At 34.8% G+C, this 72,089-nt stretch overlaps 2 protein-coding genes across 3 annotated transcripts; both read right to left on the bottom strand.

Annotated features, from left to right (window-relative positions):
• Positions 1 to 46,554: 46,554 nt before the first annotated feature.
• LOC139876826 (disease resistance protein RPV1-like) lies at positions 46,555 to 52,781 on the bottom strand. 2 transcript variants are annotated; one of them, XM_071864199.1, is made up of 6 exons: positions 52,455 to 52,781; positions 51,496 to 52,358; positions 49,156 to 50,269; positions 48,605 to 48,934; positions 48,205 to 48,513; positions 46,555 to 46,865 (listed from the first exon to the last, which is right to left on the bottom strand). In XM_071864199.1, the coding sequence occupies exons 1-5, from the start codon at positions 52,746 to 52,748 to the stop codon at positions 48,211 to 48,213; spliced, it is 2,904 nt and encodes a 967-aa protein (XP_071720300.1). In that variant the 5' UTR covers positions 52,749 to 52,781; the 3' UTR covers positions 46,555 to 46,865; positions 48,205 to 48,210. The 2 variants fall into 2 exon arrangements, with proteins under 2 accessions (XP_071720300.1, XP_071720301.1); XM_071864200.1 differs by having other exon boundaries at positions 48,205 to 48,510.
• Positions 52,756 to 56,840, bottom strand: LOC139875154 (TMV resistance protein N-like). The gene is made up of 5 exons (XM_071862512.1): positions 56,706 to 56,840; positions 56,512 to 56,553; positions 55,206 to 55,783; positions 52,887 to 53,946; positions 52,756 to 52,782 (listed from the first exon to the last, which is right to left on the bottom strand). The coding sequence occupies exons 1-5, from the start codon at positions 56,838 to 56,840 to the stop codon at positions 52,756 to 52,758; spliced, it is 1,842 nt and encodes a 613-aa protein (XP_071718613.1).
• Positions 56,841 to 72,089: the final 15,249 nt, after the last annotated feature.

Genomic DNA, 72,089 nt, shown 5'->3' with positions numbered 1-72,089 from the left:
CACAATTTCGACCGGTTCCTCCACGAAATGAAGTTTGTCATCAATGGTAAGTTCCTCGAGAGGGATGACGATATCAGGTTCGGTAAGGCAAGGCACTTTTCAAGTTAGATACATGGAAAGTAGGATGAACGGAGCTCAATTGAGGCGGAAGATCTAAACGATAAGCAACGGTTCCAACACGCTCCAAGATTTTGAAAGGACCAATGTACCACGGATTTAGCTTCTCGCGTTTCCCAAAACGGATTACACCTTTCCAAGGTGCGACTTTTAACATTACGCGATCACCGACTTGAAATTCAAGGTCGTTGCGTCATTTGTCGGTATAGCTCTTTTGACGACTTCGGGCCGTCCTAAGCCTATCTCGGATTTGAATGATTTTCTCGGTTGTTTCATGAATGAGTTCGGGTCTGGTGATTTGTGTGTCGCCTACTTCGGCCAAACAAAGAGGTGAACGACATTTTCGGCCATATATAGCTTCGAATGGTGCGGCATTAATACTCGCCTGATAACTATTGTTGTAGGAGAATTCAGCGAGAGGCAAGTGCTTATCCCAAAGTTTGAATTGTGCGTTCACTTTGTTCGTCGGTTTGTGGATGATATGCGGTGCTCATGTCTAAATGCGTTCCCAACGCTTCTTGTAAAGTAGGCCAAAATCTAGAAATAAAACGGCCATCTCGGTCTGAGATAATCGATAAGGGTACACCGTGTCGGGCTACAATTTCTTTAATGTAAAGTTGTGCGAGTTTCTCCATGTTGTCAGTTTCCTTCATGGCTAGGAAGTGCGCGGATTTGGTGAGACGGTCAACAATAACCCAAATAGTATCATAACCGCCAACCGTCTTTAGTAGTTTGGTGATAAAATCCATTGTTATCCTTTCCCACTTCCATTGCGGGATTTCGGGTTGTTGAAGTAGTCCGGACGGTCTTTGATGTTCGGCTTTGACTTTGGAGCAAGTTAGGCATTTTCCAACATAAGTAGCAACGTCCCTTTTAATGTTCATCCGCCAATATTGTTCTTTGAGGTCGTGGTACATCTTATTGGCACCGGGGTGAATCGAATATCTTGACTTATGGGCTTCGTCTAAAATAAGGCTTCGTAAGTCCCCATAACTAGGCACCCAAATTCTTCCGGCGAAGTATCGGAGTCCGGTTTCTTTAACTTCGAATCGAGAGGTGAGGACGTTCAAGTGTTCGAGAGAGATGTTTTCATCCTTGAGAGCCTCGTCTTGGGCTACACGAATTTGACTATTGAGGTTGGTGTGAATGGTGATGTTTAAAGCTTGGACACGAAGAGACACCGCCCTTTCTTTTCGACTTAAGGCATTGGCTACTACATTTGCCTTTCCCGGATGGTAACGAAGCTCACAATCGTAATCATTCAAACTTTCAATCCACCGTCGTTGTCTCATGTTTAGTTGCTTTTGATCGAAGATGTGTTGAAGGCTTTTGTGATCGGTGAAGATGGTACTTTTGGTTCATAATGTCTCCACATTTTAAGTGCGAAGATAACGGCTCCGATTTCGAGATCATGTGTCGTGTAGTTTCGTTCATGAATTTTGAGTTGTCGAGAGGCATAAGCAATGACTTTCTTTCGTTGCATCAATACACACCAAAAACCATGTTTCGAGGCATCGCAATATACAACAAAATCGTCATTGCCTTCGGGAAGTGACAAGATAGGAGCGGTGGTTAGCTTTATTTTCAAGATTTAAAATGTGAATTCTTGTTCGGTCGCCCAAATGAATTTCTTTCCCTTGTGAGTTAACGCGGTTAGAGAACGAGCAACCAAAGAGAAATCCTTGATGAATCTATGGTAGTATCCGGCGAGACCCAAAAATTGACGAATGTGAGTAGGAGTAGTAGGAGTCTCCCATTTACTAATGGCTTCGATTTTCGATGGATCGACTTTAATACCTTGATCACTTATAACATGACCAAGAAATTGAACTTCCTTCAACCAAAATTCACACTTGGAGAATTTGGCATAGAGTCGTTCTTGTCTCAAAAGTTCAAGCACAAGTCGGAGATGTTGTTCGTGTTCTTCTTCGCTTTTAGAATAGACCAAGATGTCATCGATGAACACAATAATGAATTTATCGAGATACGGTTTGCACATGCAGTTCATAAGATCCATGAACACCGCCGGTGCGTTAGTGAGACCAAATGGCATGACAAGGAATTCATAACTACCATAACGAGTCCGAAAAGCGGTTTTGGAGACATCTTCCCCCTTAACCCTTAATTGATGATAACCCGAGCGGAGATCGATTTTTGAATATACACAAGACCCTTGTAGTTGATCAAAGAGGTCATCGATGCGAGGAAGAGGATATCGGTTCTTAACCGTTAATTTATTTGTTCACGATAATCGATGCACATTCGTAGGGGTCCGTCTTTCTTTTTAACAAACAAAATCAGAGCGCCCCAAGGTGAATATCTAGGTTGGATAAAACCACGATTAAGTAGTTCTTGGATTTAACTTTGCAATTCTTACATTTCGGAGGGAGCAAGTCTATATGGTGCACGTGCTACGGGTGTGGCTCCCGGAATAAGATCGATTTGGAATTCTACCGGTCGATGAGGTGGAAGACCCGGCAATTCGTCGGGAAATACATCGGAAAAGTCACTAGCAATTGGCACATCATCGATATGTTTCTCATCGGACTCGACTTTCTTAACGTGGGCAAGGATCGCAAAACAACCCTTACGGAGTAGTTTTCTGACTTTAAGGCACGAAACGAGGTTGAGTCCGGTGCAACTCTTATCGCCATAAACAATCAAAGGTTCACCATTCTCGATAGGAATTCGGATTGCGTTAAGATCACAAAGGATGTGAGATTTCATTTTGGCTAACCAATTCATACCGATTATCTCATCGAAGCTTCCTAGTTCCATGGGTATCAAGTCAATTTCAAACTCATTACCCAAAATGTTTAACGTACACCCCCAGTAATATGTGTCGGCACTCAATAGTTTCTCGTTGGCCACTTCAATGGTATAAGTGGTATCTAATGGAAGTGGTGGAGTGTTAAAAGAATGAATCAAAGTCTTGGATACAAAACTCTTATCGGCAACCGAATCGAAAAAACAAGTAACATAAGAGTTTTTGAGAAGAAACGTACCCGTGACTAATTCATTGTCATCTCGAGCTTCCTCAGTGTTGATGTTGAAAGCTCGCCCGCACGTATTGGGGTTATCTTTCTTCTTCGGGCATGCATTTCTATAATGGCCCATTTAGCCACATTTGTAACAAGTGCCCTTCTTTGGTGCATTGGGCCCTTTTCGAGCGATGGGGGCGACACTTTTACATTCGTTGGCCTTATGACCAACTCCTTAGCACCGATGGCAAATTAGCTTGCCACATTCACCAAAGTGATGCTTGTTGCATTTGTTGCAAAGAGGTAGGTTCCCGGCATAACCCTTCTTGCCGTCGGAGGTGTAAGGCTTTTTGGTGGAAGTGTTGTTGTTGTAGTTGCTTGATTGAGGGGATTCCCATTTTCTTTTATTGTTACTCGACTTATCCTCGGCTTTAGGTGCCGGCACTACGATTTCGTCCACCGTTTCTATCAACTTGCGGGCCATGTTCAAAGCTTCTTGATGATTAGTGGGTTTGGATGACATTACCCCGTGTTTGATACTCATTGGAAGAACATCCATGTAAAGTTCAACCCTTAAAGCTTCGGGGTTCACAAGGTTTGGGCACATCAAGGCTAGTTCGGAAAATCGTTGATTATAAGCCTTGAGATCGTTTCTGACCGTTTTCAAAGTTCTTAGCTCTTGTTCGAGCCTTCGGGTTTCTTCACGAGGGAAATATTTGACGATCATCTTTTCCGTTAAGTCGGCCCGAGAGAGGGCATGAGCTTCATCGGTACCCACCGATTGTACATAGGTGTTCCACCACGTGAGGGTGACACCGGCGAAAGTGTGAGTGAAGTATTTGACCTTATCTTGGTCCCGATAACCGCTTATGCTAAAGACGGCCTTCGTTTGTTCGAACCATCGAGTGAGAGTAACCGGTCCCCCGGTCCCATCAAAAGTATGAGGCTTGCACCCCATGAAGGCTTTGTAGGAGCACCCTTCACTTGAGTTACCGGCCCCTTGATTGTTGTTGTTGTGGTTGTTGTTATTGTTGTTGTTGGAGGAGTGACCGGCCATGGCCGCATCCACGGCGGTGGCTATCATTCGTTGTAGAGCTTGTTCTGGAGTCTCATGGCCTGGCACACGACGAGGAGGCATTGTTCCTTCAAAACACAAGAATACCGTTGATAAGTATTTTTAATAATACTAATCATGATATGGAATAAGGATAGAGAAAAATTTTCCTTGACTCGCCTTAAATTCTTTATGCTATAATGTCGTAATGTTCATATGAGTCACCGTAATATAATCCCGGAAATTATATTATCCTAATTCATATGTGCATTCGACATTATTTCACTAAGTCAAGGTGGCGTGCCAATCAAATTAAACGTTGTGAGATTAAGATGAAATAAGAGTAGATATGAGTAGAAACGTTCGAGTATAAATGCACAAGTAGTCAAGTAATTCCTACTTCAAGTCTATATGCCGGTTGTAGTCTAGACTCACTAATGTACCCTATGACTCGGGGTTGACACCAATGAACTCTAAATCCCTACAACCAACGCTCTGATACCATCTGTAGCGACCCGACAAAATCGTCATTGACGGCGCCGTCTACTTAGGTCCCGTTACGTGGTCATAAGTCTTTAAAACAACATTTGACCAAAAGTATGTCGCTTTCATTTCAAAAGTAAAGATGTTTCAAGGTTTACAAAGTAATTCGACAACTAGTTACGTTACAAAGTTTAAAGTACAAATGAAACATATGCGACACAACTTGAAAGTAGCCAAAAGACGCTCCACGTATGCATGTATACTCGACATCCAAGCAAGTATCAAAAGTAATGAGCAGAAGCATGTATCACAAAACGTTCAAGGACTTGAGAAAAACATAGAAATCTGTCAACGAAAACGTTGGTGAAATCATAGGTTTAAGTAAGTAAGTACAAGTGAACCACAAGATTTGTAACATTGATATAATAGTAATACATTCCAAAAGTTAATATTCACGAGCACCCAATTATAAATGCTTAACATTCCTTCCATAGAACCCCATCACAATAGTGTTAGAACATACACTGTTTCTCGAAAATATATTTCATTCGTAAACGGTAGCGAACCGTTTGAATGAGGGTTTGTCAAACCCATATGGCCATATAACATAAGTTCTCGCTTACACCCGGCAAGTGTAACTAATGATAATCGAATTGAGAATTTTTATTCAAACTCGTATGTAGAATGTTTGTTTTCCTGTACTTGTGTTCACTTAGTAAAAAGAAACATTTATGTTTTCTCATCCCAAATGTAAGTTCAAAAGAGTAAAAGTGGGACTATGATCTCACCTTGAGTGCACGTATGTAAAGGTACTTCAACAAGTAAACGTGTGCAAGAACGAATGCTAGTCTTGACCTAAACAAATAGGTTTGTATCAATATCGGTAAACACGGTCGGTCAAAGTGTCCAATTAGTCCTATGGCTCGTTAAGACTCGATTATAATAGCACGTGAATCAAATTGTCATGTTTCATGCAAGGTACAAGTATAAAATCATGTTAGAACGATTGCACAAACATTTGGTTAAGTTTGATTAAAAGTCAACTTTGGTCGGGTCAAAGTCAATGAAAAAGTCAACACGTTCGGGTCGGGTCCCGAACTATTTTTCTGAGGTTTTTAAACATATATGAGCATGTTAGAATAAGTTACATGTGAATCGGAGGTCCATAGCATGGCAAACATTTTTCATAAAATGACCAAGCTGGACAGTCCCCTGATAGGCAAACTGGACGGCGTCCAAAATGGCTAGACGGCGTCCAGTATTGAAGGCCTGGACGGCGTCCAGATTGGTATACAGGTCTGCTATGCTGAAAACACACAAGTGCATGAACCAAAACGCAACCAAACACAATTTATGATCCGCAAACACTTATAACATGTATTTTATATCATCGAAAAGGTATTTTGTGACAACCCGGAAATTTTTGACCAAATTTAAACTTAACCTTTATATGTTTCCGACACGATAAGCAGAATTTGTAATGTTGAATCTCAAAAAGTTTGGAACTACATTCATATAATCAATTACCCTTTGACCGTGTTCGACGATTCACGAACAATTATGTGTATATAGATATGTATATATAATATATAATATTAACTGAAAACATTAACAAAGTATTAGATATATGATACTTTACATGAACGTATTTGTTTCAATATGTTTATCGATGGAATTAGAAGATAATATCAAATGATTGATTTATCAGATACATTGTGATATGATTACGGGTCTATGTTATAAGGTCCACTGTGATTTAAGAAATCTATTCTTTTTGATGACATTCGGAAAATGGTAAAGTGATTTATAAGTAAGAACGTGGAGTGTAAATAACTTAAATGTTGGATATCGACAAGTTAAGTAACTCTACATTTTTCATTAAGATTATTTCATACGTTTATTTAACCTTTGAACTTTATCGCATGCTTCACCAACAGACTGTAATTTAAAAACTTGAAACCTATTATGAAAATATATGATTTTACTTTTCTAAAACGTTTTATGATATAACAATTTCTATTATTTTAACCTTTAAACAAAATGCTTCTTAAATATATTTAGTTTTGGAAAACAAAATTATCATATTTATTTGATTTAGTTTCAAATGTACAAAAACGTTTTCAGTTTAAAAAGAACTTTATTATTAAAACGTATATAACTTTTATAAATATCTAGAACCACTTTTAACAACTCATTACTTAACCAGTATGATAAAGATAACGATATTTATATTTTATTTTATTAAATATATATAATGATTTAAATTAATATTATATATATTTATACGCGTATTATACGTACATAGTTTTATACTTTTACTATACTTAAACTTTACCTTTACTTTATTTTTACTTTACCTTAACTTTAATAATTCATACTTTAATAATTCACTTTAATAATTCATACTTTAATAATTCACTTTAATAATTCATACTTTAATAATTCACTTTAATAATTCATACTTTAATAATTCACTTTAATAATTCATACTTTAATAAATCACTTTAATAATTCAAAAATCTATTATAAATAGAATTCAATAGGTTTCATTATTTGATAGAAACTTGAAAATATTTTCTCTAAACTCTCTCAATCGATTTACATATATATATTTACTCCGTATTATTTCAAGATATTATCAGTATACATAAAATATTACGACGGAGTGCTGTCCGAGTGATTTCGAAATTGTTTTTCGAGCGGGATAGAGCTAAGGAAATTATGGGTTAAAGCTATGGAGGTTATGGGTATGGTTCGAGAGTATTGCTCGTGAGTCAAACTAGTGTTTATCATCTCCGTTGCGTCTACGTACTTTTTCTGTAATATTGAATCTCAATATTGATACGTTCGTGAATCCAAGGCCAACATTGCACTTGTTCAATGACGTCATATGTATTTTTACTACAAAATGCAGTATTGTGAGTTTCATTTGCTCCCTTTTATATATATTTTTGGGACTAAGAATACATGCGCTGTTTTTATAAATGTTTTACGAAATAGGCACAAGTACTAAAACTAATTCTACGTGGGTTTAAACCAGAAATATACCCTTAGCTTGGTAACATTAAACTACTTGTCTATGTACGGTAGGCGCGAATCCTAAAGATAGATCTATTGGGCCTGACAAACCCCATCCTGACTATGGGATGCTTTAGTACTTCGAGGTTTATATAACACACCTGATTCGGTGTACTTTCAGAGGGCAAAACATGAACGTTAAGGCTTGTTACCGGGTGCCTACAACTTATAGAATAATTTTATACACTTGCGAGTGTACATATATTTATAAACGGAAATCTTGTGGTCTATTAATATATTGAAATGATTGTTATGATAAACCTATGAACTCACCAACCTTTTGGTTGACACTTTAAAGCATGTTTATTCTCAGGTATTAAAGAAATCTTCCGCTGTGCATTAGCTCATTTTAAGGATATTACTTGGAGTCATTCATGGCATATTTTGAAAGACGTTGCATTCAAGTCATTGAGTTCATCAAGATTATTATTAAGTCAATTATAGTTGGATGTATTATGAAATGGTGTGCATACCGTCAATTTTCATTGTAAAGAAAGTTTGTCTTTTAAAAACGAATGCAATGTTTGTAAAATGTATCATATAGAGGTCAAATACCTCGCGATGTAATCAACTATTGTGAATCGTTTATAATGTATATGAACGGGTCCTTTCAGTTGGTATCAGAGCGGTGGTCTTAGCGAACCAGGTCTTGCATTAGTGTGTCTAACTGATAGTTGTTAAGATGCATTAGTGAGTCTGGACTTCGACCGTGTCTGCATGTCAAAAGTTTTGCTTATCATTTTTAGTCGGAAATCATCTACTTACCATCCTTAGGAAATTACTTGCTTATCATTCTTAAGTCTAGACGCGTTTTCCTACATTTATTGCATAATAGTGTATAGACGAATTCTTATCTTAGCATATCCATTACTGTGAACTTTGACTGACATCTTTCATAGATTCCTCCGTAATTTATGGGATTTTGGTATTATATATACATATGTAAATTATGTATTGAAGAATACCAAATCTAAATTCTACAATCTATTTCATACCAAAAATTTCTTTCCCTGATCATACAAGATGGATCCCTCAACCAGTTCGAGTTCCTCGGATTCCGACAGCTATGCCGATATGGATTTCCACATGAGTTCCGAAAGCAGTGTGACCGGAATGGATCAACCAATTAGCCATCATCTATTCTGGATGAATTGGGGATGGGTTCGTAATCTACTTAACCATTGGAGACAAGAAGAAGGGGATCCCTTTCATCCACCACATTGCCCTCTTGGCAATGAACCTGAAGTACTTACCGGCGAACATGTCCGAAACACCATTTTCTCTCTCATTTCCAGAGTATCTCGTTATAATTGTATACTACACCAAATTCTAGATCTTATTTATCCGCTCGTCCGAACCGAAAATCACCCCGGTGTAATAGAAGAAGTCAACGAGCTTCGCGCTCGGGTAGTGGCTTTGGAGAATATGGTGCAAAGGTTACAAACACCAGCAGCAGCACCAGCAGCATAACCAGTACCACCATCAACAACATCAACAGTACCATTACCACCACCAACAACAACCGCATCGCAAACCTCAACTTCACAATCTGTCCCACGAGCATCGACGTCATACGCCATGTAGATAACAAGGAATACCACAACGATGAAGTATTGATTCATAACTTCATTGGGGAAACATTCTACGTCGATTATGTAATTTCTAAAATTTAGAAATTATCTATCCTAGCCTTAACCATAAATCAAATGAGTTTAATTTAATATTAACTCATTAAATCAATATTACATCTGAAGAAATATACACATATATATTTCCATAAAGACTGTAATAAAATTCTTTTGTACAAAATATTAATTGTGAAATTTTTTTAACGGGTAGGTAATACCCGAGAGATATATAAATTCACAATTAATATGTTACATTCTTCGAATTTGATTCAGCAAATCATCCATTATATTCCCTACTTTCACAACAATATACATTCTTTTATAGAAATCAAAACAACCATACTCATTCAAAATCTAATTACATATTTTGATTTTGAAATCTCAGAATTCGATTCAAGATATAACCGAAATCATCACTCTTAGATTCCTACATCTTTCAAAACTATACTTTGACTTCAAAACTATCCTAGAACCTCATTTCTATTCATGGAACTCACAAAAAATATTTGTATCATTCAAAATCTTAGAACATCATATGTATATTAACAATTACAATATGTGTTCAAACACTTCAAAATTCCTAAAGACATGCGAGATGATGATCCAACCACATATTACCCACTGTCATGCATCTGAAAAGCTCTCGAAACCAAAGTTATAGTTTAACACGTATCCGTGTCAGATCCTTTGATATTTATTACCAAATATAATTTTTCAATCTCTTTCCAAAATAGACAGTTTTGTCACAGCTCTAGCAAATCACCTTCATTTGTTTATACGAATAAACCTTATTATAACAATTACCCCTTCATCATTGTTACCGGGGAACCTTTCATATCTCGCTACATTAGCAGTAAACTTATCAACAACTTCATTAACCTTCGACTTAAGCCTCTCTGAAAAGCCACTATACATATTCATTAAAACCCCATCATGTACTCACCTACATCCTGTAACAATAATTGTCACACCAACTACTGGGAATTAGCAATCAGTATTTTGAATTTCGCGACAATTTTACGTCAAAAGTTATATATATATATAACGTCTATCTCCTAGACTTACATACTTCGAATGTGAATTTTCTGAAAAACATCCCAAACTATGAACTAGTTCTCCGAAATTGGAAAAATGCTGATGAAGCAGCAAAAACTGTAAACGACTTTAACAGTCAAAAGTTTGATGATAAAGAATAGTATGATGGTAAAGCTGAGAAAAATAGAAGGTTTGAAACTAGAAAACGGATTGAGCAGACCATGAAGGAGGCTGTGGACAAATCACAAAGACTAAACCTGCCTTCAAAGGATCCAAATGATTCAGTGTCTACTGAAATCGTTAGCAAACAACTTACTTCTTATTCTAAACCTTCACAGACAAATCTTCTTCATCATCCATATTATCGTATCTTTTATTATAATATCTTCGATATTCCTGAAGATATTTTCACAACTATTCTTATCCAAAATCTTTTATCTCTTCGCAATATCTGCGTTACAACATAAAAAGAAACTGTGTTAGTTTCTAAATTCTAAAAAAAAAAAAAATTTGAATTTAAAATAGGAATGTTTTTGAAGTAGTGTTGGGAATTGAAGCATGAGTTAGTATAATATAATGACACTTGATCAACGTGATTATATTACAGTAAGTCATGCTGAGTTTCTAATGAAATGTGATGATTCACGGAACATACCGTCATCATGTACTTTTTACACGACTCTTACATTCTACCCAATTTCCAAACATATTAAGAACATATCATCTTGATAGCTCTATATTTTCGGATATTCTGGTAATTTGCCAAATCAAGATCGTGCCATTACGATTTTCTTCTTGGAACATTAACTATGTTCATCCAAAAATTCATATCTACGAATTCTGGACCATTATCCGCGTGACTTAAGGTCGGGAAGAGAAAACGGAAGCATGAAGCTCCGAAATATAATGGAGAATATAAAGCCCGATAACAACACCGAAATTACAAACCGTGTATATCAATGCGTATAGCAATATAAAGACACGGGAGAATAAAAAACACAATAACCCTAAGGTAATGGTAGAAGAAAATAACTTCCTCCGGTGGTAGATGAAAAAGAAGAATGACAGATATGAAAGTTAAGAGTATATCAAGAATCAATACTGGATGAAGCATATTAACGAATGCTTTAAAGTATGAATTGGGGAGAAAGACTAGAAGGTGTGAGCTGTGGAAATAAAGAAACGAAGGGGGTGGAATTATAGTAAAATATCAGACAGAGAAATCGAGACAGATTATCGCATTTAATCAAAGAAGATCCTGATTTCCTTAATCGTCGAAGAACCAAATCTTATTGCAAAGATTTTCTTTAAATCCCATGAATTCCGAAAATCAATCATAACTACGTCATCGGTTAAAACGAATATACGTTTACTCATTTCACTCTCTTGCGATAGCTTCACTTATACTCTTCGCGTAATCAAATTGTTTTATCTATATTACTCATTGATGATAAAACTCTATTTATCAACTCATATTCGTCATGAAAACATTTTTATAGTTAGCCATGACGACCTCGATCAAATTTCGGGACAAAATTTCTTTAACGGGTAGGTACTGTGACGACTCGAAAATTTTCGACCAAATTTAAACTTAACCTTTATATGTTTCCGACACGATAAGCAGAATTTGTAATGTTGAATCTCAAAAAGTTTGGAACTACATTCATATAATCAATTACCCTTTGACCGTGTTCGATGATTCACGAACAATTATGTGTATATAGATATGTATATATAATATATAATATTAACTGAAAACATTAACAAAGTATTAGATATATGATACTTTACATGAACGTATTTGTTTCAATATGTTTATCGATGGAATTAGAAGATAATATTAAATGATTGATTAATCAGATACATTGTGATATGATTACGGGTCTATGTTATAAGGTCCACTGTGATTTAAGAAATCTATTCTTTTTGACGACATTCGAAAAATGGTAAAGTGATTTATAAGTAAGAACGTGGAGTGTAAATAACTTAAATGTTGGATATCGACAAGTTAAGTAACTCGACATTTTTCATTAAGATTATTTCATACGTTTATTTAACCTTTGAACTTTATCGCATGCTTCACCAACAGACTGTAATTTAAAAACTTGAAACCTATTATGAAAATATATGATTTTACTTTTCTAAAACGTTTTATGATATAACGATTTCCATTATTTTAACCTTTAAACAAAATGCTTCTTAAATATATTTAGTTTTGGAAAACAAAATTATCATATTTATTTGATTTAGTTTCAAATGTACAAAAACGTTTTCAGTTTAAAAAGAACTTTATTATTAAAATGTATATAACTTTTATAAATATCTAGAACCACTTTTAACAACTCATTACTTAACCAGTATGATAAAGATAACGATATTTATATTTTATTTTATTAAATATATATAACGATTTAAATTAATATTATATATATTTATACGCGTATTATACGTACATAGTTTTATACTTTTACTATACTTAAACTTTACCTTTACTTTATTTTTACTTTACCTTAACTTTAATAATTCATACTTTAATAATTCACTTTAATAATTCATACTTTAATAATTCACTTTAATAATTCATACTTTAATAATTCACTTTAATAATTCATACTTTAATAATTCACTTTAATAATTCATACTTTAATAATTCACTTTAATAATTCATACTTTAATAATTCACTTTAATAATTCAAAAATCTATTATAAATAGAATTCAATAGGTTTCATTATTTGATAGAAACTTGAAAACATTTTCTCTAAACTCTCTCAATCGATTTACATATATATATTTACTCCGTATTATTTCAAGATATTATCAGTATACATAAAATATTACGACGGAGTGCTGTCCGAGTGATTTCGAAATTGTTTTTCGAGCGGGATAGAGCTAAGGAAATTATGGGTTAAAGCTATGGAGGTTATGGGTATGGTTCGAGAGTATTGCTCGTGAGTCAAACTAGTGTTTATCATCTCCGTTGCGTCTACGTACTTTTCCTGCAATATTGAATCTCAATATTGATACGTTCGTGAATCCAAGGCCAACATTGCACTTGTTCAATGACGTCATATGTATTTTTACTACAAAATACAGTATTGTGAGTTTCATTTGCTCCCTTTTATATATATTTTTGGGACTAAGAATACATGCGCTGTTTTTATAAATGTTTTACGAAATAGGCACAAGTACTAAAACTAATTCTACGTGGGTTTAAACCAGAAATATACCCTTAGCTTGGTAACATTAAACTATTTGTCTATGTACGGTAGGCGCAAATCCTAAAGATAGATCTATTGGGCCTGACAAATCCCATCCTGACTATGGGATGCTTTAGTACTTCGAGGTTTATATAACACACCTGATTCGGTGTACTTTCAGAGGGTAAAACATGAACGTTAAGGCTTGTTACCGGGTGCCTACAACTTATAGAATAATTTTATACACTTGCGAGTGTACATATATTTATAAACGGAAATCTTGTGGTCTATTAATATATTGAAATGATTGTTATGATAAACCTATGAACTCACCAACCTTTTGGTTGACACTTTAAAGCATGTTTATTCTCAGGTATTAAAGAAATCTTCCGCTGTGCATTAGCTCATTTTAAGGATATTACTTGGAGTCATTCATGGCATATTTTGAAAGACGTTGCATTCAAGTCATTGAGTTCATCAAGATTATTATTAAGTCAATTATAGTTGGATGTATTATGAAATGGTGTGCATACCGTCAATTTTCGTTGTAAAGAAAGTTTGTCTTTTAAAAACGAATGCAATGTTTGTAAAATGTATCATATAGAGGTCAAATACCTCGCGATGTAATCAACTATTGTGAATCCTTTATAATGTATATGAACGGGTCCTTTCATATTTTGACAATGAAAACAACCAAGCACATTTCATCAATCAATCTACCACTTACAACAACCAAAATCACATTGAATGCTCAACATTAATGACATTCAAGCTCATAAAAGCAAATCATTGATTCGAAAACTTACTACCTACATACAATACGCCATTTCGTAGGTAATCAAACATACAATACAACCTAACACTTACTAATAGCATCTCATGTCATTCAAAGCATCAAAAGTCCATTTCAAGTTCATCAAACCCTAGCCCAAATTCACCAAAATCCATAATCAAGTTCATGAAGTTTTCTAAAGCAACCTACACATCAAATTGAAGCTAGTGATACTAGGAACACATTTAATACTTGCACTTTATCATAACAACAACATTTAAATCATCCAAAACTCGAAATCAAACACACACTTTTCATGTTCAAGCTAGTTACACTAAAACAACGAGATCGAGCATATAAATCATATATTCATGTTAGACTTGAGCCATAGGCACTAATTAACAACTTTATAAGTTAAAAACATCAAGAACACAAAATCTAGTGATTTTAGAAAGTTACCCAAATGTAATGAAATCGGTATAGAATCGAAGAGGAAGTTGCAAGGATTCCAAAAATGTAATTTGTTTTGCAAAACACCCGCTAGCTCGGATTTGGATGATGATTCTTTGAAATTGGGTGTTGAGAGAAAATGGAGGAAGTAGTAAAGATGAAAGAGGAGTGATGAATGGATGAGGATGGTTTGACCACTTTGACCTAGTCAAAGGTTTGGTCATTTGGCAAGTTTGGTCCTTCAAGTTTCATTCGGGTGCGTGAATTACCTAAACGAGATAATTTAAAACGCGTATCAATGGGAGATGTTATAATCATATAACGGACTTTTAAATAAGTAAACGGAAAAGTAAACAGAAAAAGGCGGGATGTTACACGAACTACCCGGACCTTAGTGAATTCGCACTACTCGAGATTCACTTCCTTCACCACTTCAACAACCGAGATTGGCCGAACTACCCAAGCCTTAGTGAATTCGCACAACCCGAAATTCACCACCTCATCACCAAGATGACCGAACTAACCGAGTCATCATGAATCTGCACTAACCGAGATTCATTTCCTCAACAACAAATGCTAGCAACCCATCGCCAAAAAGGGTTATCCAAAACACTAGCCAACTCACCACACCAAGGGTAAAACCCAAAACGCATAAGCATATCACATGGAGCTGATAAGACTAAAAAGGAACATATATTTCATAGCAATATCCCTCCTAAATAATAGGTTTTCATATGTAATTGTATTATATTTTCATTGTAATTGTTTAAATAAATAAGTGCGAAGACAAAAGGTGAAAACGAAGATTTGAAGACAAAAACGTCCAAAAAGCTCAAATGTACAAGATACAATCCAAGTGGTTCAATTTATTGATGAGAAACGTCTCAAAATGACAAGAGTACAAGTTACAAAACGCAAAGTACATGATATTAAATTGTACGCAAGGACGTTCGAAAATCCGGAACCGGGACATGAGTCAACTATCAACGCCCGACGCAACGGACTAAAAATTACAAGTCTACTATGCACAAGAATATAATATAATATATAAATAATTATATTAATTATTTATATTTTATATTTATATATTTATTATGTCGACAAGCTAGGAGCCTAAAGTTTGTGAGCTGGATTTTCAAACTCCACGACTAGCGGAGTTTGAAGGCCAAAAACTCCACGACTCGCGGAGCTGCCAAATTCCAAAATGCCTATAAAAGGTCACGAATTCTGCGAGTAAGAATAATAAATAATAATAATACTCTGTAGTATAATATAAATAAAAATATATATATATATATAATATATATATATATATATATATATATATATATATATATATATATATATATATATATATATATATATATATATAGTATAGATTAGTGTTATATTAGATTAGTTTGGGTTATGTAAAAGTTATTTTACAGGTTTTGAAGTCGAAATTCTGACCGTGTAACACTACGCGATAAATACTCAATATAAGTTATGTTCTCCTTTTTACATTAATGTCTCATAGCTAACTTACTATTATGCTTATTTAATCCAAAGTAATCATGATGTTGGGCTAAAAATATCTAAAATTGGGTAATTGGGCTTTGTACCATAATTGGGGTTTGGACAAAAGAACGACACTTGTGGAAATTAGACTATGGGCTATTAATGGGCTTTATATTTGTTTAGCTAAATGATAGTTTGTTAATTTTAATATAAAGATTTACAATTGGACGTACCTATAAATAACCATATACACTCGATCGGACACGATGGGCGGGGTATTTATATGTACGAATAATCGTTCATTTAACCGGACACGGGAATGGATTAATAGTCACTAGAATTATTAAAACAGGGGTGAAATTATGTACAAGGACACTTGGCATAATTGATAACAAAGTATTAAAACCTTGGATTACACGCAGTTGATATCCTGATGTAATTATTAAACAAAGTATTAAAACCTTGTTACAGTTTAAGTCCCCAATTAGTTGGAATATTTGACTTCGGGTATAAGGATAATTTGACGAGGATACTCGCACTTTATATTTATGACTGATGGACTGTTATGGACAAAAACCAGATGGACTTATAAAATAATCCAGGACAAAGGACAATTAACCCAGGGTAATAAATAATCAAAACGTCAAACATCATGGTTACGGAAGCTTAAATAAGCATAATATATTTTATTTCATTTTTCCTCGTACTTTTATTTATTGTCATTTTAATTATTGTTATTTATTTTATATTGTTAATTAAATATCGTCATTTAATTTACGCTTCGTTTAAAATATAAAATCGACAAACCGGTCATTAAACGGTAAAACCCCCTTTTATATATTATTAATATAATATATTTTGTACGAATATAATTGTTTAAAATATAGTGTGCAATAAGCCCGTTTCCTGTGGAACGAACCGGACTTACTAAAAACTATACTACTCTACGATTAGGTACACTGCCTATAGTGTTGTAGCAAGGTTTAGGTATATCCATTTTGTAAATAAATAATTAAAACTTGTGTAAAAATGTATCGTATTTAATAGTTTTTCCTAGTAAAATATAAACTATTTCGTACCCCCACACTACGACATCAGGAGCCGAAGCATAAGAGGAGTCCATTCACCCACACCAACAATGAGTAAACCCAAGCAAGGGTCACTCTACACACACATACACATGTGCATAGTAAATTTACACTCACCTTAAACGCCTCGATGAAGTGCAATCCAATCCCGCAACTCGCCAATAGAACGTACCTATTCCATTTATCACATAAACATCAATACAAACTCATTTAGACTCTCGACCCGCCCAAATGAACAACAAGTGCAAATCACACCCTTTTGCACTTTAACGCTACACGAAGGTCCGAAACTAACGAGACTAGTTCCCGCGTTCCCGGGATACCCAAAGGCACCATATTTAGCCATAAAACACAACCTAGCTCACATAATCGCCCAAAACCCATTTGACCCTTAAAAAGTCAACATCTCACCATTTGCTAGTTTTGACTTTAAAACGCCATTAACTCAAGTTTATACTTTAACTTAACTCATTTTAAGTTGATAAACTTACTCAATCAACAATCGAACCGAAATCACCAACAAACCCTAATTTTGACTCTATTCAAGATTAGTCAACCAAATGTACACAAATGGCTTCCATTGCTTCAATAATCACTAAACACTAGTGATTACACTCATTTGTAAGCATTAAACTCGATTAATTAGTTTACCAAACCAAAACCCACCTTCAACACTTTTAAACCCGAATCCTAGTTATTATCTTCCATTAACAACTAGTGGGGTTCCATTTATGAACATACAATCAAAAGCCCTAAATTTGAATGATGGACACAAAAACGAATTTCGGAGTTAGAGCTTACTGCTAGTATCACCTTGTAGCTAAGAACGAGGAGAACGAAGTTTCCTATTACGCTTTCAATCGAATCCTGCTTCTTCCTTTTCAAATCTCACTTTGAATCAAATGGGGTTTTGAAGTTTTGAGAGAAAAATGGAGAAGAAAAGGAAAAAGAAATAAAGAAAATGAGATGAGTGGATGGGATTTAAGATCCCAAATCTGGCACACACGTGAAATGACCAAAATGCCCTCGATACCTCTTAAAATTACAAAATTCAGAATCAGTTACATAACACTGCCGTGTCGCGGCCCTCCTTCCTCCCGCCGCGACAATCTACATGGTCTGGGGCTTGTCTTGCGTGCCTTCTGATCTTGAAACTGGTTAAATGTCGTGCCGCGGCTCCCACTGTCGCGCCGCGACCCTGGGTGTATTTTCTTCCATTTTTCGCGTACTTGAACTCCAACATGCGAACACGTCTCAAACCCTTCATACACTAGTCGTACATATACGATACACCTATATATGTATACATATGGATATTCTTGAATGTTTCCATAAACTCGCCATGCATACACCCCTTCGTGACTTCACGTATCAAAACAAATAATATCCTATTAAGTCCATCGTATGCCCAAGATAACTTCGTGTCCGAGACAAAAGTTTTGGGATGTTACAAATCTCCCCCACTTAAATTCGATCACGTCCTCGTGATCCAAATCAATTGACCAATTCGAACCTACACGCTATGGTTCTCGAACAATCGTCTCATTCCGACTTCGCCCACTTACTCATTAACCCGAATGTTAATCCACTAACTAAATCCACACTTGCACGCATCCCGAGCTGTGCAATACACGCAACATTCGAAATCTATAACGATAACTTAGAATACGCGAAACCGCCACGTATTCTTCCGACTCCAATAGGTAATTCTTCTCAAAGAGTCACCCTTAACAACTAAATCGTCACCCGCAATTTTTGAAAATCCACAATCCAAGCACTAAAACTTGCTCAATCCCTCACATCGGGAAAACTTCAACCAATCTCGTACCGAGATATCAACTCCTAGCGTACCATACCAAATACATTGCTAGTAACAACCATATACCACAATAAAGTCAACACCCAAACCGATGAATACCGAAATGAAAGCGAATCCTAACGGATAACACTTACCACTTAACACCCCTTGTAGTGCGCAACACGAATAATACGCAACAACCCGCAAACGCGTAAGCAAGACACGACTATTGCATTACTATTCACAACAACATGGCCGAAACAACCTGAGCCTAAACACATATGGAGGATGGTCGAAACAACCCGAACCTTAGTGAATTCGCAACAACCCGAAGTTCACCAACCCAATCCATATTTCTCACAACGAAATGACCGCACAACCCGAGTCATTGTGAATACGCGCAAATGGATATTCACTACCTACACCACATAGTATAACCGAGGATGGTCGTACAACCCGAGCCTTAGTGAATCCGTACTACCCGACATTTACTACCTCAAACTATGAGTCCAACCAACAGGGACAATTGTACTACCCGAAATATTGTGAATACGAACAACCCGATATTCACGTCCCAAATCACAACGCAAGGAATGGTACTCGAGTTTCCCATCGGTGTTCATAACAACCGTTAGTGTACAACAACATATATCACTAACTTGGACAACGCATATCCGTTCATAAAAACCGTTAGTGTACAACGACATATATCACTAACTCGGACAACACATATCCGTTCCTACAAATAAATACAATATATACATACATGTATACTTATTTCACTCACGCTCTTTTGGCTCAATCGACGAGTAGTGTACCATCGCGCACTGCTACACTATAGTGTACCTAACGGATACCACTAACCATCACCATACGTACGCGTACACAACGCCAACACCATCGAACAAGAACCACCTATATCGCACATAGGCACAAAACAACAATTCTCTAAAAGAGAATCTGACACGCACATCCATTAACCGAGGGATCTCACCTTGCTCGTCAACACATCCATTATCTCTCAACGAGATTTATCACATTACCACCTCGGTGATAATTTAAATCCAAAATCATTAGTACAATTTAACCGAAATTGTACTCTACCACATATCAACCAAATCTAGGTCCCGTCACAAATTCCGGGTCTACTAAGAGCATTATCTGAAATCTCACACTAAAACCTCCTCGTGTGGTAGTGTAACTTCCCCACTTGGAACTACGTTCCATAACCACATCGCCGTGGTAACATCATCCGCGATAATTACCACTCTCTGACATACGTGACCAATTTCTCCATCGGTCGTAATACTCGAATTCTCACGAATTCATTTCGTACATTAAAAATTGACGCACACCGTCACCCGTTGGCTTTATTTAAACAATGACACAAAACCAACACAACACACACCTTATACAACCGTACAATGCTACCGAAAGGTAGACTTTTCTACAATTGGGTTCACACGACCCATCACCACATCTTGCTCCACTATTGAGCACCTGAAGTATTTTAACCAAATCCTTAAACACTTTGAACGAAGAGTGTACCACAAATTACGCAAACTCTACTCTCGCAATCATCCAATTGCTATAGTTTGTCAAATTTCCCACCCAGTCACTCATGTACCTATGGGTTTCTCTCCGGTACCCTAAGTAAAATGTAACCGCAACACCATCGGAGTCGAACACCACGCTAGTAGGTATGAAAGAGGCACCTATCTTTGCGTTTCGTAGACTCCATTACCAACATTCATCGAGATCCAAAACACTCAATCTCAAGGGTTCGATCCACCCGACGAACCTCACGGTTTATCAACTTCAACACGAGAGCGAACACACTCTAACATCCGAACACCAAAACCCACACTTATGGCTTGGTATAAACATTTCCCAACACTAAGGAATGCTTGGTTGCACCAAGTCTTACGCCCTTCACCCGTCAATCTAAACGCCACCGTAGGGTAATTCCATTAGAAACATCACCCATACCAATAACATGCACAACACAATGCATCCAACAAACCCGAACGCATCGGCACATAAATAAATATTCAAAGGACATATTTATTAAAAGGAAACTTACCTTAACGTCTCCTTGCGGCATTCGCCGCCGCCAACTCGGGACAATCCAGCTTGCGATGTCCCTCCTTATGACAATAGTAGCACATTCTGTCATAACCCGTCCTTAACCATAAGAACGTGTTAGATAACGTATGATTTCATTGCGAGGTATTGACCTCTATATGCGACATTTTTAAAAAGGAAAACTGCATATATTATACATTACAAACCAAACCATTATTTTTGTTACAAGCTTTAGACAATAAAAAGATGATTATCGTTTAACGATAATCTTCGACTTACAAACTTTACAAATGATAATAACAACACGATTTCTAGCATATTTTACAACACACGTCCTCGGATATGCAGTTTTATTTTTGACACAAATATGAGTACGCATGATCCTGCTTAGATTCAACATAATGCAGCGGAAGCTTTAATTATCACCTGAGAATAAACATGTTTAAAAACGTCAACATAAAGTTGGTGAGATATAGGTTTAGTGCGCAGCAATATATATATATAGACCACAAGATTTCGTATATAAACATTTCAATAAAAATATTCTAAGTGGTTGAGCACTTGGTAACCATACTTAACATTTTCACGTCGCATATTCCCTTTAATATGAAATCTTACTACACCGTACCAAGTATAGTCACAAAACGAAGTACTGTGCAACCGTTGAATACTGGTCGTCCAGTCCGATTGGGGTTGTCAGGCCCGATAGATCTATCAACAGGATTCGCGTTTACAATACCGCTGTAAATATTAGTTACCAAGCTACAGGGAAGTATGCCAGTGGTACAACTCAACGTAGAATATATTTTTCAGTTACTTGTGTCCATAATGTAAAACATAAAATACATGTATTCTCATCCCGAAATATTTAGAGTTTAAAAGTGGGACTATATACTCACTCTTGTCTTGATGATATATATATTTTGACTCGGTCTTCCGGTTGATATCACAAACCTATCCATATATAATATATCAATATGTTTTCATTTTAAAACAAATGTTATATATATATATATACTTGTTATACTTTTAATATTTTGAATATTTCCTTAGTCCGTAGTTAGCATTCCGATGTTAGTAATTCAATTTTTAATGGTTCATTTTTAGATGTTTAATATACCCGCAATAAACAAAACCCCAAACGAAATAAATAAAACCCCATCGTATATGTATTGGTCGAGATTAATCTTGACCCATGGTACCGGTGTTGTCAAATGACGTGTTGCGTACATAAAGTACCGGTGTTGTCAAATGACGTGTTGCGTACAATCATGGGATCTTATGATTAATCTTCTCGTGTTGCTTACGGGTGATCCTGAACCATATGAAATTGAATTATGAGTACATATATATAAAATATCATGTTATCTTAGAAGTATGTGATTTTATGTAAATTTTTCCAATGAATCCCGAAGTTGAAAATGTCTAGGATAGCCAATTTTGTTTCGGTCATAGTTTCTTCGTTACAAGTCCGTTTTCGTTGATTCAAATTGCCATCTTCTTGGATCGAGTTCTTCTTTAAGACTATGAACTGTAAATACCTTGGTTTGTATTCAAAATCATACGGCATAAGTGAAAGTTTAGTGAAACATATGAAGTTAAACATTTTGTTACAACAAAATCATTTAATGACCATTTTTCCAAAAATACTTATACTTTGAAAAACCAAGTTTTACCTTGTTAAATTAACATATAAATAAGTTATGTTACATGTCTTGAAGTATTTTAAAAGTTAAGTTAGAAGGATCTATTTAGTTTGCAAACAAGTTTGAAAACATTCAAACTATGTTCTTGTTGTTAAACTTTTGTACCACAAAATAAGATAGCTATATATATATGAATCGAATAAGGTTATGAACATAGATTCTACCTCAAGTTCCTTGGATAAGTTTGCTGTAAAAGAGTAGTAAGAAGCTAGAATCAAAAGGGTGATAGAAGTGGATGAAAGTTTGGAAGTAAGTTGGTGTTCTTGGAGGGTTTTCTTGAAGTGTTTTTGTATGGTTTTCTTATGGTGTTTTAGTATGGTTTTTGAAGCTAGATCTTCTTGGTAAGTTGCTGAAGTGTTATGGAGTTTAGAGTTCTTGAGAGAGTGTGTGTTTTTGCTAAGATAATTGAAGTGAAAGTGAATCAAAAATGGGAAATGAATGGAAGTATTTAAGGTGGTGATGGTGGCGTTTTTGATGGTGTACAAGGACAAAAGTTTTAGTTGTTTTCTTGTATAATTAGTCAAGTAATCATCCAAAAGTAATTACCTAGCTCTAAGGGCATGAATAATGGCTGGTTAGGTGGTGATTTTGATGTGTATTTACTATTAGTAAATACGTATAGGAGCTAGGTATGATACGAGTACAAATACTCTAGGTATACGTATAGAAATTTTGTGAAAAATGAAATGAGGATTCAAATATAGTTATCTTTTGTGAATACACTTATATGGTTTTATGTATTTAAGTTCTTTAAAAGTAATTAAATACATTACTTATACAATATATGTATAACATTATAAGTCTTAAGTATTTATGTCAAATAACGTTACGTATAGTTATTGTTTTGAAAACTTAAGTTAGTAGTTTCAAAATACACATATAACTTGTTGTTATTAATACAAAATGAGATATTAAAACATTTATTAATCATGTTAAATATGTATATATACATTTATATACACAAACGTATAATTATCATATATTGTATAGTTCGTGATATCATCGGTCAAACTAGACGGTCAAACGTTGTGTAAAACTCTTTTCGGAATTATAAGTCTCGACAATTTGGATTGCTTATCATGTTGGCAAGGTTTAATTTATGTAAATATTAATCTTATAAGTATAGTATGATCGAAAAAGTGCGGGTCGTTACATTACCTCCCCGTTAAATAAATTTCGTCCCGAAATTTTAAAATTGTACCTATTTTGCGTCATCGAGAAACAAGTGTGGATACTTTTGCTTCATCTGATCCTCTCGTTCCCAAGTAAACTCGGGACCTCTTCTAGCACTCCAACGAACCTTAACAATCGGTATATTGCTCTGTTTGAGCTGTTTAACTTCACGGTCCATGATTTCAATTGGTTCTTCGACGAATTGTAGTTTCTCGTCGACATGGATTTCTTCAAGAGGAATGGTGAGGTCTTCCTTTGCAAGACACTTCTTAAGGTTTGAGACGTGAAAGGTATTATGTACTCCGGCGAGTTGTTGCGGTAACTCGAGTCGATAAGCTACCGGTCCAATGCGTTCGATGATCTTGAACGGGCCTACGTACCTTGGGTTTAGTTTACCCCTTTTGCCGAAACGTATTACACCTTTCCAAGGTGACACCTTTAGCATAACCATGTCCCCAACCTGAAACTCTAATGGTTTCCTTCGGACATCGGCGTAGCTCTTTTGGCGACTACGGGATGTTTTCAATCTCTCCTTGATTTGTACTATCTTCTCGGTCGTTTCGTGTATGATCTCGGGACCAGTTAAATGTCGATCTCCTACTTCATTCCAACAGATAGGAGATCTACACTTCCTTCCGTACAATGCTTCGAATGGCGCAGCTCCAATGCTCGCATGATAACTATTATTATACGAGAATTCTGCTAACGGTAGATATTTATCCCATCCGTTTCCAAAATCGATCACACATGCCCTGAGCATGTCTTCGAGAGTCTGAATCGTTCTCTCACTCTGTCCATCGGTTTGTGGATGATATGCGGTACTCATATCCAACCGAGTTCCTAGTGCCTCCTGTAGTGATTGCCAGAATTTTGAGGTAAATCTACTATCACGATCGGATATAATGGAAATAGGTATTCCATGCCTTGAAACAACTTCCTTTATATACAATCGTAATAGTTTCTCCATTCTATCCGTTTCCTTTATAGGCAAGAAATGTGCAGACTTGGTGAGACGATCAACAATCACCCAAATGGTGTCGTATCCCCAGGCAGTCTTTGGTAACTTCGTGATGAAATCCATGGTAATACCATCCCATTTCCATTCTGGGATTTCTGGTTGTTGAAGTAACCCTGACGGCTTCTGGTGTTCTGCTTTAACCTTGGAACAAGTTAAACACTCCCCAACATATGTTGCAACGTCTGTTTTTAAATTAGGCCACCAATAATGCGTCTTAAGATCTTGGTACATCTTTCCAACTCCAGGATGTATCGAATATCTTGTCTTATGTGCCTCGTTCAATATCAACTTCCTTAATCCACCCAACTTCGGTACCCAAATACGATTTGCAAAATATCGAATTCCATCTTCCCGCATAACGAGTTGCTTCTCATACTTCTTCATTATTTCATTTCCTATATTTTCTTTAGTAAGTGCTTCTCGTTGAACTTCTTTGATTTGTGAGTTGAGATTCATGCGAATTTTTATGTTCATCGCTCGTACTCGAATTGGTTCTCGTTCCTTTCTGCTTAGAGCGTCGGCCACCACGTTCGCTTTCCCGGGATGATAACGAATTTCACAATCATAGTCATTTATTAACTCAACCCACCTACGTTGCCTCATGTTCAGCTGTTTTTGATCGAAAATATGTTGAAGGCTTTTATGATCAGTAAACACAGTGAATTTAACCTCATACAAGTAATGTCTCCACATCTTCAATGCAAATACGACTGCTCCCAGTTCTAGATCATGCGTCGTATAATTCCGCTCGTGAATCTTCAATTGTCGGGATGCAAATGCAATTACTTTCTTTCGTTGCATAAGAACACAACTAAAACCTTGTCGCGAAGCGTCACAATATATTTCAAAATCATCGTTCCCTTCAGGTAACGATAAAATAGGCGCCGTAGTTAACTTCTTCTTCAATAATTGAAATGCGTTCTCCTGCTCCGAGGTCCATTCGTATTTCTTCCCTTTTTGCGTTAATGCTGTCAACGGCTTAGCTATTCGAGAAAAATCTTGAATAAACCTTCTATAATAACCGGCTAAACCCAAAAATTGGCGTATCTGCATTGGTGTCTTAGGAGTCTCCCATTTTTCAATGGCTTCAATTTTTGCTGGATCAACCTGAATTCCTTTGCTACTAACAACGTGGCCAAGAAATTGTACTTCTTTCAACCAGAAAGCACACTTAGAAAATTTAGCATAAAGTTGTTCTTTTCTCAACAACTCCAGTATCAACCTTAAATGCTCTTCATGCTCTTGCTCACTCTTGGAATAGATAAGAATATCATCAATGAAAACGATAACAAACTTATCTAAATACGGACTACAAACTCGATTCATGAGGTCCATGAATACAGCTGGCGCATTCGTCAATCCAAACGGCATAACCAAAAATTCGTAATGACCATAACGTGTCCGAAAAGCAGTTTTCGGAATGTCCTCTTCTTTGACGCGTAGTTGATGATAGCCCGATCTTAAGTCGATTTTTGAATAAACACATGATCCTTGCAATTGATCAAATAAGTCATCAATTCTCGGTAGTGGATACCGATTCTTGATAGTTAACTTATTTAATTCACGATAGTCTATACACATCCTAAAAGATCCATCTTTCTTCTTAACAAACAAAATTGGAGCTCCCCACGGTGAAGTACTCGGTCGTATGAATCCACGGTCCAGTAATTCTTTTAACTGACTTTGAAGTTCTTTTAACTCGGACGGTGCAAGTCTATATGGAGCATGAGCCACTGGTGCAGCTCCTGGTACTAAATCTATTTGAAATTCTACCGATCTAAATGGAGGTAATCCCGGCAATTCTTCCGGAAAAACTTCAGGAAAATCTCTTGCCACAGGCACGTCGTTGATGCACTTTTCTTTCTTTTCGACTTTATTAACATGTGCTAAAATAGCGTAACATCCCTTTTCTAAACACTTCTTGGCTTTCAAACAGCTAATGAGTTTTAGCTTTGAATTACCCTTCTCTCCATAAATCATCACTGGCATTTTATCCTTACCAGGAATACGAATTGCCTTCTTGGCACAAACAACTTCCGCTCCTATTTTGGACATCCAGTCCATGCCGACTATTACATCAAAACCTCCTAATTCTACGGGTATTAAGTCGATTTTAAACGTTTCTCCAGCTAGATTTATTTCACAATCACGACAAATTTTATCGGCTTTAATTAGCTTACCATTAGCTAACTCAATCAAGTACTTAGCATCTAGAGGTAATGATGAACAATTCAATTTAGTGTAAAAATTTATACACACGTAACTTCTATCGGCGCCAGTATCAAATAAAATAGATGCTGATAAGTTATTAATGGTAAACGTACCCGTAACAAGTTCCGGGTCTTCTCGTGCCTCTCTAGCATTAATAACAAACGCTCTTCCACGTGCAGGTCCGCCATTCTGATTCGGGCACTGGCTCTTATAATGACCTTGTTTTCCACACCCAAAACAAGTAATGTTAGCCAAAGCAGTTCTATTTGCGTTGGTGGCAGGAGTCTTGTTGCCATTTGTAACGAGAGCCTTACAATCTTCAGCAAGATGTCCCTGTCTATTGCATTTGGTGCACAACACACTACAGTAACCAAAATGATGTTTGTGACAACGGTTGCATAAAGGATTTTGTCCTTTATAACCAAAGCTTAAACCACTACCCGCACCTTGCGTGTTTTCTTGTTTCTTAAAAGATTGTTGTTGGTTACCTCGATCATAATTTCCATTCCACTTTCTTTTGTTACCTGATACCTTCACATCAGTATTGGATACTTTCTTATCCATGATGACCTGATCCATTAGCTCGTTTGCCATGGTTATAGCTTCATGAATTGTCTTAGGTTTCGATGCTGTAACATTTGCCTTGACCTTTTTGGGCAAACCAGCTTTGTACATTTCAATCTTCCGTTCTTCGGTTGAAACCAATTCAGGACATAGCAAAACTAATTCCATGAATCGCTGGTTGTAGTTGGTGATTTCAGTACCAACCACCTTCAAACTTCGTAACTCATCTTCTAACTTAATAACCTCATTCCTTGGACAATACTCGGTGATTATCATTGCTTTGAATTCTTCCCATGGAGTATCATAAGCTACATCTCCTCCTACCGCCTTCACATAATTCTTCCACCATGTGAGTGCACTATCTTGTAAAGTGCACGATGCAAACTTGGTCATGTCTTTTTCATCACAACCGCTGATTTTGAACACCGTCTCCATCTTTTCTATCCATCGGGTTAAACCGATAGGTCCTTCCGTTCCACTGAATGATGATGGCTTGCAAGCTTGGAACGTCTTGTAGGAGCATCCTACACTAGGATTTGGATTAACTGCAGCAGCTCTTGCAGCCTCAACCCATAATATTCTGTCGTTCACTCGCTGGTTGATGAGTTCCTCGAGTTCTTGTTCCGTCATTCGATTCAATCGCGCCATTTCCTAATGAAAGAAAATAATTATTCACATGGATTATTATAGATGTAGTGTGTATTTATAGTACATTATAGCTTATTAATAATATGAACTAGGTATTATTATAAAAGCCTTTTCTTCTTATTAGCGTTTTATAATTATATCTTGGGTAGTACCTACCCGTTAATGTTCATACTTAATAGCTTAGTACAGAATCAATTACTACAATCTAAATAATACTTAACCATGGAAAATTATTGCATTTCATACTTCAATATTTTACATATGCTTATCTTACATCGAACATTAAGCAAACCACACTATTAATATTATACAAAACATTATTCGGTTCCATGGTTTGACACAGCAGCGCATCGTTTGATCTATTTTCTAGGACGTTTAGACACAAAGATTTGCTTAACGCTTATCCTAACTGTCTGCCTATATTTTGGCTGTGGGACTGAAGAACTGGATGCCGGGACAGAACGAATAGGAATAGCGGGGATAGGGGTGGTAGTGTTGAGTGGAATTGGTGCCACATCATCCTTACTAAACTCGGGATTTGAATTTTCTAATTCATTAGCCTTTCGTTTCTTTCCTAGTTCGAACTCGTCTTTTGTAATTTCCTGTATTTCTTCCTCGGGTTCACTTTCCTCCTCGGGTTCACTTTCCTCCTCGGGTTCACTTTCCTCCTCGGGTTCACTTTCCGATATTTCTATAGTTGGTTCATCCGGAAATTGTGAGTCTTCCCCAAGGATATCATTTTCGTCATCGGACAGGTTAATGACTGGAACGCCATCTGAAGATTCTGATTCGGAGTCGTTGATTGTGATAACAATTTTTGAGCTCGACATCTATCACACAACAACTAACCCATTAGTACTTATATAATATTTACATATAAATTTTAACCAACAGTGATAAGCAATGGTTTTTTTTTTTTTTTAAATCAGACCCGGTCAAAGTCCAGACTTACTAATGTATCCTAACGGCTTCTCGGTTAGACACACTAATGCAGACCTGGTTCGCTAAGACCAACGCTCTGATACCACATGTCATAACCCGTCCTTAACCATAAGAACGTGTTAGATAACGTATGATTTCATTGCGAGGTATTGACCTCTATATGCGACATTTTTAAAAAGGAAAACTGCATATATTATACATTACAAACCAAACCATTATTTTTGTTACAAGCTTTAGACAATAAAAAGATGATTATCGTTTAACGATAATCTTCGACTTACAAACTTTACAAATGATAATAACAACACGATTTCTAGCATATTTTACAACACACGTCCTCGGATATGCAGTTTTATTTTTGACACAAATATGAGTACGCATGATCCTGCTTAGATTCAACATAATGCAGCGGAAGCTTTAATTATCACCTGAGAATAAACATGTTTAAAAACGTCAACATAAAGTTGGTGAGATATAGGTTTAGTGCGCAGCAATATATATATATAGACCACAAGATTTCGTATATAAACATTTCAATAAAAATATTCTAAGTGGTTGAGCACTTGGTAACCATACTTAACATTTTCACGTCGCATATTCCCTTTAATATGAAATCTTACTACACCGTACCAAGTATAGTCACAAAACGAAGTACTGTGCAACCGTTGAATACTGGTCGTCCAGTCCGATTGGGGTTATCAGGCCCGATAGATCTATCAACAGGATTCGCGTTTACAATACCGCTGTAAATATTAGTTACCAAGCTACAGGGAAGTATGCCAGTGGTACAACTCAACGTAGAATATATTTTTCAGTTACTTGTGTCCATAATGTAAAACATAAAATACATGTATTCTCATCCCGAAATATTTAGAGTTTAAAAGTGGGACTATATACTCACTCTTGTCTTGATGATATATATATTTTGACTCGGTCTTCCGGTTGATATCACAAACCTATCCATATATAATATATCAATATGTTTTCATTTTAAAACAAATGTTATATATATATATACTTGTTATACTTTTAATATTTTGAATATTTCCTTAGTCCGTAGTTAGCATTCCGATGTTAGTAATTCAATTTTTAATGGTTCATTTTTAGATGTTTAATATACCCGCAATAAACAAAACCCCAAACGAAATAAATAAAACCCCATCGTATATGTATTGGTCGAGATTAATCTTGACCCATGGTACCGGTGTTGTCAAATGACGTGTTGCGTACATAAAGTACCGGTGTTGTCAAATGACGTGTTGCGTACAATCATGGGATCTTATGATTAATCTTCTCGTGTTGCTTACGGGTGATCCTGAACCATATGAAATTGAATTATGAGTACATATATATAAAATATCATGTTATCTTAGAAGTATGTGATTTTATGTAAATTTTTCCAATGAATCCCGAAGTTGAAAATGTCTAGGATAGCCAATTTTGTTTCGGTCATAGTTTCTTCGTTACAAGTCCGTTTTCGTTGATTCAAATTGCCATCTTCTTGGATCGAGTTCTTCTTTAAGACTATGAACTGTAAATACCTTGGTTTGTATTCAAAATCATACGGCATAAGTGAAAGTTTAGTGAAACATATGAAGTTAAACATTTTGTTACAACAAAATCATTTAATGACCATTTTTCCAAAAATACTTATACTTTGAAAAACCAAGTTTTACCTTGTTAAATTAACATATAAATAAGTTATGTTACATGTCTTGAAGTATTTTAAAAGTTAAGTTAGAAGGATCTATTTAGTTTGCAAACAAGTTTGAAAACATTCAAACTATGTTCTTGTTGTTAAACTTTTGTACCACAAAATAAGATAGCTATATATATATGAATCGAATAAGGTTATGAACATAGATTCTACCTCAAGTTCCTTGGATAAGTTTGCTGTAAAAGAGTAGTAAGAAGCTAGAATCAAAAGGGTGATAGAAGTGGATGAAAGTTTGGAAGTAAGTTGGTGTTCTTGGAGGGTTTTCTTGAAGTGTTTTTGTATGGTTTTCTTATGGTGTTTTAGTATGGTTTTTGAAGCTAGATCTTCTTGGTAAGTTGCTGAAGTGTTATGGAGTTTAGAGTTCTTGAGAGAGTGTGTGTTTTTGCTAAGATAATTGAAGTGAAAGTGAATCAAAAATGGGAAATGAATGGAAGTATTTAAGGTGGTGATGGTGGCGTTTTTGATGGTGTACAAGGACAAAAGTTTTAGTTGTTTTCTTGTATAATTAGTCAAGTAATCATCCAAAAGTAATTACCTAGCTCTAAGGGCATGAATAATGGCTGGTTAGGTGGTGATTTTGATGTGTATTTACTATTAGTAAATACGTATAGGAGCTAGGTATGATACGAGTACAAATACTCTAGGTATACGTATAGAAATTTTGTGAAAAATGAAATGAGGATTCAAATATAGTTATCTTTTGTGAATACACTTATATGGTTTTATGTATTTAAGTTCTTTAAAAGTAATTAAATACATTACTTATACAATATATGTATAACATTATAAGTCTTAAGTATTTATGTCAAATAACGTTACGTATAGTTATTGTTTTGAAAACTTAAGTTAGTAGTTTCAAAATACACATATAACTTGTTGTTATTAATACAAAATGAGATATTAAAACATTTATTAATCATGTTAAATATGTATATATACATTTATATACACAAACGTATAATTATCATATATTGTATAGTTCGTGATATCATCGGTCAAACTAGACGGTCAAACGTTGTGTAAAACTCTTTTCGGAATTATAAGTCTCGACAATTTGGATTGCTTATCATGTTGGCAAGGTTTAATTTATGTAAATATTAATCTTATAAGTATAGTATGATCGAAAAAGTGCGGGTCGTTACACATTCCGTCATCACTTTTCGGCATTGTGCATTCCCATAACTTGTGGCCCCTAACACCACAATTGAAACATCTAGGTGCACGAGAATCTATCGTTCCTTTCCCCACATTACCCGTACTCGCACTTGCACCTTTAGTTTTCTTACTTGGGGCGCCGTACGATTCAAACCTTCTCTTACTTGAAGGCTCACACATATTTGATAGTGAATACCATTCGAAACCCCTAGCCACTGCGAATAACTCCGCAAACGACTTCGCTTGACCCCTGCTAATTTTATTCTTCAAATCATCATTCAGGGTTCGATAGAAACCATCAACATACGATCATTCCCCATATACTACGGGCAAAAACGAGCCTTCGCCATAAAGGTTGTCTTGAGAGAATTCAAGTCCATAGATCCTTGTCGCAAATTTCGCAACTCATCTCGCAATTCCATCAAATCGGCTTGCGTCCGGAACTCCTCGAAGAATTCCTCCTTAAACTCGTCCCACGATAACGCCATAAATGGTTCACCACCGACAAGATCAATCTTACCATCCAACCAATCCTTCGCCCTACCCCGCAACAAGCTAGTAGCGAGTCTTGTCATCTTCTCGGGAGGGCAATCAATAGTACGAAAACACCCTTCGACATCTGAGATCCATGTTGTGCTTACCAAAGGATCCGGTTTCCCGTCAAACATCGGGGGTTTAGTCCTCATGAAGCTCTTATGACAACGCTCCATTTCACCCCTACTTTGAAATTTGGAATACTTCCTATCCATTTCTTCTCGATACGCACCCATTTGCTCCGCAATGGCGACCGCAACTCTAGCGTTAAACTCATCGTCATTCGTCTCGATCTCGTTTCGCGTCGTCATTCTAAAGAATTCAAAACGATTAGTCCACGAACGTATAAAACCACACGCACAATACCGCCCCATCTTGCTAAACACTCGTCGTACATCACTTGTTAGACACGATTTGCACCCGTAATAAGGTTTGAAAGTCCTATTACGCACACACGCCGTATCGACTCGTTCGTACAACGACCGCCTCGCTCGATGATTTAAACCAACACAACGAAAATTATACGCGATATAAACACACGCAAGAATTACATCACAACACAAGCCACAATCCTAGTTAGTTCACCTACACGCTAAGGTATTAACCAAATCCTCGTGCGACCCGTTCACCTACAAGTCCCGCAACAAATAAGCACGCACAAAAGTCTAAGTCTAGGCACCTATCTCAAGTCGCCTAAATACCTTAGACCATGCTCTGATACCACTTGAAACAACCCAACCTGTATTTAAACCGGCCCGTAATTTTTTTTCCGTCAATACATTAATATTTAGGTCCCAATTATGTTTCCAAAAACATCTTTAACACAAATAATAAGTTCAATAAACTTTTAAATCATTTAATACATAGTTTAAATATCCGAACGGGCAAACACGACCCGACTATTTTAATTTTCCAACAAAACCGAGCATGGTGATTGGGGATACGCTACCCAATCCTAATCAATCCAAAAGCACGTCCTCTAAAGCGACCTAGCCAAGATCTCAAATCCCCACACTTACCCGAGCCGCCAATCATGCGAACCTATAAAAATAGCAACAACGAGAGGGTAAGCTAATGCTTAGTGAATGTGAAGATACTATACACATACTGTAGCGACCCGGCAAAATTGTCATTGACGGCGCCGACTACTTAGGTCCCGTTACGTGGTCATAAGTCCTTAAAATAAAGTTTGACCAAAATATGTCGCATTCATTTCAAAAGTAAAGATGTTTCAAATTTTACAAAGTAGTTCAACGACTAATTAAGTCACAACATTTTAAGGTACAAATGAAAACTATGCAACACAATTTAAAGTAAAGTCAAAAGACGCTCCATATATGCATGTATACTCGACATCCAAGCAAGTATAAAAATAGAGTGCGGAAACATGTATCACTTAGCATTCAAAGACCTGAGAAAAACATAGAAAATCTGTCAACGAAAATGTTGGTGAAATCATAGGTTTAATAAGTAGGTAAGTAAGTAACTTGAATCACGATATTTTTAACGTTGAAATAATAGTAAACCATTCTAAAAATTATTGTTATCATGAGCACCCAATTATCAAGGCTTAACTGTCATGAACCCCGTTAATATAGTGTTAGAACCTACATTTATCCCCAAAAATACATTTCATCCGATTAACGGTAGCGAACCGTCCGAATGAGGGTTTGTCAAACCCGTATGGCCACACAACATAAGTTCTCGCTTACACCCTGCAAGTGTAACTAGTGATAATTGAATTAAGGCATTTTTGTTCTAACTCGTACGTAGAATGGTTGTTTTCGTACTTGTTCTCACGTTGTAAAACGAAACGTTTATGTTTTCTCATCCCAAATATAAGTATAAAAGAGTAAAAGTGGGACTATGATCTCACCGTAGTTGAACGTAAAAGTGTTTGAAATTAAACGTTGTGCAAATGAAAGTTGCTTAGCCTTGACCTAAACAAATAAGGTGTATCAATCAACGGTTACGACACAAGGTCGGTCAAAGTTGTTCAATTAGTCCTATGGCTCGTTACGACTCGATTACATAGCATGTGAATCACATTGTCAAGTTTCATGCAAGATACAAGCACAAGAGAGAGGTTATAACGATTAAACAAAGTATCGGTTAAGTTTGAATAACAGTCAACTTTGGTCAAAGTCAAAGTCAACAAAAAAGTCAACACGTTCGGGTCGGGTCTCGGACAATTTTTCTGAGCTAATTAATCATATATGAGCATGTTAGAACAAGTTACATGTTAATCAGAGGTGCATAGCTTAGTTAGAATTTAACGTGAAAATGCAAAGTTGAACAGCCCCCAAACCAGGCAATTGTCGCGCCGCGCCAGGGGTTAGCCGCCCCGCGGCAATGCATGTGACCTGATCCCTGGGCTGTTTCAAGTGTTCAAGTCTCGAACCAAACTTCATTTAAACGCAACTAATGAACCGTAAACACTCAAAACGCATACCATACATCGTTGGAAAGGTATTTTAACGAAGAATACAACTAAACACATATCATCAATCCAATCTAACATTTACGACAATTAAATCCTCGTCGAAAGATCATTGAATGTTCATCATTCAAGGTTTCAAGTTCAAAATGCAATTGATGATTCGGGCATCCAATTTACACATACGATACGCCGTTTCGAAGGTAATTAAAGATACAATACAACTAAACACTTACAAATGACGCCTCATAGGATTCAATGCACCAAAAGTTCATTTTTAAGTCTATCAAACCCTAACCAAAAATCACGAAATCAATAATCATGTTAGTGAGGTCTTTCTAAATCAACCTACATACCAAAACGAAGCTAATGATGCTAGTAACACATTTAATACATGAACTTTAACATTTAAACAACATTTAATCAACCAAAATCAAGGATTAAACTAACCCATTTCAAGTTCATGCTAGTTTATGCAAAATAATAAGATCGGGCAAATAAATCACATATTCATGTTAGACTCGAGCCATAGACACTAACTAACACTTTTATAAGTCAAAAACATCAAGAACAAGGAATCTAGAGTTTTTAGAAAGTTACCCAAAAGAGATGAAGTTAGTATCAAAACGTAGAGGATGAAGAGAGGATCCAAAAGTACAATTAGATTTGATGCTAGCTCCCTAGATCCGAATTATATGATGATTTAATGAGTTGGGTGAAAATGGGGTTTTGGTAACTAGAGAGAAAAAGAGTTGGGAGGTGGAGGATGAATGAGTGGAAGAGGATGGGGTTTGACTAGTTGACTTAGTCACTAGTTTGACCCCTTGGCAACTTTAGTCCCTCAAGTTTAAAGCGGGTGCGGGAATTAACCGAACAGAATATTTTAAATACGCGAGAGTAAACGGGAGATGTTATAAATCTAATAACGGAAATATTAAGAATGTTAGTTAAAGGAAGGTACGAATCTAGTTAACGAAAGATATTATCTTAAAAAAAGACGGGCGTTAAAATAATTTAACGGAAAAAGTCGGGTTGTTACATTACCCACACCTTAAAAGAAATTTCGTCCCGAAATTTAGTTGGAAGTAGTAGTCGATGTCTCTTCCTCGAGACCTTGCGTTGTCAATTCTACGAATAAGTGAAGGTACTTCCTTGGGCATTCCGACGAACTTTGGCAGTCGGGATTTTACGTTGTCTTAAGGTTTAGTTTCACGATTTATAATTTCAACCGGTTCTCCTATGAAGTGGAGCTTGTCATCAATAGTAAGCTCGTCGAAAAGAATAACAAGCTCCTGTTTCGCAGGACACTTCTCTAAGTTTGATACCTGGAATGTAGGATAAACGGGAACTTAATTGAGTTGGAAGATCTAAACAATATGCAACGGGTCCAATACGCCCCTAAGACTTCAAAAAATTAATATATCGCATATTTAGCTTTCTAAGTTTTCGAAACGGAGTAAACCTTTCCAAGGTGCGACTTTTTAATATTACACGGTCACTCACTTGGAACTCGAGGGGTCTACGTCTAACATTGGCATAGCTCTTTTGGCGACTACGGGCCGTCTTGAGCCTTTCTCGGATTTGAACGATCTCAACAGTTATTTCTTGAATGAGTTCGGATCCGGTGATTTGTTTTTCACCTACTTTGGCCCAACGAATAGGAGAACGACATTTGCGGCCATATAAAGTTTCGAAAAGGTGCGGCGTTAATACTTGAATGATAGCTATCGTTGTGAAAGGAAACAACTAAAGGCAACAATACAAGCTTGTAACATGTCTTTCCAAGATTTGAACCGTACGTTTGCTTGGTCCGTCAGTTTGTGGATGATACGCGGTACTCGTGTTTAAATGTGTTCCCAAGGCTTCTTGTAAAACTAGAAGTGAAACGAGCATCTCGATCCGAAATAAAAGACAATGGCACACTGTGTTGGAATAGAATCTCTTCAATGAATAGTTGTGCAAGTTTTTCCCATCTCGTCGGTTTCTGAATACGTTTAATAAGATTATTCCCCTTCGTGGTGAAAGATGGTATAGTGTGTGGGGTCCCTCTCCATTGAGAGATCAGATGATAAGATTTCCTTATACGGAAGTATGAGTGTAATGATAGGAGGAGTTTTCATTTTAGATGTAGTCACATCGCGCGTCTTGTGGTCAAATGTTGAGACTTGGTGGAAACGAGATAGTACACGTAGTCATATTTGTTTTGGAGTTGAGTAGTAGCTGGCCATATATCAGAAGCATAAGGACGATAAGTCAAAGAAGAAAAGAGGTATCCTTGGATTGTGTGTTATCTTGGGTTCCAGTAATATCAGACGGCAACAGTTTAATAACAGGGTTATGTAACGTGGTACGTGGTGATGAGAAGGTTGATCGGGCCCATAATTAAGTATTCCAATTCTTCATGCAAATTAACGAATTTCAGTTTCCTTGACTTCAAGTCGAGAGAGGATGCCTTTCAGGCGTTCGCTCAGAAATGTTTTGATATTTGAGTTCCATTTGGTGCTACACAAATTTGGCTAGTAAGGTTGGTGTGGATAATCACGTTCAAGGTTCGGACACAGAGAGGTTTAATTCTTACCTTCGTGAGTTAACGAGGATAAAGGACGAGTAATATGGGAACAGTTGGGAACGAATCTTCGGTAATAACCGGTGAGGTCTAAAATTTTACAAATACAAGTCGAAGTCGTGAGGGTTTTCCGATTACGTGTGGCTTCGATTTTTGCGAGATCGACTTTAACACCTTGACCACTAACAACATGGTCTAGAAATTAGACTTTGTTTAACCAAAATTCACACTTGGAGAATTTGGCATAGAGTTGCTCTTTTCTCAAGAGTTCGAGTGTAAGACGGAGATGTTGTTCATTTTCTTCTTTGCTTTGAATAGATTAAGACATCATCTATGAATACGATAACGGATTTATCTAGATAAGGCTTGCATACGCGATTCATAAGATCCATGAATACGGACGGAGCCTTAGTTAAACTAAATGAAACTAAAAGAAATTCATAACTATCGTAGCGAGTTCGGAAAGCGTTTTTGGAGACATCTTCTACCTTAACCCTCAATTGATGATAACCGGAATGGAGGTCGATTTGGAATACACACGAGATCCTTGTAATTGATCAAGAGGTCATCGATACGGGGAAGAGGATAACGGTTCTTAACCGGAAATTTATTTAGTTCATGATAATCGATACACATTTGTAGGGAAACATTTTCTTCTTAACGAATAGGTTTTGAGCTCCCTAGTTCTATAGGTATCAAGTCAATTTCACCCCCCGATAAAATTATGTTGGCACGCAATAGTTTTCCTTTGGCCACTTGAATGGCATAAGTAGTATCTAGGGGGAGTGGTGGAGTGCAAAAGCATGAGTCAAAGTCTTGGATACAAACCCTTATCGACACCCAAATCGAATAAACAGAAACATAAGAGTTGCTGAGAAGAAACGTACCCGTGACTAGTTCGTTGTCATCTCGGGCATCCTTGGCGTTAATGTTGAAAGCTCAACCGCGTGCGTTGGTGTTAGCTTTATTCTTTGGGCATGCATTCCTAAAATGACCCGGTTGGCCACATTCATAACAAACACCCTTTTTTGGCGCATTGGGCCCCTTTTGAGCGACGGGGGCGGTACTTTTACAATCCTTGGCCAAATGGCCACTTCTTTGACACTTGTTGCAAAATGGTTTGCCACACTCACCAAAGTGATACTTGTGGCACTTGTCACAAAAAGGTAGATTTCCGGCATAATCTTTCTTGCCGTCAGAGGTGAAAGGCTTCTTGGTGGAGTTATTGTGGTTGTAGTTGCTTGATTGAGAGGCTTCCCATTTTCTTTTGTTGCTACCCGATTTATCCTCGGCCATTGGTGCCGGCGCTTCAATTTCATCCACCGTTTCTATCAATTGGCGGGCCATCATTAAAGCCTCTTATAGGTTGGCGGGTTTTGACGACATTACCTCGTGTTGAATGCTCTTAAGGAGGCCATCCATGTAAAGTTCAACTCTTAGGAACTCGGGAGTCATGAGGTTTGGACACATTAAGGCTAGTTCGGCAAACCGTTGATTATAAGCTTCGAGGTCATTCTGGGCCGCCTTTAAATTCCTTATCCCCTGTTCGAGCCTTCAAGTCTCTTCGCGCGAGAAGTATTCGGTGATCATCTTTTCTCTTAATTCGGTCCAAGAGAGTGCGTGGGCTTCATCGGTACCCACCGATGGCACATACGTGTTTCACCATGAGAGAGCAATACCGGCGAAAGTGTGGGTGGAATACTTGACCTTGTCTTGGTCCCGGCAACCGCTTATGCTAAAAACGGCTTTCGTTTGCTCAAACCATCAGGTGAGAGCAACCGGTCCCCCGGTTCCATCAAAAGTGGGAGGTTTGCACCCCATGAAGTTCTTGTAGGAGCACCCCTCGTTTGAATTATTGGCTCCATGGTTGTTGTTGTTGTTGTTATTGTTGTTGGAGGAGTGACCGGTCATGGCCACATCCATGGTGGTGGCTATCATTCGTTGAAGAGCTTGTTCGAGAGTTTCGGGAGGAGTATTGTGTTGACCTCGGTGAGCCATTGTTCCTTGAAAACGCAAGAATATCGTTGATTAGTATTCTCAATAATACTAATCGTGATATGGAATAAAGATAGAGAGATAATTTTCCTTGACCCGCCCTCGATTCTCTATATCGTAATGTCGGAATGTCCACATGAATCACCATAATATAATCCCGGCAATTATATTATCCAAATTCACATGTGCATTTAACGTTACCTCATAAAGTCAAGATGGCGGGTCAATCAAATCAACAATGTGAGATTAAGATGGAATAAGAGTTAGATATGAATAGAAGAGTTCGAGTATAGATGCACAAGTAGTCAAGTAAGTCCTACTTCGAGTCTACATGCCGGTTGTAGTCTAGACTCACTAATGAACCCTATGATTCGGGGTTGACACCAATGAACTCTAAATCCCTACAACCAACGCTCTGATACCATCTGTAGTGACCTGGGAAAATAGTCATTGACGTCGCCGACTACTTAGGTCTCGTTACGTGGTCATAAGTCCTTAAAATAAAGTTTGACCAAAATATGTCGCATTCATTTCAAAAGTAAAGATGTTTCAAAGTTTACAAAGTATTTCAACGACTAATTAAGTCACAATGTTTTAAGGTACAAATGAAAACTATGCGACACAATTTAAAGTAAAGTCAAAAGACGCTCCATATATGCATGTATACTCGACATCCAAGCAAGTATCAAAATAGAGTGCGGAAGCATGTATCACTTAGCATTCAAAGACCTGAGAAAAACATAGAAAATCTGTCAACGAAAACGTTGGTGAAATCATAGGTTTAATAAGTAAGTAAGTAAGTAAGTTGAATCACGAGATTTGTAATGTTGAAATAATAGTAAACCATTCTAAAAGTTGTTGTTATCACAAGCACCCAATTATCAAGGCTTAACTGTCACGAACCCCATTAATATAGTGTTAGAACCTACACTTATCCCCGAAAATACATTTCATCCGATTAACGGTAGCGAACCGTCCGAATGAGGGTTTGTCAAACCCGTATTGCCACACAACATAAGTTCTCGCTTACACCCTACAAGTGTAACTAGTGATAATTGAATTGAGGCATTTTTGTTCTAACTCGTACGTAGAATGGTTGTTTTCGTACTTGTTCTCACGTTGTAAAACGAAACGTTTATGTTTTCTCATCCCAAATATAAGTATAAAAGAGTAAAAGTGGGACTATGATCTCACCGTAGTTGCACGTAAAAGTGTTTGAAATTAAACGTCGTGCAAATGAAAGTTGCTTAGCCTTGACCTAAACAAATAAGTTGTATCAATCACCGGTTACGACACAAGGTCGGTCAAAGTTGTTCAATTACTCCTATGGCTCGTTACGACTCGATTACATAGCATGTGAATCACATTGTCAAGTTTCATGCAAGATACAAGCACAAGAGAGAGGTTATAACGATTAAACAAAGTATCGATTAAGTTTGAATAAAAGTCAACTTTGGTCAAAGTCAAAGTCAACGAAAAAATCAACACGTTCGGGTCGGGTCTCAGACAATTTTTCTGAGCTAATTAATCATATATGAGCATGTTAGAACAAGTTACATGTTAATCGGAGGTGCGTAGCTTAGTTAAAATTTAACGTGGAAATGCAAAGTTGAACAGCCCCCAAACCAGGCAATTGTCGCGCCGCGCCAGGGATTAGCCGCCCCGCGGCAATGCATGTGACCTGATCCCTGAGCTGTTTCAAGTGTTCAAGTCTCGAACCAAACTTCATTTAAACGCAACTAATGAACCGCAAACACTCAAAACGCATACCATACATCGTTGGAAAGGTATTTTAACGAGGAATACAACTAAGCACATATCATCAATCAAATCTAACATTTACGACAATTAAATCCTCGTCGAAAGATCATTGAATGTTCATCATTCAAGGTTTCAAGTTCAAAAATGCAATTGATGATTCGGGCATCCAATTTATACATACGATACGCCGTTACGAAGGTAATTAAACATACAATACAACTAAATACTTACAAATGATGTCTCGTAGCATTCAATGCACCAAAAGTTCATTTTTAAGTCTATCAAACCCTAACCAAAAATCACGAAATCAATAATCATGTTAGTGAGGTCTTTCTAAATCAACCTACATACCAAAACGAAGCTAATGATGCTAGTAACACATTTAATACATGAACTCTAACATTTAATCAACCAAAATCAAGGATTAAACGAACCCATTTCAAGTTCATGCTAGTTTATGCAAAATAAACAGAATCGAGCGAATAAATCACATATTCATGTTAGACTCGAGCCATAGACACTAACTAACACTTTTATAAGTCAAAAACATCAAGAACATGGAATCTAGAGTTTTTAGAAAGTTACCCAAAAGAGATGAAGTTAGTATCAAAACGTAGAGGATGAAGAGAGGATTCCAAAAGTACAATTAGATTTGATGCTAGCTCCCTATATCCGAATTAGATGATGATTTAATGAGTTGGGTGAAAATGGGGTTTTGGTAACTAGAGAGAAAAAGAGTTGGGAGGTGGAGGATGAATGAATGGAAGAGGATGGGGTTTGACTAGTTGACCTAGTCACTAGTTTGACCCCTTGGCAACTTTAGTCCCTCAAGTTTAAAGCGGGTGCGGGAATTAACCGAACGGATTATTTTAAATACGCGAGAGTAAACGGGAGATGTTATAAATCCAATAACGAAAATATTAAGAATGTTAGTTAACGGAAGGTACGAATCTAGTTAACGAAAGATATTATCCTAAAAAAAAGACGGGCGTTAAAATAATTTAACGGAAAAGTCGGGTTGTTACACATACATATGCATAGAATGGCTACGCATCACCAAGCAACAAAATAACCACATACCATCTCCGCATGGTAAACAAACTACAAAAGAGCACATACACAAAGTAGCTACACGCTACGTAATCACCAAGCTAACGCCACAAGATTAGCTACAACACAACAATAAGTATATACGCATATACAATAAATATAATCAACAACAACAGTAAGGTTAACCCCTTAACCCAAACCACATGAAGGTTGGCCGAACTACCCGGACCTTAGTGAATTCGCACTACCCGAGATTCACTTCCTTCACCACTTCAACAACCGAGGTTGGCCGAACTACCCGAGCCTTAGTGAATTCACACAACCCGAAATTCACCACCTCATCACCAAGATGACCGAACTACCCGAGTCATCATGAATCCGCACTAATCGAGATTCATTTCCTCAACAACAAATGCTAGCAATCCATCGCCAAAAAGGGTTATCCAAAACGCTAGCCAACTCACCACACCAAGGGTAAACCCAAAACGCATAAGCGTATCACATGGACCCGAAGCACAAGAGGAGTCTATTCACCCACACCAACATAGAGTAAACCCAAGCAAGGGTCAGTCTACACACACGCACCCATTTTACACATACACATGTGCATAGTAAATTTACACTCACCTTAAACGCCTCGATGAAGTGCAATCCAATCCCACAACTCGCCAATGGAACGTACCTATTCCATTTATCACATAAACATCAATACAAACTCATTTGGACTCTCGACCCGCCCAAATGAACAACAAGTGAAAATCACACCCTTTTGCACTTTAACGCTACACGAAGGTCCGAAACTAACGAGACTAGTTCCCGCGTCCCCGGGATACCCAAAGGCACCATATTTAGCCATAAAACACAACCTAGCTCACATATTCGCCCAAAACCCATTTGACCCTTAAAAAGTCAACATCTCACCATTTGCTAGTTTTGACTTTAAAACGCCATTAACTCAAGTTTATACTTTAACTTAACTCATTTTAAGTTTATAAACTTACTCAATCAACAATCGAACCGAAATTACCAACAAACCCTAATTTTGACTCTATTCAAGATTAGTCAACCAAATGTACACAAATGGCTTCCATTGCTTCAATAATCACTAAACACTAGTGATTACACTCATTTGTAAGCATTAAACTCGGTTAATTAGTTTATCAAACCAAAACCCGCCTTCAACACTTTTAAACCCGAATCCTAGTTATTATCTTCCATTAACAACTAGTGGGGTTCCATTTATGAACATACAATCAAAAGCCCTAAATTTGAATAATGAACACAAAAATGAATTTCGGAGTTAGAGCTTACTGCTAGTATCACCTTGTAGCTAAGAACGAGGAGAACAAAGTTGCCTCTTACGCTTTCGATCGAATCCCGCTTCTTCCTTTCCAAATCTCACTTTGAATCAAATGGGATTTTGAAGTTTTGAGAGAAAAATGGAGAAGAAAAGGAAAAAGAAATAAAAAAAATGAGATGAGTGGATGGGATTTAAGATCCCAAACCTGGCACACACGCAAAATGACCAAAATGCCCTCGATACCTCTTAAAATTACAAAATTCGGAATCAGTTACACAGCACTGTCGCGCCGCGACCCTCCTTCCTCGCGCCGCGACAATCTACATGGTCTGGGGGTTGTCTTGCGTGCCTTCTGATCTTGAAACTGGTTAAATGCCGCGTCGCGGCTCCCACTGTCGCGCCGCGACCCTGGGTGTATTTTCTTCCATTTTTCGCGTACTTGAACTCCAACACGCGAACACGTCTCAAACCCTTCATACATTAGTCGTACATACACGATACACCTATATATGTATACGTATATATATTCTTGAATGTTTCCATAAACTCGACATGCATACACACCTTCGTGACTTCACGTCACAACACGAATAATATCCTATTAAGTCCATCGTACGCCCAAGATAACTTCGTGTCTGGGACAAAAGTTTTGGGATGTTACAAAAAATTGAGTATTAATATTTTTAATAATAATTATTAATAATAACAAATGTCTCTTGAATTTTTTATATATTATAATTATCATATGAGGGTTGTACAATATGCTTTAAAGTTTGTACATGTGTTAATGAGTTGTTTTGTAAAACATTGTACAATTTGTTTTCAAGTTGGTACATATGATCATGGGGTGTTTTATCATAAGATTGTACATGATGCTTCAAATATTATACATATGGTCATGAGATATTTTATTATAAGGTTGTACATAATGATTCATATTTTATGCAATTAACATGTTAATATTTTTGTTAAATACAATTAATTGTTTTAATGACATCATCGTTGGGGTTTAGAATTTTTTCTTTATTTTTGATTTTTTTTTAACTTAAATAATCCTTATTTATGACATCATCATTATAGAGATTAATTAGATGCTACAGATATATATGTTTATCAAGAAATTATTTTCCACATAGTTGGGTGAGGTTATAATGTGTATTCAAAAAATCTTAAATACTCCTCCCGTCTCATCTTAAGTGCCCACTGTTGACTTTTCAAAGTCTTTATTTGTCAAATTTGACCGTATTTTATTTGTGCTATATAATATTTGATGAAAATTATATGAATGAATTGAGTTTTAAATGTGTTTTCATTCCATATAATTTTTATCAAATATTATATAACACAAATAAAAATATTTATGGTCAAAGTTGACAAAAAAAGACTTTAAAAGTCAATAATGGACACTTAATATGAGACGGATAGAATATAATCTTTAGAGTTGCATATAAGTTTATTGTTTTTTCACATTGTAATCTTTCGGGGGATGATTCTCACACACTGTTTTTTGATCCTTACACACCAATTTACTTGAACTCCTCCCTAATAATAGGGTAAAAGGGTGTGTGAGGATCAAAAAACAGTGTGTGAGAATCATCTCCCTAATCTTTATGGGGTAAAAGTGGAAAAAAACTCATTACTTTTTTTGGCATCTGAGAAAAGTAAGATTACGTTTACCGGTACTTTTAGCAACTTACATTAAGCTTTCGGTACATTTGACCTTGAATAAAAAGCGAAATCTACTAAAAAATTATTTATAATTGCTAGTAACATACTATTAATAATATTTTTTTTTTGAAAGAGTAAACACACACCCTTTTGTTCACTTATTATCTATATATCTAATAGACAAAACACGGTAGCACTATTCACCAATAGTAACCAGGGGTATTTTCGTAATTTCACCTTCTTCTTTTTTTTTTTCTCAAACGATAAAAGAAGCAACCTTCGTAAAAGAACAAAACCTTCAATGTTACCAAAAGATGTCAAAAAATTGTTTTTTACAAAAAAATCAACTAACTTTTTTTTTCTTTTTTTTTCCCTTCTTTACTTCCTCAACGATAAAAGATGCAACTTTCATAAAAGGAACAACCCTTCAATGCTACCAAAAGATGTCGAAAAATATTTTTTTTAACAAAATAGATCAACTAACTTTAAAAAAAAATGAACGATAAAAGAAGCAACTTTCACAAAAGTAACAACCCTTCGATATTAGATGTCGAAAAAAATTCTTTTTTACAAAATAGATTTAAGACTTTTTTTTAAACTCGCATTCAAAACGGAGCCCCCGACGCGAAACGAGGGCTCCACAACTAATTAGTTACAAAGGTTGACGAGTTCTTTTGACACCCGTAAGCCAAACTCATTGACACCGGTAAGTCAGAAATCCTTGACATAATAATAACAATATTAAAATTTTTGATTTTAAAGCAAAAGATTTTTTTTAATTATTAAATCAGTTGATCATATAACTGGTTCACCAATCTCACTCACTTAGAAAGTTATTACTTCGTATGTCATACTCTAATGAATATAAGCAAATTCCATCACAAATTTTATAGAATATTCACAAGCCCAACCTCCACCGGTACAAAGCTCAAACATTAATCAACCCTGTAGCCCAGTATATTCAGTTTTCCGGAACAAATTATTGGATCAATGAATCATGTAAACCTTTACAATTGCTGATAACAACATGATAATGAACTCTGAAACATCTGAGAACACAAAAAACTTAATTCAGCCAACTCCTAACCACATATTTACAATATCCATCTATTCACCAACTTCATCCATGTCGTAAATAGCAGTCCACAACCTTTATCTACAATATTAGAAACGTTTCAAGTCAAAAGAAGTAACTACCTGATAGAGCATATATTGTATTTTTTATTTGTTTTTCAACAAATCCAAAGTGCGATATTGGGAATGAGATATCTTAATTTCGACTACAATTCGGCCCACTTCCTGACAAGAGTTCAAAAATCATGACCCATTATGGTTATGAGAAATTATGGAAGCTCATTATAATTCAAACGTGACAATCTTTTGATTAATCCACTACAATTGAAACAAGAAAATCTTTTGATTAATTCACTACATTTGAAACGTCAAAATCTTTCCATTTCTGTAAGATTCCCAACTACAAGTGTTATAGAAACTCCTTGATATTCAGACATATTAAAAAACAATTCAGGAACCAAACACGACATTAGATTTGTAAAAGTTTTAAGATGTACGCTTTGATGTTGTCATTTTCATGCATCTGATGCAAGGCTAAATTCATATTTATGGCTCTATTAATCGAGTCAACAAGTGTCAATTTATTGGCGACCTGACTGTCGCTTAGAGCCTAAATTGAACTTCAGGCGTCTCACATTTTTTTATGTTTTTTTAAACCTACTTATTGGCCGGAGGTCCATTCGGAAGCAATCTCTGTATCCATAGAACATCGAGAGAGAGGACTTTGTCTAATCTTAGGGTGTTTTCACTCTGGGTAGAGAAATGACTTTTCTTTATTCTAGGATAGGGGAATGATTGTCTACATCTTACCTCCCTCATACCCCACTTTTGTGGGATTGAGTTTTATTGTTGTTGTTGTTGATGAAAAACATTTCGTTGTGCATATGTGTGCGGTTTTATATTCAGGTAAGGATATAAGGGCTGATTTTGGGTGTGTATGGCCTTAGGTGTGGGACCATGATTTTGCATGTATAAAGTTTGTGTTGATGTTGTTAGTATTGACTATTTAATTGTTTGAAGGTGGATGATGTGGTTGTTAAGCCGATCATAAAGACTCGGAAAGGTAAAAGTAAAGGTAAAACAGTTGACGGGCAGTTTTTTGAGCGGTTTTTGGTTTGTTCTATGTTAGTAGTTTTTTGTCAGATTTGGATATTGTATGCGTTGTGGTTGTTTGATTGTGCACGTGTGCGTTTTAATGTTACGGTTACTCAAGGCTCGGGTTTAGTTAGTTTAGGCTCTTTATTTAGTTTTAGCGAACGTTTTCTGCTTCCTAGCCTAGGTTTGCATTTGGATCGATTGTACTTTTGTTTGTCTTTTTCATCAATTGATGATAAGACTTGGTTATATATTATCGTTATTTTAGCCAAAAAAAAAAAAAAAAAAAAAAAACATGACTATTTCAGTGAAACCATAATCCTTACCCGGATTCAAGATTCATCAAAATTGCAGCCATCTAGCAATAATGTCTCAATCTTCTTTGACATTCCTATGGATCCTGGAAGCTTCTTAAGCTTGTAACAGTAAGTCAGATCAACAAGGACAAGTTCATTACACTTATCAATTGTGTCAGAAATCTCAACCAAGCTTGTGCAACTTGTGAGTATTAACCTCTCAAGTTTAGGGATTCGAGAAAAGTCGCCGAGACTACAAAGCCGATAACTGAAACTTAAATTAAGGATCTTTAGTGATCCAAGTAAAGTTTTTTCCTTTGAGAATGACACAAAAGACTGCTGCAATGGAAATAAACTCAATTTTAGTGAACTGAATCAACACAATATGAAAAAAATAAGACGGTTCAAGTGGATGCTTAAAACTTCTTACTCTTTTTCTATTGGTTGGTCGTTGCAAATTACTGTAATGCATGTCAAAAGATGTGATATTGCTATATGACATGTCAAGAGCAACCAGATTCTTCATCGGTAGGTCTAAAGGTATAGACTCTAAAGGGAATCCGTGCATACACAACCATCTTAATTCTTCTGTAAAATTCTCATAAGACCCATTAAGAGGACGCACATAATTTAGTTGTAGCAGCATTAAATTTTCCATCTTACTAAATTCATCTGTTTCCAGCTCAAGTGATCCATAATTTAACTTCTTTTTCTCAAGCTTTCTTATGTCAAGGTTGAGGCCTAAAGTATTTTCCTTGCCCTAAAAAAATACCAAAACAGTTAAAAATGTATACAATCATCACTAAAAGCTGGAGGTGGGGTTGAGATCTTTGCAAGAAGTCATAGGTTCAGAAACGGTCACGGATAAAAATACTCGCCCTCCCAATAACCCAAACAAGAAAACCTCATAACTTTAAATATGTATATAAGAAACTGAATATATCTAGAAAATGCATATGTACAGTATAAATGTTCTCTTACTTTTTCCTGTTTCAATACCATGAATGACTCTTCATCGGACCATAACCGACTACGCTCCCATGGCTTGTTAGGTGATTCTTGACGTACTACATCTCTCCCCATCTCTTGAACCAATTGATGCATCATAAACTGATTTTGTCCAGATGTGAGAAGGTGCCTATCAATAAGATTCTTGATCCCAAGTACTATGCGGATCCCACAAGCCTTCATTATTGTTTCAGTATAATCTTTATCCATACCAACGAAAAAACAAGCAATATGCTTAAACAATTCCTTATCGTTTTGTGATGGCAAAGAGTCAAAGCTGATTCGCAAGGCCTTTTGTATAACGAAATCGGTTTCTTCTTCTTCTAGCTTTTCTATGTATTCCTCCCATTTAGTTACATCTCGGTCTCGTAGACACCTGCCTACAACTTTAAGAGCCAACGGATGTCCTTTACAAAGCTTTGCAAGCTTTTCAGAGACCAATTTATGACCCGGTTTTATTAGTTTATAACCTTCCTCGGGCAAAATATTGAATGCATGAAACCTTAAAAGCTGTAGTGATGAGGTCTCGTTCAAGCCATTTAGTAACCACTTTGTATGATTTTGCTTGAACAGTGCACATCTCTCTGTTAATGATAAATTCGTGGTTGTTATGATTATTTTGCTTCCTGGGTGAAAACCTTCGTGTCCAAGTAATGCATCCAACTGATCCGGGCTATGTACATCATCAAGGACTAGAAAAAACTTTTTGGAGGCGAATGCTTTCTCAATGGTAGACGAGTATAAAGAAATATCATCCTCTTGAATTGAAGTTATTTTTGAAATGTCAGAACAAAATTTTTTCTGTAGTTCTTGCCATTTCCTGTTTATGTCCTCAATAAAGATACTTCTCTGGAATAAACGAGAATGCATGTCATAGATATGTCTGGCCAATGATGTCTTCCCGATCCCGTCCATACCTTCAATCGTAAGAATCTCAGTGGTATGAGTAGATTTGTCTATCAACCATGAACTGATGAAGCGAACGTTATAGCCCTGCCCAATAAAGTCTGGTGAAGGTATCCTTGAGTCTACACCTAATTGACGTTTGATGTCCGAAATAACTTCGTGAACTATGACTGTCTCTAACCTGACACAACTGGCTTTAATGAGTTAAACAAATCACCAACATGAAATCTAAACAAACCCAAATCTAAAACCTAAGTGATCGAGAGATCCAAAACATTTACATCATATTCTGTTGTTATTGTCAAATAGTCATGCTTATTGAACTAACTTAATACTCGTACTAGATCGTTTGAACTACTAAAACAAATGACAATGTGTAAACAAGGGATGAAAAATGATAATGAAGAACAAGAGTTGTTGCATAAGTTCTTTTATATAAATGATTGCCAATCCAAATCATTCACAGAGCTATCTTGAACTTTTTTAACTAATCTAAAACAAGAAATAAAAACCGTGAAGCTGTACGGTGGTGGTTTGTGACGGCAATGTGGTGGTGTTGGAGGCGGCTCAAAAGTTGTGATGAGGGTGAAGGGATTGTTGCTAGGGTTGAGAGAATTCTTAGGGTTTGAGGATTGTTGTAATTTTTTGTGTGTGGTGTGTGTTCGAGATCTGTATTAATTCGGCTTAGAGTGTAATATCAAAACAATACATAATGTGTGTGTGCGTGTATGTATTGGAATTGTGTGATTCTATCGGTTCCATGGAATCCCAATGAAGCAATCTGATTGGCTAATGTAGTAATGGCCTTTCCATATTGTTTGTCACAAAGGAGGAGACCAAGAGGATCTTTCTTGTTAGAGTTTCGTTAGTCTTCGTTACGTTTAGGACAAGGAGCGTAATGATCTAGGACTTGCTTTGTCTTACAACTAACACCAAATAATTAACGGAGTTAACACTTAACAATACTAGAAATCAATCAAAATAATGACACTAATTATATATTTTCGATAACTAAGGTCAAAATATAAAAATACATGTACAAGGCATTGGTATTGAATATATTAAAATCTATTCCCATCCCTACTCTCCCCAAGAACTAAAAGAACCAAGTCCACATACATGGGAGTGAGTCAAACGTAATTATAACTCGAGAGTGACCCAATTCAATGTTAATATTAGAACATTTCTATTTGACAATGCAACAGTTTAAATAATATTAATCCGTATTTGATTAAGTTAGTCAAACCTTGGTTCACATAATCATTTGATCAATCCAACTGACCAGTAAGGCTGTAAGCTCAAATTTGAACTCAGACTATCTATTCATCCGATTACGCTTGATCACTATAATTTCAATAACATATAAATGAGCATAAGTTTTAGAACTAGGAATGAGTGTTTTATCACCTGTCATTTGCTTCCTTCCCTTTTAATCCAGCAACTATTGCAAGTTCTTTCTTCCATAACTCGATTCTTTGAGCCCATATCCTTCTTTCATCCTCATCTGTTTCTGCCTCCATCATTTGTTCATGGTTTGCCATTGCATCTCCAAAGCTATTTAGTTGTTTGCTGACATCATTTCGCTCGACATGATAGAAGATGGGGATAACAAATTGGCCGAACCTTCGATGCTGCTCAAGGATTAATACCAATTCCTCAAGTTGCCATGTCTGTGACGGATAATCCCTGGATAACACAATAACCGATATCCTAGATGCTTTTATTGCACTCTCTGCTTCTCCTGTATGAATCTCTGAATTACCCAAAAATGTGTCTAAATTTTCATTAATAAGGGCTTTATGGAGCTGATCCGTGAAACTAAAACGAGTATCAGAACCACTACACAGATATACATCATATCTGTAATCATGAGTTGACAAAGAAGATGATCCTATGGAAGAGGTTTGTGAATTAATGTCCATGTTTTTAACATTAAACCTACCCAACGAGTCAATATCCATCTCCTTGATTTGAGATTCCCCAGAAATACAACCATCTAGCAATAGTCTTTTGACGTTATGTAACTTTCTTAAGGGTCTTAAGAGCTTTTCAACATTTTGGCAATAACTCATGTCAATAAAAACAAGTTCATCACACCATTCAATTGAATCAGATATCTCCTGCAAACTTATGCATTGTATAACTATTAACCTTTCAAGTGAAGGGAGTTCATAGAAGCCACCGAGAGTACAAAGCTGATAGCAGTAACTCAAATCAAGAATTTTCAAAGATCCGAGCAGCTTATCATTCTTTGAGGATGATGTGATCATCTGTGGAAACGAAGATGAGTTAAACTAGTTAGTATATTGCAATAACCCAAAATGAAAGAATAACAAAAACTGAAGTAGATGCTTCTGGTATCTTACATTTTGTCTACTACCAAGTTGTTGTAGGTCACTATAAAACATGCCAAATGATTCAATTTTGCTATATGACATGTCGAGAGCAACCAGATTCTTCATAGGTAAGTCTGACGGTATAGACTTTAAAGGGAAGCCATGCAAGCACAACCATCTTAATTTGTCTGGAAAATCCTTATAAGACCCTCTGAGATGAACAAAGTTGAGTTGTAGTAGCATTAAATTATCCATCTTACTTAAACCATCTGTTTCCAGCTCAAGTGATCCATGTGATTTACCTAACTTCCTTTTCTCTAGCATTCTAGTGTCAAGGATGAGACCTAGAAGATTCCCACTACCCTAATAAGAAAGAAATACAAAAATCACATTATATGCATAAATTAGATACAAAAAGTACTTTAAATATGCATAATTACTAGCAAGTGTGCACGGTCTTACCATTCTTTTTTTTAGCACTTCAAATGACTCCTCATGACACCATAATCGACTACGCTTCCCAGGTTCTTCGTCTAAATATCTTCCCATCTCTTGAAGCAGTGAATGCATTATTAAGGTGTTATTCTCGTCGACACTAAGAAGACATCGGTCAATGAGATTTTTTATCCCAGATTCAGTTTCTATATCACATGCTTCTAATACTGTTTCAGTAAAGTCTCTATCTATTCCAACGAAAAAACAAGCAACATGCTTAAACAGTTCCTTATCATTCTCGGATGGCAGAGAGTAAAAGCTCATTTTCAAGATACGATTTACACGGGGAATGGGTCCCTCAGGTGCCCTTTTTAGTTCTTTTATGCAGTCTTTCCAATAAAAAAGATCTCGATTATATAGATTCCTGCCCAAAACTTGAAGAGCCAGTGGATGTCCATCACAATACTTCAAAATATCCATTGCAACCTCTTCATAACCATCTTTAAATTCTTCGCGGCCGAAAGTATGATGGCATAAAAGCTTTACTGATGCGTTTTCGGGTAAGCCTTCAAGTGGGTATTTTGCATGTCTTTTTTCAACTTTCTTTTTCAATAGTTCACACCTCTCTGTCAATGACATGTCCTTAGTCGTTATAATGATTTTGCTTCCTTGATGAAAACCTTTGTTTCCCAGTAAAGCATCCAACTGATCTACACTATCAATATCATCAATAACTATTAACACTTTATAAGAAGCTATTGACACCTCATGGACTTGTTTTTGTAAATCAAGCGATCCCTTATTTTTTCCATCCCACTTCCTACTAATATCTTCAATAAAGCAGCTACTGTCGAACTCGCGACAATATAAGTCATAAACATATTTGGCTAAGGTTGTCTTCCCAATCCCACCCATACCATAAATACTAAGTATGTCGACGGTATTTGAGGATCCGTCTTTCAACCATGTAGTGATGAATTTAATATCATCCTTCTTCCCGATAAGTAGCGGTAAAGTAGTCCTTACGGGTACACGTATTCTTTTGGAAAGGTCCTCAACAATTTCTTTGATGAACTCAATCTCCGGCCTGAAAATTAAATTTCCATAGAGAACCTTTAATTAGATAGTCATACATTTAGCAGAGTATTAAATGGTAGTAATGAATCAGTGGTTATTTATAATCTTTTAATATATAACTAGTGTACATTTGCAATTTCGCGGAATTAATAATTATAATTAGTAATTATTCTAACGGCGGTGGTGGGTGGCGGTGGTGGTTCAGAATTATGGGTTTGTATTTAAACAAATTATTATTATTATTAATGGTTGAAATCTATAGCTATGAGCTATTTGAATGGTGAAGATTTAATCTATTAACAATTGATAACATAACTATTACTTTCCTTTTATATATAAAAGAAAAAAATATACGAAGATTTTCATATAGTGTATTATATTAATATATTAATTTTGGGTGGTAAGTTCATTATTACACATCGAGCATCGAGATAGGGGTGTTCGTTCGATAAATTTACGGTTTAAGTAGTTTATTTGGTTTGATTAATTTAGTTTTCACTAGTACTCCGTATTTTTTTAATAACCAAAAACTGAACTAACTTTGACAAAACCAAACCGATCCAACCAAATAGGAAATCCGTTTACTTGGACCAAATTTTGGTTAAACCAAATTAAAACTCACAGATTAAAAGGTTTCTAATGAGCTCGTTAAATTGACATACATCTTTACTATGAATTCTAATAAAGTTCATAACTGATAACCAAAGTCAATTGTTAAAATGAAATCAATCACAAATACATCGGGTTCAAACAAGAACACATCAAACAAAAATATAATACATATAATATAATTAAATCACAGTTTTCAGTTTTTTCACGTTAAACCAAATGTTAACCCAACTCCAAACCGAAAACCGTTAACATTTTTGGGTGAAACCAAAATCAAAGTAGCCAAACCCATTTCACCGAAATCATTAGTTGGTTTTGTGGCTGAAACCAATTAATGAACACCCAGCATCCAACATCCATCTATTTGAATATTTAAATAATTAAAATCAGATCATACAAACTTGGATTGAATATCAAATAATTTGTACTCATATTTACCCCTATAAAGAATATTGTAATTGTAATGATTAACTATATAGAGACAGCTAAAACCAAAAATCCTGATATTCCAGCACACAAAGATGATCCGAAGAGTCATCACCATCAATAGTATTTTAAACTTGGATTGTATATCAAAGATATGTAAATCTCTAACTTCTGCCGTAACACTAAATAATACCAGTATTTATATTTATTTTGTAAGGATAGAAAGTAGTTTACCTGCCCTTTACATGGAAGCCAGCTAAATTAGAAACTTGTGTAAGTGCTTTCTTCCATATTTCTATCTTCTCTGCTAATACTCTTTTTTTATCCCCATCTGTCTCTGTTTCCATCTCCTGTCTATGTGCAGCCATCGCATCTCCAAAGCTATTAATTTGCTTCCTGACATCGGTGGGCTCGACATAATAGAAAATGGGGATAACAATTTGTTTGAAATTCTTATTTCTGTCAAGAATCAATACAAGTTCATCAAGACACCGTGTCGAAGAGGCATAATTCTTAGACAACACGATAACAGAAGCCGTGGATGATTTGATTGCATTCTCCAATTCCGGTTTCAAGTAACGCCCGGTTGGAATCACATCTTTGTCCACAAAGGTTTTGAGATTAGCACCCTCAAGGGCTTGGTGGAGGTGATTGGTGAAGCTAAGACGAGTATCAGAATCTCGAAAGCTCAAAAAAATATCATACTTCTTATCATGATTATTACTTGATGAAGAAGATTGTTCTAAATCATCTGTAAGAATAACCATTTTAGTGAAATTAATTAATATGTTATGAGTGATTTGTGAAATGAGCTGCAAAAACCATATGTTTTGTATCAGATCCAGATCTATATTTACTTTCCATATATCAACGACCCAAGTCAACTAATAACTACGAACAATTACAAAAATAGTTCCTGTAATCTGTTCAAAATGTTTGTTTAGTCCATGTGTTTTTTTTTTATTAACAAGGTCCAAGTGTTATGCAGATCTTGCTTATATAGTCCCTTAAACTGACTACTATTAAAAACTCCCATTGAGTCAGTTGAATCATCCTAAGCACGTGAGAGTATTTTAGACATTTTACTCACTTCTCTTTTCTTTCCATCTTCTCTCCCAATATTTTCATTTACCTTCAACTTAAATTAAAATAAAACCATCCTCACCATTTTCATTAATAAAAAGAACGTAATGTAATTTTCTAATAAAATATACTCGTATAAAATAAAACCATTATCCAATCTATTTATCAAAAACCCAGTTAACAATTCATGATTTTGTCACGCGAGATCCAAAATAAAGTGGGGAATTAAAACTTAAACATGAAGGTACATAATAACTAGGTGGAACAGATGTGCTAAAGAAGAAGATGAAATGTAACTGACTAAAATACCCTCATGTGTGTGGCACTTGTAGATAAGTTTAACGGAATTTTTTAATGAGTAACAATGCAAAGGACTATATTAAGCAAAATTTGCATACCAGAGAGACTAATTTAGTAAAAAAAATCATAGGGGCGAAACTAGCAATTTTGAACAAACCAAAAGGACTATTTTAGAAATTTTGCCTACTCTTTTTAGGAGCTTGATTTTTGCCAAAAAAAAAAAAAAAAAAAAAAAAAAAAAACTAAATTAAAATATGTTAGGAAGATGTAAATGTGTTGCAACCATATGCATCTGATTAGAACAGATCCAACGATCTATGTGACTACAATCAACAACCCTATTACAATTACCAAATGAACCAAAACATCATTGAACAAACCTGTGTGAACCAATACAACATTCAACAAACCAATAAGAACCACAACAACATCACACAATTGAGCATACACCCACATGAAGCACTCCAAACGAAACCTCCATTTCATGTCTTCCCCAAATCATTGTCCATAAACATAGAAGATCCGAGAACACGACTAATCCACCCCAAACCTCTTATGAAAACACGGACAGGGAGTCTCCCAAACTATACAACAATTACATATGGAACACAACCACAGTCCAAAATAACACCAGCTAAACAATATCTGAGGGAACCCGATCGAAAAACATTTGCCACTGTCGGAACATGATATAAATTAAGTTGATGCCTAACACGCTTGAAAAACCTTAACTCAACACTAACTAGATACCTGAAAACCGCAAGACGAAAACCAATAAGTAAGTAGCATGAGATCGAAAAGGTAGCAGTACAATGGGTAAGGCCACCGGATGAACATGATGACTTAAGGAAATGTGTGAAGAACAAAAACACCACATCATAAGGCCACAAACCAAACTATCACAAGTCACAAGTGAAGACCAAAACCCATAGATTTAACCCGACTGAGATGCAACCACTAAACAGAACCCGCGACCAGCACTATCAACCAATGCAAGAGCACCTCACCGGCGAATTTTTTTCAAAATAGTAATATATTTATAGGTTTTACAGAAATAGTTTTTAAATTTTTTTTATATATATAAAAATAGGAAAACCGAGCTTTGATTTGCCGCTTTGTCAGTTTGGACACCAAATCGGCTTTTCAATTACTGGTTTGGGTGTTTTCATACGAAACTGGTATACGGTATTTAGGTTTTTGATGTGGACCCTTAGAAAAATCCAAACCGGCATTTCAAATGCCGGTTTGAATATTTTTATACGAAACTGGTACACGGATATTAGGATTTTGCTGTGGACCCGTAGAAACACCTAAACCGGCATTTGAAATGCCGGTTTGGCTCATTGTACTGACAAACCGATTTTTCAAAATCCGGTTTGCATGCTACTTTAATTTTTTTTAGTTGTATTTAAACGGGCAGTAGTATTGAGTGTTGTTGTCAAATTGTAAAATTGCATCTCAAACTATAAGTTTTCACATTTTTTCAGACTATGAATCGTCGTCATCAAATTCCAATATCCCACAGAACAATAGAAGATCATGAACTCACATACGAACAGTTTGAAGAATTGTCAGTGTTGTGTATTATAACTATTATAACTGACATTTTCCCTGTATACACTGATTGTGTACGTGAGTTCTATCATCATTTTTCCTTTTCTGAAGAAGACAAGAATGTTAGGTTTATGTTGAAAGGTATACCATATTGATGGGATATGGATACCTTCAACAATGCTTTGGGACTCCCAACTGGAGGATTGCAATTTTACCATCCTACCAGTCAAATTAATGGCGATCTTCTTGACACACATGTTGTTGCTGACACTTATATACTTGATGTGGTCAACACATGTGTTGACGATAACCGTTTTAACATTTGTGTAGAAATAAAAAAAGATGTTTTTTGGTTTTCTTAGAGCCAATAAACTGAAAATCTGTACTATCATCCGTAGCAACATAACTGGTCATCCCATTTGTGCGGTGGACGATTACTCTAACAATGTGTTTTAAATTGAAGCACTTAGGATTTACTGGATCACGAATGGTATATCTTTCGATGTCGGATACATCATGGTTAATCGAATGCAAGAAGCAAGGGAAGGCTTAAATGCACCGTTACCATTTGGGATGATGATTACCAAGATATTCTGACATCTTGGCATATCAACATCGGGTGAATATTGTATTCCTGAAAGAAATCATCTAGTCGCCTAGTTTGTTGTGTGTTATCTGTTTTTTAAATTATGGCTATGATATTAAGTTTCAAATTATGTATTAATTTGTGTTTGATAATAAACATTGTATCGTATCAGTACGTCTTTATTAATATTATCAGTATTATTCCTAATAATATAACTATTTGTGAACAACACTTTTATTGATCAACATAAACACGGTTACATTTTTTTGAAAGAAAGAAAATTACATAAGTAAATTATAACGAAACACACAACATTATCATTAAAACATTACTTATAGGTTCAAACCTATAGGTTTCAGATGCAAGCCAATAGGTTCACGTCTGGTAAACGCTCGTGTTCGTATTTCATCCCATTCCTCATTTAGCAACACAAATTATTCATGGCCAACATGATAATACATCATGTCCGAGTGTTTGATGGGACATTTTTCCTTGATCCACTCAAACAACTTAGAAAGAGGCATAGTTCTAACATTCATGGGTGGGAACGATTTTTCCCCCCAGTGTGTACCGCGACATGTCGGCAGCATACCGACCTTTGTATTAAACATCAATCCAAGGATCCATTGTTGTGTAGTAAAAAGAGTGATATGTGAGAATGAAAAGACTGATACAATAAAAATACCAAGTATATGTGTGTTTATATAGACTAGCAGGGATTGATAAACCGGCATTCTGATAGTCGGTTTCAGAAAAAGCTGTCAAAGAACAGTAAAAGCTGAGAAACAATGAATGGTAAGACTGAAACCAGCATTATGGTAGCCGGTTTCAGAAAAAACTGTCAAAGAACAGTAAAAGCTGAAAATAATGAATGGTAAGACTGAAACCAGCATTATGATAGCCGATTTATGTTATGGTTATAAAAGTGCATTATGACAGTTGCATAAACACATGTTAACACATGGAACCGAAGTACATTTCAATTGACGTATGCTACGACTGGGATTTTGAAGATGAGACAAAATTCTCAGGAGGCAAGAAGACTACATTTGATAATGTTAATGTTCGTGGCTTTAATATGCACAAGTTGAATGAATTTCTTCGGGAAATTTTACCCGAAAATCCAGATTCAATGGACATATATTATTACAAACAAGGTATAGCTCAATCTAAAGCAATGTGCTTTGAAGAAGAGTGGTATACATTAGTTGGGAAAACATGTATACTTTCTGAAAAAATTGAGTTGTATGTTTTATTTGGCATTTTTGAAGACGCACTTGAGTTCGGTATTTATGATAGTTATGGTGAATACTATAATGCATAAACTTAGTTGTAATAGGTTTGAGTTATTATTATTATCATTCTCTTTATTGATTGTCGGTTTCATTATTATCATTGTCATTATTACGAACAACACTTTTATCGAAAACATAACTACGTGTAACATCCTCAGATCGGGCCTAGAAGTAAGATGACTATTGTGCGCTTAGGCATATTTGTGCGATTATTTTTGCCTTTATTTTATTTGTATGTGTAATATTATTTTATTATTTGGTTAAGACAAGTTTGTGACAAGGGTCACAGAACAGATTCGTTTATTTAATTTGGACTCCGTTAGGGCAGTCAAATTAAGTATGAAAGATATTAGATAATTGGTAAATACCCGTGTGTGATGGGGTATTGTATTTTGAAAGGACCCGTTCATATACATTATAAACGATTCACAATAGTTGATTACATTGCGAGGTATTTGACCTCTATATGATACATTTTACAAACATTGCATTCGTTTTTAAAAGACAAAATTTCTTTACATCGAAAATTGACAGGCATGCATACCATTTCATAATATCCACTATCCAACTATAAATTGATTTAATAATAATCTTTGATGAACTCAATGACTCGAATGCAACGTTCTTCGAAATATGCTATGAAAGACTCCAAGTAATATCTTTAAAATGAGCAAATGCACAGCGGAAGATTTCTTTAACACCTGAGAATAAACATGCTTTAAAGTGTCAACCAAAAGGTTGGTGAGTTCATTAGTTTATCATAATCATTTATTTCCATCATTTTAATAGACCACAAGAATTTCATTTCCAGTTCTCATAAATATACGTCCCATGCATAGAGACAAAAATAATCATTCATATGGTGAACACCTAGTAACCGACATTAACTAGATACATATAAGAATATCCCCTATCATTCCGGGATCCTCCTTCGGACATGATATAAATTTCGAAGTACTAAAGCATCCGGTACTTTGGATGGGGTTTGTTAGGCCCAATAGATCTATCTTTAGGATTCGCGTCAATTAGGGTGTCTGTTCCCTAATTCTTAGATTGCCAGACTTTAATAAAAAGGGACATATTCGATTTCGATAATTCAACCATAGAATGTAGTTTCAATTACTTGTGTCTATTTCGTCAAACATTTATAAAAGCGCATGTATTCTCAGTCCCAAAAATATAAAGGGTAAAAAGGCAAATGAAACTCACCATACTGTATTTCGTAGTAAAAATACATATAACGTCATTGAACAAGTGCAAGGTTGGCCTCGGATTCACGAACCTAAATTAATTATATATAATTATGTGTTGGTCAATATTTGTCTAACAAATTAGGCCAAGTCATAGTGTACCGCAATCCTAATGCTCGAGACTAATATGCAAAAGTCAACAAAAGTAAATTTGACTCAAAATAATTTCCAAAAATCTATACATGATTAATATATAGTTTAAATATCGTCGTTTTATATTTTTAAATATTTTTAAAAGATTTATTAGAGTAAATAATATAATTTATTTATTAATAAATAAAATTTTATATTAAATTTATATAATATAATATACTTTTATATATATTAAGTAATAAAATTTATAGGGTTCATTTAATATCATAAAGATAATATGATAGGTATTATTAAAGTAAGTTATTACACGTAGTAAAATATGTTTGTATCACATATTTATTTGATAAAATAATATCTATAATGATAGTAAGTAAAAGTTGTATTATTTTGTAATAATAATAATTATTATAAAAATATCAATATTTATAATTACTAATATGACATTATGATAAAACGATAATTCTAATTATGATAACTTTAATATTTACGATAATTTTTAATATTATCTTTAAAATAATAATTCTATTTAAAATAATAATAATAATGATATTTTATAGTAACAATGACATTTCTATTAAAATGATAATTTTTGTTAAAATGATAGTTTTAATACTAACGATATTTTTAATAATAATAGTAATGATAAAAATAATAAGAACGATAATTTTATCTAAATCAATATCTTATAATATTTTAATTTCATCATGATACTCTTACTCATTATTTCCTAATCGTTTCGTTTAATAGCTTTTAATCGTCTTTTATATCGTGTTCATAATAATGATAATAATAGTAATCAAAATAATTAGGTGTTACAAATATTTGTTTTAATTACACTAATATTAATAATGATAGTTACTATAACATTTTTAACGATAATACTAATAATTATCTTAATGATAATATAGTAATAATAATAATAACAATGACAATATCCATTTTTAAATAATGATATATATATTAATAATGATAATAATAATAATAATAATAATACTAATACTAATAATAATAATAATAATAATAATAATAATAATAATAATAATAATAATAATAATAATAATTGGATAATAATAATAATAATACTAATTATAATTTTAACAATAATAACGATAGTAATAAAAAAATAACAATTTTTAATGATAAATCCATTTTATTGATAAAGATAATAATAATGATAATAATAAGATAAAACTAGAACGACGATAAAAACGACGATAATAATAATCATTTTTAATAAAAATATAGAAAATTCAATTGATTATAACTTCTAATCCGTTCATCGAAACCATTCGATATCTAAAGGAAAAGTCCTTAATTTTTCGCTAGCTTTCCAAGGACATGCATATCTTATACCTTATCTCAACCGCAAGTGTAACTAATTCAATATTCAACCTAACCTGTCTAAGGGAAATATCAAAAGTACAAGCATGTATAATCCTAAATACTCGAGCACTAGTCAGGGATACACTATTAGTATGTAAAAGTTAAATTATGAGTACTCACGTATCAATATTGAGATTCAATGTTGCAGGAAAGGTACGTAGACGCAACGGAAATGATAAACACTATATTGACCTCACGAGCATACCCATGAACCATACTCAATCACCTCCATAGCTATAACCCATAATTTCCTTAATCCTATCCTACTCGAAAAACAATTTCGAAATCACTCGGACAGCACTCCGTCGTAATATTTTATGTATACTAATAATATCTTGAAATAATACGGAGTAAATATATATATGTAAATCGATTGAGAGAGTTTAGAGAAAAATATTTTCAAGTTTCTATGAAATAATGAAACCTATTGAATTCTATTTATAATAGATTTTTGAATTATTAAAGTGAATTATTAAAGTATGAATTATTAAAGTGAATTATTAAAGTATGAATTATTAAAGTGAATTATTAAAGTATGAATTATTAAAGTGAATTATTAAAGTATGAATTATTAAAATGAATTATTAAAGTTAAAGTAAAGTAAAAATAAAGTAAAGGTAAAGTTTAAGTATAGTAAAAGTATAAAACTATGTACGTATAATACGCGTATAAATATATATAATATTAATTTAAATCGTTATATATATTTAATAAAATAAAATATAAATATCGTTATCTTTATCATACTAGTTAAGTAATGAGTTGTCAAAAGTGGTTCTAGATATTTATAAAAGTTATATACGTTTTAATAATAATGTTCTTTTTAAACTGAAAACGTTTTTGTACGTTTGAAACTAAATAGATCAATCGAGTCTTTATGAGATTCAATCTTCCACTATCCTTTGTCTAGTTCTTAATGATTGACAATTTGTTCTTATTTATAAATCACTTTACCATTTTCCGAATATTGTTAAAACGGAAAGATTTCTCAAATCAACGTGGGCCTTTCAACAGAGACTTGTAATCATAATTCAATATATCTGATAATTCAATCATTTGATCTTATCTTCTAATTCCATTGATAAATATTTTGAAACAGATACAATCATATAAAGTATTTAATCTAATATTTTGTTTACGTTTCAAGTTATAATATATATACACATATACATAGATAATCATATTCGTTTAATGGTTCGTGAATCGTTGGAACATGGTCGAGGTTGAATGAATGTATGAACATAGTTTAAAATTCTTGCAATTTAACTTAACAAATATTGCTTATCGTGTCGGAAACATATAAAGATTAAAGTTTAAATTTGGTTGGAAATTTCCGGGTTGTCACAGTACCTACCCGTTAAAGAAATTTCGTCCCGAAATTTGAGTGGAAAGGTCGTGAATGATAATAAGTATGTTTTCATGATGCATACGGGCTGAAAATTAGAGTTTTATCATCAGCGAATAATTTGGATAAACAATCCATTTATATGAAGAGTACGAATGAAGCTAACATAGAAGAGTGAAATGAGTAAGTGTAGATTCATCTTATCATTTAACGTAGATATGATTGATTCCCAGATTTTAAGGGATTTGAAGAAAATCTTCTTAATAAGATTTGACTCTCCGGTAATCAAGGGAATTAGGATCCGCTTTAAATGCGATCATCCATTTTAATTGTTCTGTAGGAGATTTTCTTATAAATTCACCTCATTCGTTTCCTTACAACTCACACCTTCTGTTGATGCATTTTATGCAAGTTCCTAGACATCTACTCGCGTCCATTGCAGGTACAACAGTTTACAGGCCACCATGATTGCTCGTTATTATCCTATCCGTGTTGGTATGTGGTTACAGGAACTGCAGGAACGAGATTTAGATATTTAACTATGTTAGACTTAGTCAGACGTACGAGTGAAGCCTCACTAGTACAGCTGACAGGCTCATACGCACGGTTGATGCTGAGCTAAGTCACAATTACAACCTAAATGAGAAGACACGAGTGAGTGATCACCCGTACGACTGATGAAGCTAACTCGTACGTGTGATGAATGAATCGTATAGGTGAGTCAACAGCAGGGGTATATAAAGTCTTATGTTCTTCATTTTAGGTTAAGCCTCTCATTTGTTACACACACTCAGATCTAGTGAGCTCCTCCGATTCTCTCTGTCCAAATCACCCAGTTGGTGAATAATAGCTCTAGGTGTTGATCTAATCACACTTGATTTAGTTGTGGTTTGACTAAATTAATCAAAAAAAACTTAACCTATTCACTAGAGGGTTTGATTCACTTATTCCGCCATTGTGTGAGTTAAATCTGTTGATTTCTAAGTTCCTAGTCATGTTTCATCACCTTCTATTCTTTCCCCCTCAACTCATATTTTAAAGTATTCATCAATATGCTCCATCCAGTTCTGATTCTCGATATACTTCTAACTTTCATATCGGTCATTCTTCTTTTTCATCTACCGCCGGAAGAATCTATTTACTTCTACTATACTCTTGGTTTTATAGTGTTTTTAGTTCTCCCGTGTCTTTATGTTGCTATATGCATTGATAATATACGGTTTGTGATTTCTGGGTTGTTGTTGGGTTTTATATCTTCCCTTATATTTCAAAGTCCTTGCTTCTTCTATAATCATTGTCATCCACAGTTAATGCTCTCTTCTATTTGCTATGATTTATACTCCCATTTCTAGTTCGGAGCTTTGTCCTTCCGTTTCTTCTTCTTGCGATTAAGCACCGCTTGTAATGGTCCAGAATTCGTAGATATAAATTTCGGAATGAACATTGTTAATGTTCTAGGAAGGAAATTGTAATGACACGATCTTGACTTGTCAAATTACCAGAATACCTCGGAAAAGGCCGAATCATCAAGAAATATTTTCTTGATATTTGGAGATCAAAGAGAATACAAGAGTCGTGTAACATAGCACATGATGACGTTATGATCTGTGAATTATCATGTTTCATTTAGAAACTCAGCATGAATTACTGTAATATAATCACGTTGATCAAGTGTCATTATATTATACTAACTCATGCTTCAGTTTCCAACACTACTTCAAAAACATTCATATTTTAAACTCAAAGGTTTACAGAGTATAGAAACTAAACAGTTTCCTTTTTGATGTAATACAGATAGCGCAAAGAGATAAATGATTCCAGATAAGAATAGTTATGGAAATATCTTCAGAAATATGGAGGATATTTATAATGAAAGATACGATGATATCTTAGAATTTCTAATATCAGAGGATGATGAAGAATATTGTCTGTAAGGGTTTAGTGTCAGGAGCAAGGTATTCGTTAATGACTTCAGCAGACACTGAATCATTTGGATTCTTTGAAGGCAGGTTCAGTCTTTGTGATTTGTCCACAGCCTCCTTCATACTTTGCTCAATCCGTTTTCCAGTTCCAAAACTTCTCTATTTCTGAGCTTTGTTAATACACTAATCTTTATCATCAAACTTTTTACTGCTAAGGTCGTTTACAGTTTTTGTTTCTTCATCAGCATTTCGAGAACTAGTTCGCAGTTCAGAGTGTTTTTCAGAAACTTCACATTCGAAGTATGTAAGCCTTGGAAATAGACGTTATGTATAACTGTTGGCGTCAACATGCTGTGAGATTTCAAAATACTGATTGCTAATTTCCAATGATTCGTATGACAATTCTCGTTACAAGAGGCAGATGAGTAAATGATGAGGTTTCGATAAATATAAAGATTCTTCGGAATGCCCAAGATCAGTGAAGTTGTTGGTAAGTTTATTGCTAATGTGGTGGAATATGAAAGGTTCTCCGGTAACAAAAGGGTAATCACATATATCAAAATTATGATAAGGCTACCCCGAATGAAAAAATCGAAGTTGTCTTGCTGGAGCTGTGATATAATTTGCTACTTTGCAAAGGAATTGCAAGGTTATTTTTTGCTAATAAATGCCAAAAGATCTGACACAGATATGTGTTGAATTATGACTTTGGTTTCGAGAACTTTTTAAGTACATAACTGTGGGTAATATGTGGTTGGATCATCATCTCGATTGCTCATTATTTGAAGTGTCTTCAGAGATTTTCGAAGGGTTTGAACACAGATTGTAATTGTTTGTATACGTTTGATGTTCTAACACACTTTTGAAGTCAAAGTATAGCTTTGAAAGATGTAGGAATCTAAAAGTGATGGTACCGGTTATATCTCGAATTGAATTCTGAGATTTTAAAATCAGAATATGTAATTGGGTTTGAATGAGTATGGTTGTTTTGATTTCTATGAAAGAATGTATATTATTGTGAAAGTAGGAAGTATAATTGATAATTTGCTTGATCTGATTCGAAGAATGTAACATATTAATTGTGAATTTATATATATCTCTCGGGTATTACCTACCAGTTAAAAAATTTTCACAATTAATATTTTGTACATAAGAATTTTATTACAGTCTTTATGAAAATATATATGTATATATTCTCCTCAGATGTAACATAGATTTTAATGAGTTAATACTAAATTAAACTCATTCGATTTACGGTTGGAACTAGAATTGAATAATTCCTTGAAGGCTTTAGAGGTTACATAAGTATTTCTTCAATAATATTGAAATTATGAATCAATACTTCGTTATTTGTTGAGATGTGATGTTGGTTTTCGTTAAATTCTTGTGAACTTCTCAAAGTACAAATGATGTTATCTGAAAAGTTTCGGTTACATCAATGATGAAGTGTAAAATCAAATATATACTTGATTTATTAGGAATTGGAATTTGTTGAATTGAGACAGAGATTGTAGTTAACGATGGTTAAGTCGCGGGCGAGGGACGTACATTATTGCATATTTGTAATATGAATTAACCGAGTAGTTAAGATTCACTCACAATAGCTTAGCACGGAAAGATTTATTTTTTATTTCAAAATATATATATATATATAATATATATATAATTTCTTCAGAGGGAATGAGTTAATTCTTCATAACTTGTTGATACAATATACACGTTATTGATTCGTAATGATGTCCACAGTGATTCTTGAACTGACGGAGTTTGTGATATTATAGGTGTTGTTGATTCTGATGTTGACTGTACTGACGATGCTGGTGACGTTGACAGTACTGTTGATGCTGTTGGTAAAACAAGTTTAACTTGTTAATCACACACCATTTTTGTCAGGGTTTCTACTCTTCCTTCTATCATTTTGGTTCGCTTAACTGATTTATGGTTAGTGCTAGATTAGATAATCTCTAAGACTTTAGAGATTATATAATCGCCGCGGAATGTTTCTCCAATGAAGTTATGAATTAATGCTTCGTCAGTTATTGTTGTTGGTACTCCTTGGTATCTATGGTGCGTATGACGTTGATGCTAGTGGGACAGATTGTGAAGTTGAGGTTTACAACGCGGTTGTGGTTGGAGGTGGTAATGGTACTGTTGGCATTGATGATGGTGGTACTGGTTATGCTGCTGGTGCTGCTGCTGGTGTTTGTAATCTCTGCACCATATTCTCCAAAGCCACTACCCGAGCGCGAAGTTCGTTGACTTCTTCTATTATTCCAGGATGATTGTCGGTCAGAACGAGAGGATAAATAAAATCTAGAATTTGATGTAGTATATAATCGTGACGAGATACCCTGGAAATGAGAGAGAAAATGGTGTCTCGAACAGGTTCGCCGGTAAGTGCTTCAGGTTCTTCGCCAAGAGGGCAATGTGGTGGATGGAAAAGATCGCCTTCTTCTTGTTTCCAATGATTGGGGAGGCTACGAACCCATCCCCAATTCATCCAGAATAGGTGATGACTGATTGGTTGATCCATTCCGGTCACACTGCTTTCGGAGCTTGAGTGAGATTCCATTTCGGAATCCGAGTGACTTGAACTGATGACAAATTCCATTTCGTACGATTGGATAAAGGATTTTCGATATAAAATGATTTTTCGGCTATCGGGTGGTATTCTATTTACATAGGATATCTATATATAGAGATCAAAAGATTTCATAGATTACGGAGGAATTTGCGGGGTATGTCAGGCAAAGTTTAAAGTAACAGATACGATAAGATATGATTTAGCAGATACGCTAAGATATGAATTTTGTCTATGCACTACTCATGCAATTAATGTAGCAAGACGTGTCTAGACTAATAATAATAAGCAGGTAATTTCCTATGGATGATAAGCAGATGATTTCCGACTAGAAATGATAAGCAAAACTTTTGACATGCAGACACGGTCGAAGTCCAGACTCACTAATGCATCCTAACGACTTATCAGTTAGACACACTAATGCAGACCTGGTTCGCTAAGACCACCGCTCTGATACCAACTGAAAGGACCCGTTCATATACATTATAAACGATTCACAATAGTTGATTACATTGCGAGGTATTTGACCTCTATATGATACATTTTACAAACATTGCATTCGTTTTTAAAAGACAAAATTTCTTTACATCGAAAATTGACAGGCATGCATACCATTTCATAATATCCACTATCCAACTATAAATTGATTTAATAATAATCTTTGATGAACTCAATGACTCGAATGCAACGTTCTTCGAAATATGCTATGAAAGACTCCAAGTAATATCTTTAAAATGAGCAAATGCACAGCGGAAGATTTCTTTAACACCTGAGAATAAACATGCTTTAAAGTGTCGACCAAAAGGTTGGTGAGTTCATTAGTTTATCATAATCATTTATTTCCATCATTTTAATAGACCACAAGAATTTCATTTCCAGTTCTCATAAATATACGTCCCATGCATAGAGACAAAAATAATCATTCATATGGTGAACACCTAGTAACCGACATTAACTAGATACATATAAGAATATCCCCTATCATTCCGGGATCCTCCTTCGGACATGATATAAATTTCGAAGTACTAAAGCATCCGGTACTTTGGATGGGGTTTGTTAGGCCCAATAGATCTATCTTTAGGATTCGCGTCAATTAGGGTGTCTGTTCCCTAATTCTTAGATTACCAGACTTTAATAAAAAGGGGCATATTCGATTTCGATAATTCAACCATAGAATGTAGTTTCAATTACTTGTGTCTATTTCGTCAAACATTTATAAAAGCGCATGTATTCTCAGTCCCAAAAATATAAAGGGTAAAAAGGCAAATGAAACTCACCATACTGTATTTCGTAGTAAAAATACATATAACGTCATTGAACAAGTGCAAGGTTGGCCTCGGATTCACGAACCTAAATTAATTATATATAATTATGTGTTGGTCAATATTTGTCTAACAAATTAGGCCAAGTCATAGTGTACCACAATCCTAATGCTCGAGACTAATATGCAAAAGTCAACAAAAGTAAATTTGACTCAAAATAATTTCCAAAAATCTATACATGATTAATATATAGTTTAAATATCGTCGTTTTATATTTTTAAATATTTTTAAAAGATTTATTAGAGTAAATAATATAATTTATTTATTAATAAATAAAATTTTATATTAAATTTATATAATATAATATACTTTTATATATATTAAGTAATAAAATTTATAGGGTTCATTTAATATCATAAAGATAATATGATAGGTATTATTAAAGTAAGTTATTACACGTAGTAAAATATGTTTGTATCACATATTTATTTGATAAAATAATATCTATAATGATAGTAAGTAAAAGTTGTATTATTTTGTAATAATAATAATTATTATAAAAATATCAATATTTATAATTACTAATATGACATTATGATAAAACGATAATTCTAATTATGATAACTTTAATATTTACGATAATTTTTAATATTATCTTTAAAATAATAATTCTATTTAAAATAATAATAATAATGATATTTTATAGTAACAATGACATTTCTATTAAAATGATAATTTTTGTTAAAATGATAGTTTTAATACTAACGATATTTTTAATAATAATAGTAATGATAAAAATAATAAGAACGATAATTTTATCTAAATCAATATCTTATAATATTTTAATTTCATCATGATACTCTTACTCATTATTTCCTAATCGTTTCGTTTAATAGCTTTTAATCGTCTTTTATATCGTGTTCATAATAATGATAATAATAGTAATCAAAATAATTAGGTGTTACAAATATTTGTTTTAATTACACTAATATTAATAATGATAGTTACTATAACATTTTTAACGATAATACTAATAATTATCTTAATGATAATATAGTAATAATAATAATAACAATGACAATATCCATTTTTAAATAATGATATATATATTAATAATGATAATAATAATAATAATAATAATAATACTAATACTAATAATAATAATAATAATAATAATAATAATAATAATAATTGGATAATAATAATAATAATAATAATACTAATTATAATTTTAACAATAATAACGATAGTAATAAAAAAATAACAATTTTTAATGATAAATCCATTTTATTGATAAAGATAATAATAATGATAATAATAAGATAAAACTAGAACGACGATAAAAACGACGATAATAATAATCATTTTTAATAAAAATATAGAAAATTCAATTGATTATAACTTCTAATCCGTTCATCGAAACCATTCGATATCTAAAGGAAAAGTCCTTAATTTTTCGCTAGCTTTCCAAGGACATGCATATCTTATACCTTATCTCAACCGCAAGTGTAACTAATTCAATATTCAACCTAACCTGTCTAAGGGAAATATCAAAAGTACAAGCATGTATAATCCTAAATACTCGAGCACTAGTCAGGGATACACTATTAGTATGTAAAAGTTAAATTATGAGTACTCACGTATCAATATTGAGATTCAATATTGCAGGAAAGGTACGTAGACGCAACGGAAATGATAAACACTATATTGACCTCACGAGCATACCCATGAACCATACTCAATCACCTCCATAGCTATAACCCATAATTTCCTTAATCCTATCCTACTCGAAAAACAATTTCGAAATCACTCGGACAGCACTCCGTCGTAATATTTTATGTATACTAATAATATCTTGAAATAATACGGAGTAAATATATATATGTAAATCGATTGAGAGAGTTTAGAGAAAAATATTTTCAAGTTTCTATGAAATAATGAAACCTATTGAATTCTATTTATAATAGATTTTTGAATTATTAAAGTGAATTATTAAAGTATGAATTATTAAAGTGAATTATTAAAGTATGAATTATTAAAGTGAATTATTAAAGTATGAATTATTAAAGTGAATTATTAAAGTATGAATTATTAAAATGAATTATTAAAGTTAAAGTAAAGTAAAAATAAAGTAAAGGTAAAGTTTAAGTATAGTAAAAGTATAAAACTATGTACGTATAATACGCGTATAAATATATATAATATTAATTTAAATCGTTATATATATATTTAATAAAATAAAATATAAATATCGTTATCTTTATCATACTAGTTAAGTAATGAGTTGTCAAAAGTGGTTCTAGATATTTATAAAAGTTATATACGTTTTAATAATAATGTTCTTTTTAAACTGAAAACGTTTTTGTACGTTTGAAACTAAATAGATCAATCGAGTCTTTATGAGATTCAATCTTCCACTATCCTTTGTCTAGTTCTTAATGATTGACAATTTGTTCTTATTTAT

The sequence above is a fragment of the Rutidosis leptorrhynchoides genome, chromosome 11, assembly GCF_046630445.1.
Source record: "Rutidosis leptorrhynchoides isolate AG116_Rl617_1_P2 chromosome 11, CSIRO_AGI_Rlap_v1, whole genome shotgun sequence".
In the NCBI taxonomy this organism is placed as follows: Eukaryota; Viridiplantae; Streptophyta; class Magnoliopsida; order Asterales; family Asteraceae; genus Rutidosis; species Rutidosis leptorrhynchoides.
This window is presented reverse-complemented; position numbering and strand designations above follow the sequence as displayed.

Coding starts and splice junctions, on each gene's coding strand:
- LOC139876826 (XM_071864199.1), bottom strand. CDS start 52,748: ATGCTAGAGAAAAGGAAGTTAGGTAAATCACATGGATCACTTGAGCTG. Junction 48,935..49,155: donor TGGTATTGAAACAGGAAAAA/GTAAGAGAACAT, acceptor GTATTTTTTTAG/GGCAAGGAAAATACTTTAGG. Junction 48,514..48,604: donor GACCAACCAATAGAAAAAGA/GTAAGAAGTTTT, acceptor TTTCCATTGCAG/CAGTCTTTTGTGTCATTCTC.
- LOC139875154 (XM_071862512.1), bottom strand. CDS start 56,840: ATGAAATGGAGGTTTCGTTTGGAGTGCTTCATGTGGGTGTATGCTCAA. Junction 56,554..56,705: donor ATGATGTTTTGGTTCATTTG/GTAATTGTAATA, acceptor GCAAAAATCAAG/CTCCTAAAAAGAGTAGGCAA. Junction 55,784..56,511: donor TTTCTAAAATAGTCCTTTTG/GTTTGTTCAAAA, acceptor TGGTTTTTGCAG/CTCATTTCACAAATCACTCA.